At 43.9% G+C, this 51923-nt stretch overlaps 1 long non-coding RNA gene and 1 pseudogene across 1 annotated transcript; both read right to left on the bottom strand.

The window, feature by feature from the left end:
* Positions 1-2524: 2524 nt before the first annotated feature.
* On the bottom strand, positions 2525-3964 carry LOC101446653 (C-terminal-binding protein 2 pseudogene; annotated as a pseudogene).
* A 7674-nt stretch (positions 3965-11638) lies between these two features.
* On the bottom strand, positions 11639-32377 carry LOC139439506 (uncharacterized). Its single transcript, XR_011649428.1, has 2 exons — positions 32020-32377; positions 11639-12516 (listed from the first exon to the last, which is right to left on the bottom strand). It is a non-coding gene; the product is annotated as an uncharacterized lncRNA (long non-coding RNA).
* Positions 32378-51923: the final 19546 nt, after the last annotated feature.

The raw sequence follows: 51923 nt of genomic DNA on the forward strand, positions 1-51923 counted from the left end.
CAAAAAAAAAACCTTTAATATTTCAAGGCAAAATAATACTTTTTTTTACATCTAAAAAGTCACTCTCTAGACCATATGCAAGATTATTAAAAAACCTCAGTAAATTTAACAACTAAAATCGTTCAAAGTATGTTCTCTGAACACAATGGAATGAAATTAGAAATCAATAACAGGGAAGTGGATTTGGCTCAACTAGATAGAGCATCCGCCTACCACATGGGAGGTCCAGAGTTCAAACCCAGGGCCTCCTGACCCATGTGGTGAGCCAGCCCACACGCAGTGCTGATGCTCACAAGGAGTGCCCTGCCACACAGGGGTGTCGCCCATTAGAGGAGTCCCACGTGCAAGGAGTGCACCCGTAAAGGAGAGCTGGCCCATGCGCAGTTTGAACCTGCTGCTGACAACAACAGAAACAGACAAAGAAGAACACACAGCAAATGGACACAGAGAGCAGACAACTGGAGGAGGGAGGGGAGAGAAATAAATAAATCTTTAAAAAAAAGTTAAGGCACAAAGTTGTATAAAGAGTTCTGATTATGGAAAGGAAAAATGCATAAAGAACTTAAAGGAAATAATTAGGATGTTAGCAGTTGTTTCTAATTGGTAGATACGTGGCTGATTTTTTTTCCTGCTTATTTACACTTTTTTGTATTTTGCACATTTTGAGAATCAGTAAATAGTAAAATTTTTAAAAATAAAAGTGAATACACTTTGGGAATGCTTATAATAATCTTTTTCTTCTAGGATGAAGTAGTTGGATTTGGTCACTGGTTGGAATTAGAGTAATACATTTAGTAGTAACTATGAAGAAGCAGAAAATCCAGCTTTTAACCATTCAAAGCTCTGGTCTGTTTAAGGCTACAGAACGACAGCAGTTACAACAAGCCTTGGACTTCTGGGCAAGCCTAATTTTAAAAATTATTCCTTTTTATTGAAAACTACACTGAACACTAAATGTCCATCTTTACAATCAACAAATGCAGTAACGGTAACTCACACTAAAACAAAAAATACCTTTCATAGCCATTGATTGTTTTTCTATTTGGGACAGTTTTAAAGTTGGTTTTTTTGTTTTTTTGTTTTTGGTCACAAAAACAAGGATATACCTATACAATCTTTTTAAACAAAAAGGCGATGATTCTCAAAAGACTATGAATATAACATATAACCAGTTGAAACAAATCTAATAGGAATTCTCAAAATCAGTCACAACTAATAACACATCTAAAGCGTTCTTGTATAAAATATCACATGAAGAAAAGATGACTCTCAATGTCTGAAAAAAAGTAGGTTTACCCAAAGGCAATCTGACAAGTTACCATAAAAAGTGTTTCCTGAGACATCAGGAAATGCAACATTGTTCTTCCTGAACCCTTTTAAGTTCAACATTTTCCACTCAAGTATTCTAGTAGAGGATCTGAAACTGAGAAAATGTATTTGAGTACTTACAGCTTATGAAACGTAACACTTTTTTTTTTCCATCCTCAGAGAGTACTTCTGAACTTCAGCCAACACGCCCGCTCAGTACACAGTTCAGATGTGAGGAAAGCACTTCTCTATACAGAAGCCATACTGTCTTCCATCTATTACTTGCCATGGTCTAACACCAGCAAAGAGTTTTCTCTCCCATTTTGTAGTAATTTAATCTTTCTCAAAGTTTTCCCTAAAGAGGTAACCAGCCCCAATGGACCAAAGGGGCTAGAGGCATAGGATGGGGGTTTCCTCTATTATATTTTTTATTTCCACGCTTGGAACTCTTTTTTTTTGTAAGTATCTTTTTTAATTTCTCTCCCCCCTTCCTCCCCCCGCCCACCCCAGTTGTCTGTTCTCTTTGTCTATTTGCTGCATGTTCTGTTTTTTTTTTTTTGATCTGCTTCTATTGTTGTCAGCACCCCAGGAATCTGTGTTTCCTTTTGTTGCATCATCTTGTGTACCATTCCTGGACAGGCTGCACTTTCTTTCGCGCTGGGCAGCACTCCTTACGGGGCACACTCCTTGTGCGTGGGGCTCCCCTACTCAGCGGACACCCCTGCGTGGCAGGGCACTCCTTGCATGCATCAGCACTGCTGCCACGCAGGGCACTCCTTGCACGCATCAGCACTGTGCATGGGCCAGCTCCACACGGGTCAAGGAGGCCCAGGGTTTGAACTGCAGACCTCCCATGTGGTAGACAGATGCCCTAACCACTGGGCCAAGTCTGCTTCCCTGTTTGGAACTCTTAATGCAACATTCTAGAGTAAGGTACTCAGAGCCTGCTGTGCCCAAGGGACTTATATAAGAAATAGATCTATTTATTCATTGTGATTTGATGCACAGATGAAAAACTTAACACACAATAACAAGCTGACCATTAATGAATCACATCCTAGTCTTTCAGCATGTGGAAGCTGACTACTTCGGTTTTCCCACGCCTCGGCTTCTAGCTCTTTTGTAGTTTTAAAACACTGCAACATCAATGATGTTCTATGTCCAGAATCAGTTAAAAAGACCATTCAGATTCCTTTTCTCTTAGTTCATCACCTTTTCACTGTCTCTTGGTTCCAGGTTTATCTGAATGATTACCTTTCGTCCTTCTCTGCTGTTGCTCGTTGGGGAGCTCTCGATTGTTCCCGTGTTTTGTGGGCTGGTTGAGAGAAGGAGCTTGGGAAGGGTGTGCCACGTGGGAAGGTCGTGGGCCACTGGGATGCCTCAGGTCACTGAGATGCCTCGGGGAATGATCCCTCCCAGGGCCACAGGAAGGCCTCCCGGAGCCATGCCCGCGATGCCTGGTGGGTGTCTGTCTGTATGGGGCACCATTGAGCTTCGGGTGAATTGCTTGCTGAGCTTTTACTGACCAGGGAGCTGGTATAACAAAAAAAATTCCTCGTTCACACAATTTTCTTAAGCTTTCTGAGACGAGACCTGTGATTGCTCGGCAGATCTCAGTAGCAGCTGCCTCCCTCATCTCCAGTGATGCTCGCTCTCTATACCAAGCCTTGCACAGAGTACAGATTGGATTAGGTTCATGTTTCAGTGGGCCCTGAGCAGAGCTAAAAGGCTCCGAGTTGTGCACATCACAGGCCGCCCCTCAGATCCTTCCTTTCTTGAAGGCTTGGGCTAAGGCTTTCTCAGCCACCAGTCCACCACGGGTCCCATTCACTAGGAATGCCCGTTGCCTCATCTGCTTGACAGTAAAGTCGTTGATGAGGTGGTGGTTATGTTCCTTGAGAGTACAGTGCAGAGACGCAGTCACTTCGATATAGCAAGTCCTGCAGCATGTAGATCCTTTACACTCCCAGGGACTCCTCTATACCACCCTGCAAGTAGGGGTCATAAAACAGGATGTTGAATCCCAAGGCGTTGGCTGGAACAGCAACCACTTCAGGTGAGCCTAATTTTTGGTTGTGTTACATGGTCCACCCCGAGGGGTGGCCTTTTTTTTCCTAAGAGTAAGAGCAAAGAGAACCTAGGAGAAGTGAAGGCTTCTCTTTAAACCCATAGCTTTTTTTACTTCTAGGCACTGCTATGATAACAGTATGGACAGATTAGTTAGATTTATAAATATGATACTTCAAATATTTTTGTCATTTCAAAAATCATTTGCAATGCCAGCTTCTTCTAAAAGAGGTAATGCCATTCTTAAAGGTTAAATCCTGGAGAATTTTCTTTTACAGGGTTTAGACCAAGGATTTGGGAATCAGATGGTCTATTTATGAGCAGAGGGGCCAGGCAGTGCACCTATCCAACATCGGTCTCTCAGTCTCTCACACAGGATGTCAAGCACACACAAGACAAGTCAAGGGCAAGGCCAAGGCCTGCCTGAAGGTAAAAGCAGTTTATGTCTTCACCAGTTGAATCAGACAGTTTAATATTTACATAGGCAACGAAAGGAAGAAAATTTCATCACCCCAAAAGAAATACCATACTCCCCTCCTCCTAGCCCCTGGCGATCATTAATCTCCTTTCTGTCTTCATGGATTTGCATATTCGAGGCATTTCCTCTAAAAAAGACAGTACAATATGTGATGTTTTGTGACCAACTTCTTTCATTCAGCATAATGTTTTCCATGCTCTTCCATGTTGTAGCAGGTATCAGCACTTCATGGCTGAATGGTCCATTGTATGTTCACACTTCATTTTGTTTATCCATTCATCAGTTGATGGACATTTGGATTGGTTCCACTTTTTTGGCTATTATGAATAATGCTGACACGAACATCCATGTACAAATTTTTTGTGTGGACATGTTTTCAGTTTTCTTGGGATTGAATTTTTAAGGGTGGGCTTGCTGAGTCAAATGATAACAACTCTCTGTTTAACTTTTTGGGGAACTACCAAACTGTTTTCCAAACTGGCTACAACATGTAACATTCCCACCAGCAGTATATGAGGGTTCCAATTTCTCCACCTCCTTACCAACATATGCTTTTGTTTGTCTTTTTCCTTATAGCCTTCCTTGTGTACAGTGGTATCTCATTGTAGTTTTGATTTACATTTCCCTGAGGACGACGGATGTTGAGCATCTTTTCATGTAACTTATTGGCCATTTGTGCACCTTCTTTGGAGAAATGTTTATTCAGAAAGCAGAAACATCCTTTGCCCAGTTTAATTAGGTTATTTAGCTTTTTTATCGAACTGTAGGAATCCTTTATATACTCTGAATATGACAAATTATTTTAAAATATTTCCCTCATTCTATGGGTTGTCTTTTCAGTTTCTTGACGATGCCTTTTAAAGCACAAAGGTTTTTGATTTTATGAAACCCAATTTGTCAAAGTTTTCTTTTTTCACTTGTGCTTTTGGTGATATGTAAATGTTTAAAGCCCTGGGTGGGGAAAGTTTAGAAAAGGAAAAAAGGAGTTGATTCTGATGATTATGCTTCAGGGAAAAAAATTCCCATAATTAATTCTGGCAGCTTTAGAAAGTGCCAAGTTTAGGTACCATTATCTGGGTCTACCCTATTTTTAAAAATATTTCCATGAACAAACCATTGTAACCACCTGTTATTATAATGGCAGGCAGGAACTCCCTCAATCGCACCAGTCCTTTTACCAGCATCTCTGTCCCATCCACTCCTCCTTCCCCACATTACAATAGAAGAGGTGCCCGTTCTCCTGGCAACAACTCTGGTTCCCATCACTTCCCTCCCCCTTAGAGCTTTGCACTATCAATTATCCCATCTCCACTTACATCGTCAGTCTCTCCTGGTCCTTTCCACTAGTATTTCCATGTCTTTTCTATTTTAATTTTTTTCCCCGGAGGTACCAGAGATTGAACCCATGACCTCATACTTGGGAAGCAGACACTCAACCACTGAGCCAAATCTGCTCCCCTCTTCTATTTTAAAACTCCCTCCAGCTAATACCCTATTCTGTCTCCCTTCATAGATAAACTTCTTAGAAGAGTTACCCCACCCAACTCCCACCCTGCCCCCCAAATCCCTGGCCTTCCTTCTTTCTCGCTCTTACTTTCTCACCTCCCTTTTATTTCTCAACCTATTAAAATCTGGCTTATCCTCCCACACTTCATTGAAATTGCTCTCTGCCAAGGTGATGAATTAATTCCTTGTTACCATTGGATGATTCAGTCCTTATCTCACCTGATCACTTGATACTATTAATCATTATCTCTTTACTCACACACTGTCTTCCTTGGCTTCCATGACACCACATACTTTTTTTTTTTTTTAAGATTTATTTATTTATTTCTCTCCCCTTCTCCCCTACCCAAGTTGTCTGTTCTCTGTGTCTATTTGCTGCATCTTCTTTGTCCGCTTCTGTTGTTGTAAGCGGCGGGAATCTTCTTTGTTGCGTCATCTTGTTGTGTCAGCTCTCCATGTGGGCGGCGCCATTGCTGGGCAGGCTGCACTTTCTTTTGCGCTGGGCGGCTCTCCTTACGGGGGCGCGCTCCTTGCGCATGGGGCTCCCCTACGCAGAACACCCCTGCGTGGCAGGGCACTCCTTGCGCGCATCAGCACTGCGCATGGGCCAGCTCCACACAGGTCAAGGAGGCCCGGGGCTTGAACCGCGGACCTCCCATGTGGTAGACGGACGCCCTAACCACTGGGCCAAGTCTGGCGACACCATATACTTCTGATTTCCCCCCTTCCTCCTTCTCTATCTCCTTTGGAGTTTTCACTTCCTCTGCCTTTTCATTAAATATTGTTTTTTAGAGACATAACATAGATTGTTCTACCCCAGCTCTCTTTCCAGAGTGTCAGAACATACATCCGACCGTTGACTAGCTAGCTCCACCTGGACATCTGAAACTCTTCACCCTTAATCTAATGAGTCAAAAATTGTATGCTTTCTCTTCCTCTCCCCATCCAGCTTCTTCTCTGCTCCCTTTCCAAGTGACCATCACTCTATGCTCCTGAACACCTAAGTTACCTTACTGTTCCTTTTCTCTTTGCATTATCAAGTCCTGTCAGTTCCATCTCCTGGACACATCTCAAAATCTGCCCACTTGTCTCCAACCTAGAGCCACTACCCTAACCTAGGCCACCATCTTCTTATACCTAAATTACTGCAACAGCCTCTATGATTATCCCAGTGTCCAGGCTGCTCCCCTCCAGCATATTCTTTATTCCCTAGCCAGAGTGAGATTCCTAAAACACAAATCTGAACCTGCCACTTCCCTGCTTAAAACTGGTGTCTTCCTGTTGCCTTCAGGATGGAATTCAGACTCTAGCCAGCACACAGTCAGGTCCCTGCATTCCTCTTAGCCTCATCCCTGGTCACTTTCCTCTTACATTCCATCTTCCGGTCACACTAAACTCCTTTCCATTTCACAGTGGGCCATGCTGAGACTGATCTCTGGACCTTTGTACAAGCTGTCCCTTTGGCCTGGAATCCCTCCCCCATCCCCACAAATAAACATTTGCTCTACTAATTCCTCTTTATCCTTCAAGATCCAGCCTAAGGGTCATTAGTCTGAGAAGGCTTTGCTGATCTCCCAATTCAGATTTAGGCACCGCCTATAGAGTGCTCCACATTGAGGATTCAGAATCTCTTCACACTCTTAAAAATTGTTGAAGACCTCAAAGACATTTTGTTTAGATGGTTCTTATGTTTTTATATTCATTGTGTTAGAAAGTAAAGCTAAGGAAATTTTTAAATATTTCAAATAATTTAAATTAAAATAACAATACTGAGCCAATCACCGCTTACACAAGTGACTTATTTTATTTCATTTGTAATGAGTACTTTCCAAAACAAAATAATGAGAATAGCATCGTTTCACATTTTCTCAAATCTCTTAGGAGGAAAATGATTACGAAAAGGCAAATAACATCTTAGTATCACCATGAGTATAGTTTGGGCTTCACACAGCCTTGCAACGGCCTCAGGGACACCCCTCCCAGCGGCCCAGCTTTGAGAACCACTGCTTTCGCATGGCATAATCAACAGACTGATGCTTCTACTAGACCACAAACGCCATATGGTTTGGGGCCAAGGTTATTTTGTTCATCTTTGTATAACCAGAATCTTGCACAGTGCCAGGCACATAGTAGACACTCAATAAAGCATAAGTTAATTTGAAATGAGCCGAGGATAAGATGTTCATGAGGAAGCTAAAGAAACCTGAGAGGCAGAATGGTCTCTTTGGTGCTGAAGGTCAGTTCAGTCTTCTTAATCTTCATAATGATTTTATGTCTAGAGTAGATTGGTTGATCAATTAAATGTGATTAAACATGTCTGGGAACTATTTAAAGAGAGAAAAACTGCATCAAAGATATGAAAGAGAATTTTTTTAAAGGAAAACCGGATAAGGAGAGAACATACTCAGTGTGATAAACTGATAAATGCAAATCATATTAATTACCTTGATTATTTATGGACATGGATTTTTAAAATGTGAACTGTTTTTTAAATAATGCAGAATTTGACATTAGGCTTACCCTCATATTTTTCTACTGACTGTGGGAATGTTTATGCAAATGTTAACTACTCTTGATTGGAATATTTAACATCATTGTTCCTTACCTTTTTTTTTAATACAGATACCACTTAGCATTAGGCCAATGGCTTTAGTGAAATAATGATTTGTTAGCAACTCCATGTATCAAATTCAGCCCTGGGCCTTACTTTCATTTGGCATATGGCTTCCTCCACAGCAAAGACCAATAAATAAAACTGTGCATATCTGGGGGAAAAAACGGCTGTGCAGCTAGATTTTGGCCTAATATTCTCTGCAGCGTATCCTTGTACCCTGTGAGATGGATGAGGAGCAGGCGCTAAACAGATTGCTGGAAATGGATGGCCACAGGCCATGTTTTCAAAGAGGAGAGATGACAGGACATTACTGACGAGTCCACTTCTGGAGGGTAGGGACCTACTGGTACCCTCCGCACTTAGAAGAGTGCTGACTCGAAGTCGATGCACAATAAATGCTTGCTTACTTGAGAGCCCGTAAGTAGGGTTCAGTCCACTGGGGCTCTGGGCAGGAGAGAGATGCGGTTGTTCTGGGGCCCAGCACAAAGTTTAAGGCCTCATAGTCCTGAAAGAGAGAACAGGCCCACATCCCTGGGACAGGCTGTCTGAGACGGGAGGCGTGCAAGACAGCAGTGCCGAGCAGGCAGGAGGCGCCGGGCAGCTGTGGGGAAGCAGAGTGAGCTGAGAAGGACTTAGGCAGGAGGTCTGAGGAGACTAGAGGGTAACTGTCCTGACTAAGAGAACTGGGGACCTGGAATCAAAGCACCTAAATAGCAGAAGCAGGGAGCAGGACGAGAAGATTCTGAGTGGGAGGGCAGGTCTGTGGATTAACCGCAGCAGAGAAGGGAGGTAGACGGAGCCTCCTGCTGTTTCTCGGTCAGATAAGTTTCCTAGGGCTGCTGTAAGAAATTACCACAAACTGGGGGGCTTGAAACAACAGCAATGTGTTCTTACAGTTCTGAGGGCTAGAAGACCAAAATCCAAGTGTGAGCAGCACCGCCCTGCCCCTTGAGGCTCTAGGGGAGAAGACTTCCCTGCCTCTTCCAGCATCTGGTGGCTCCTGGCGTTCTCTGGCTTACTTGGCTTAGGGCCACATCTCTCCAGGCTCTTCTGTGTCTTCACGTCTCCTCCTCTTCCGCTATGTGTCCCTTATAAGGACACTTGACATTGGATTTAGGGCCCACCCAGATAATCCAGGATGAACTCTTCACCTCAGGATCCTTAATTACACCTGCAAAGAGCCTTTTTCCAAATGAGGTAACATGGGAAGCGGACGTGGTTCAAATGATAGAGTGTCCGCCTACCACATGGGAGGTCCAGAGTTTGAACCCAGGGCCTCCTGGCCCATGTGGTGAGCTGGCCCACGCGCAGTGCTGCCACGCGCAAGGACTACTGTGCCATGCAGGGGTGTCCCCCGCGTAGGGGAACCCCATGCGCAAGGAGTGCGCCCCGCATTGAGCTGCTCCACACGAAAAAAAGTGCAGTCCGCCCAGGAGTGGCGCTGCACATACGAAGAGCTGACACAGCAACATGACATAACAAAAAAGAGACACAGATTCCCAGTGCTGCCAGGAATGCAGGCAGACACAGGAGAACACACAGCGAATGGACAAAGAGAGCAGACAACGGGGCGGGGGTGGGGACGGGGGGTGGGGCGGGAAGAAGAGAGAAATAATTACGCAGGGGGCTGGACATCCTCAAATATGGGCATAAGTATAAAAGTATCCCCCAATGGATAAAACCCCTAAGTATGAGTTCCCAACATAAAGTGCCATGGATGGGTGCATACTCAGTCTCTAAGAGTCTCCTTTTTCCAGTGCTTTTATTTCTTTTAATTTTCTATTAACTCAGGATTAAAGCGTCAGGCAGGGTGATTTCTTGTCAGATTCCCCACATTGGCTCAGCAGACAGACTCACCATTCACTTTCCTGAGGTAGAGAACCTCCCAAGGAAACTCCCTCATCTTTCCTCCCCAGGCTGAATAGCTTTCTACACACTGACTCACTCTCTTCCCCTTAACTGGCAGGTCGTGAAGGGAGCAAGGCTTTGAAGACAGCCGGAGCTGTGTTTGAATTCTGGCTCTGCCATTTACAGTTGATTGATCTTGGACAAGTTACTTAACCTCGCTAAGGTTGATAATACTCCTGGAAAGATACTACTTTAAAGTGCCCTTACCTTTGAAGAAGATAACCTACACAAAGTGCACACACAACGAGCTTCCTTTTCTTCCCTGACCCCAGCAGAAGAGTGACACAGGCTCTCGTGGGTGACAGGCCACGGGGGAGATAGTGTACCTTGGTCTCAATGACAGCCAGAGTTGCTTGTAGTAAGTACTGCTTTGTACTACTATTTTACTTATATTTTTCTTGAAATCAACTTTAAATCAATTAAATCCTAACCAATACTATTTGTAGAATCATGGGTTTAACATGCTAATTGCATATTTTCCCCACTACACAGTAAAATAAATACATGTAGTCACACATTCAAGAGCTATTTAATGTCTTTTATAATCTTGATGGGATTAACCTGCTATTTATATATTTTTTCTGATACACATTAAAATAAATACACTCAGCTACTCATTCATTCAACAGAATATTTATGTTTGAACGGCCTGGGTCAATTATAAACTCTTGGGCACCCATGCCAAGGCAGTTGACCCCAGACCCTTTGGGCCAAGAGGATTGATGACTTGCCACGCTGGTGGGGAGGTTCTGGGATGGGTTTATTAAGGAACTGGGTCAAGATGCATTAAATTCAGGCCTTAGTTTGGAGGCTTTCTTCTGCTTCTCATTTGCCTCCATCCAATCAGAGGGAGAAGATCGTCGGGGTGGGGGTTCTATTTTAGGGCTTGAACATCTTGTTCTCGCTTTCTTATCAACTTCTTCCTCACAGGTGACTGAAAGAAGAATTGACTCAAGCCTACTCTGTGTGTTTAACCATCGTGTGTGTGTATGTGTGCATGTTTGCTCTCTCTCCCTTTACTTCCTCTTCCCATGGAGTGGCATGAGTAAATTGACTCAGGGCTTGCAGTGACTGGCAAGCCAGCCGTGCTTTCTCTTCTTTTCCTCACCTGCTTACATCCTTCTTACATTATTGCTTTGGGCTCTAGGCCCATGTGCTAATAAAATCTGAAGATTCAGATTTGAGTAGAGTTTAGGAGACGTGACTCTAGGCTAAGCCAAGAGCTCCAACCCAGCTTTCTCAGACGTTTACACCAGGGGGTATCACACGCTGCTTTGCACAACTAAAATGCCTCACCCCTTTCAGTGTGATTTCCCAAGGCTCCTTTTTTTTTACTGAGATTTGCATTTGTCATGATTGCTTGTCTTTTGTATTTTCAGTCTCTTCCTTTCTCCACATGCCTTTTCTTCTGCCTACCAAGATGCTCCCCAATGGCCAAAACAAAAACAACAAACCAAAAACGGTTCTCTCTCTATACTACCCCTTGCATTTCAGTTCATTTCTTTCCTCGTTTTTGTGACACTAATAATGTGGGTGGGTTACACTTAGGTTTTCTACTGGGCAGCCACCCACTCATTCCTTAATTTTTCCCGTCTGTCCTTAGACCCTAGCACCCTCCTGAAACTGTTACCCTAAAGTCGGCAGTCACCTTCTCGTGAACTTCGTCAACTTCTGCAGCATACGACACATTGACCCCTCCTTGGCTCTGGCACCTTATTAAGGCTTGTATTGGTACTGATGCAAGTACCAGAAATCTGTTGGCTTTTATAAAGTGTATTTATTTGGGATAAAGTTTACAGTTACTAGGCCCTAAAGAGTCCAACTCAAGGCTGCTCTCTCACCAAAGTCTGTTGCCATGTGTTGAGGCAAGATGGCGGGCGATCTCTGCCTGGTCTCTTAGGCCTTCTTGCTCAGCTGCTCTGTTCTTCAGCTGCAAACTATCAGGCAAATGGCTCGTTTCTCTTCTTGGGGCTTTAGCTCTTTGAACCTCCTCCTTTCTTTCACATGGCAGAACTGAAATGACCAAGTTCTCTCCTCTTCCATGTCTTCTTCTGTGAGTGTCCATTTATATCAAGGGGGCAGGGACTCAATCTGAGTCATGCCCTTCTGACCTGGTCAAATCAAAGCCCTAATCTTAACAGGTAATTTAATCAAGACATGTCAGGTGAAGCTAATTCATTCAAAGGGTGAAATACCTAGAGAAATAGATTCATTCACAAACATAATCTTCCTTTTTGGGAGTCATAAATAATCTCCAACCGCCACAAGGCTTTTTTCTTTTCAGGTACTGGGGCCTTGTATGTGGGAAGCCAGCACTCAGCCCCTGAGCCAATCTACTCCCCTGAGTTGGTTTTTGTCTCATTTGTTTGTTTGTTGTTTGTTTTTGTTTTGTTTTTTTTAGGAGGTACCAGGTACCAGAATCAAACCCAGGACCTCCCTGTGGGAAGCAGGTCCTCAACCACTTTAGCCACATCCACTCCCCTCAAGGATTTTCTTGACTCCTCTTGTCCTCTGCCAGGTACCCAAAGGCCACCACTGACCTGTCACCTTGTTTCCTCTTGGCCTGTGTTCATCCTCTCTGGGAGCAGCCCCATCTGTGCCATCTTCTGCCCTTCAACACAGCATCACCTTCAGCCTTCCAAAAGAGAAAGGCTGCAGTATTTAGTTTCATTCTCATTCCCACTCAGAACCCAGAACCAAAAATAAGAGTATGGAAAGCCTCATGACGAGGACCCCAGGAAGGTCAGTGGGAAAAACTCAGGGTTTCAGAAAGGAAGCATGATCCCTGGGAGCCAGTCAGTGCAGAAGAACAAGGAGATTCACAAAGGACGGGACATGCCAGACCAGCCTCTAGTTAGTGGGTCAAGTACAGACATAGGCTCAGAAGGCTCAGCAATGTGCATCAAAGCTTGCCAAGACAGCCTTATGGACAGAAAGGAGACTTGGGGCCAGGTGGGAGGGAAGGGAAACCATTAGTCCTAAAGAGCTGTTGTTTGGCCCATAGGAAGAGGGATGGGCTCCTGAGGCACTGTGACTCTAACCTGTCACAGTGGCCTGAGGCTCCTCATGTAATGAGGTGGGGGAAACAAAGAGCTGAGAAGTGCTCCAGTGTGGTGTGGGCCAGCTCTGGTCTCTGCTGCTGTTTCAGGGGATCCCCCAGCCCACCCATCCTGCTCACTTGTGCCCTCTGAGGAGACCTGGAGTCCTTACACAAGCTCCTTTTATCAGGCAGTACTAAGGCCTGTTTTAACATCAGTGGGTTCTGACTGCAACCAACAGAAAGCCCCCCTCGCCTTTCTGGAAACAGGCACCCAGCTGAGGGCTGGAAAGACGGTCTCCTAGAGCTGCCTGCAGGTGCTGCTGGAATGTGCAGGCCAAAGCCCGTGGCTCTACTTGGGGCAGACCTGCAGGACTGAAATGTGGGCACAGAAGCAGGTGGGCTCTTCACCTACCCCATTAGGGTGACAGCTTTCAGAGGACAGTGTCGTGTCCGAGTCAGGCCAGATGGGGCAGGAGTCCTGTGCTTCTGGGTTAATTACGAACAGATATTTGTTAAGTTGCAGAACCTGAGGGACTGGTCTGGGTGGTGCGTGTGTGTGTGTGATGAGGAATACGTTTATGAGAATATAAAATAAAACATGAAAACACAGAGAGGAGGAGTAGAAGATGCACTGCCATAGGGTCACGTAAGAGCTGAGGTCAGGACCCAGAGCTGGAGGAGGAGGTGAGGCCTGAAGAGACTGGTGGCCAGAACTAGCAGATCTCTTATTTGTAGGATCTCCACAAGCAGTCCTGAACTTTCCAAGATATGGTATCTGAGAGAAAGAATATTGATCATGCAGAAGAAAAAGAAAAAGTTTTCCGGTGGGACCAGACATTGCTAGGAAGAACCCAAGGTCTGGAGAAGCAGGAGCCAAACAAGACACCGTGGGATTGTGAAGAACACCTGGCGCCATCCCTGCCTTCCCTTTTCCTTCTCTTCTCTCCGCTGTGGTAAAATAGGTCAGAATCAAAATAAATAGTTTAAACATTTCTCCTTCCAGATTTTTTTCTTAAAATTTTCATTAAAAATATTTTCATGAAATTATTTCAAATAATAGAGGCAAAAATAAAGAAGACTATACCCAACAACCCAGCTTTAAAAGTTTAGCATTATGCTGTATTTGCGTCAAATCTTGCAGTTACAAAGGAAGCATCACAAATACAGTGAAGAGAGCTCCTCTTCCCATTTCTGAGAGGCTTCTTCATTTCCCTCGGCTTCTGGTGGATTCTGGCAGGGGAGTGAAAGTCCCTTTGAGAGTCCTACGTGCTTAGGTGGGAAAGCAGACGCTGAGGTGAACTCTAAGTTCCTCTCTCGCACAGGAAGGGAGCCAGACGGTGGCAGGTGGAGTTGTGTGGGAAGGTCTGTTGCTAACTGAGCTATAAAGAAACAGGATATCTAAAGAGGACTTGAAGCTGTGCCCGTGTAATTTAAGAATACCCATCCAAGCACCGGTACCAGTTTTTCTTGCTTATGACTTTAAACTTGTTGATTGTCCTTTCACTCATATCTTTATTGAATTTCACACCCTTATTTATGATGTACAGTTTTACCACAGGGGTTCATGAACCATTACTGTAATTTTCCACTTATATGATATGACTTGATCTGCAGATGGGCGTTACCACACTTACTCACGTAGTTCCTGTTTATTCACCTGCAAAAGGAGGACAATGACACCTATTTCAAAGCGTTTCCTGAGAACTAAGTAAGATAATGTATACAAATCACCTAGCCCATTAACTGGCAATATAGAACGTTTTTTTCCCCTTCTTTTCTAATTTTTCATAAAGCATCTGTTTAAAAACTCCACTTAGAAGTCCAAAGTGCTGCCACCAAGCGCACAGTTAGTTTCTGGAAACTACTTAGATCCATTTATGGAAATTGTGACATTTGCTTTCTTCTAGTTAACTTAGATGCTAAAAAAACCTGTAGGCATTTAGCACTGTTAAAGTATAATTTTTTAAAAATGTCAAAACATGATTTTCCTGCAAATATAAATGAACACATGTCAAAGATTTCATTCAGCTCATTAATCAACGAGCACACCAGTGAGATGGTAAGACTGTTTCAAAGAAGAATTTGAAGTGCAGAGCGGTGTACAGGCGATCAGGAATGATGGAATGGTTTCATTAAGAAGTACAAAACTGCTTAATCTACAATGCAACAAAATGTAATGCTCGGGTTTTTTTTTTCTATAGAGAAATAAATAGTATCTTTTTTAAAAAAAGGTTTATTTGTTTATTCCCTCCCCCCCCCCCCCCCCCCCCCGCCCTGCATTGTTTGCACTCCCTATCTGCTCTCTGTGTCTGCTCATCTTCCCTTAGGAGGCACTGGGAACCAGACCCAGGACCTCCCATGTGGGAGAGAGGTACCCAATTACTTGAGCCATGTCCTCTCCCAGCTTGTTGTGTCTCCTCATTGTGCCTCCTCACTGTGTCTCCTCGTTTCAACATCTTGTTGTAACATACTGTTGAGTCAGCTTGCTGTGCCAGCCCTTTGCATCAGCTTGCTGTCTTACTCATCTTCTTTGGGAGGCACTGGGAGCCAAACCTGGGACCTCCTATGTGGGAGGCAGGTGCCCAATTTCTTGAGCCACATCTGCTCCCCCCATTGTATCTTTACCAGACAAAATTCATTTGCATTGTCATGAATGAGAATCTTTTGTGCTGCGATCAGTTTTCTGCAACTTAACTTCAACACCTACAGAGCTGTAAAATAGTCTAGCTAATAGGAAGTCAAAGTGCATGACCCTCTAGAATCAGAAAATCCCCGGCCGTTCACTAGACAGTGACCAGCATTCCATCTCTTTTGCCCGTTTCCAATCTCAGCCAATTTTTCCCGACAATACCGACATTACTGGGTTATGGTCTAGGAGGGAGACCTTGGAATTTTCTCATTGTGAATTGTGGGGCCACAAAATCAATCAGGGGCAGCCAAGATTGGGATCCTCAGGCTCCTATCATAGCCAGCTCCTTACTCTCTGAGCACTTGGCCTGGGTTTCTGCTCTCCCTGGGGCACGATGGGGATAAGGGAGAAGGTGTCTCAGGCAGCCGGCCCCAGCTTAACCTTCTGGCCCTGTGCTTGGTAGCCCAGAGGCTAGCTCTATCAGTAGCACAGTTATTTAATGCCTTCCTCTGTAAGCTGCCCTAACAGACTTTCAGACACTCCCACTTTGTGCTTGCCAGCCTCTGACCTGAGCCAAAGAAATAATCAGTATGCCCTTAAATTTGCAAAACTGTACAGTTTGTTAATCAATTAATCACATGCTACCGTGGAACATCTCTTGTATTATATTTGTTAGCTTATCTGAGGTTTTATAAAGTGCTCTTATTTCCTGTATCTTCAATTAATTTGTACGTCTTGGATAGCAGAAACTTCCCTCCACAAACTCAGTATTTGATGTTAAATAAATATTTGTTGATTGAAGGGCTGGATAGAGGACAGAAAAATTCTTTGACTTCTCAGTGCCTTCAGAGTAAAGTACAAACAGCTTCTCAGGGAGCGCCCTCCCATCTCTCCCCCTCCTGCTCACCCCAAGCCCTTCATTTCTGCATCGCTGTGTCTATTCTCGCTACCCAGAACACTCTTTTCCTTCACCTTTAGGGCTTAATTCAAATGCCATCTTTTCAGGAAGACTTTCTTGACCCCTCAAAATTTATCACGCCACTCACTAGGTCCTCTAGAAATCTCTGGTGAAATGATGAAGGACGCAGGCTTTGGAGCCAGCCTGCCTGAATTCATGTATTAGCTCTGTGACCTTTGACAAGTTACTAAACCATTTGGTACCTGCTTTCTATTAGAAGTTTCTTCTGCTCGCCTCTTAGGGTTTTTGTGAGGATCAAGTAAATTTTATAAATAACTTAGATGCCTGAAACACAGTGAGTGCCCAGTAAGAGGTAGTTACTATTCCTTTTGGATGCTCTTATAATTCTTTACTAATGCCTCTTTTGGAGTTTTTATTCTTAGTTATTTCTGCCTTACATATATTTCATTTACTTGTATAAATTTCTGTCTCCATTACTTACAGTAAGCTCCTTAAGGGGTGATCAGGGAACATTTGTTGCATGAATGACAAATTAAAGATTGGATGGATGGGCAATTGGTGCCCTGGCCCTCAGTAAACAAATCCTAATTTTAAAAATCATAATTTTTGCTCATGGTATATGAGAATTTTTAAACAACCAAATCTACAGAATGAGTTTTTAGTTTACAATTTCAGGCATCTGTTTAATCTGAAGTTTAATCTTTGTATAGCCCTGACAGCCACAGCACCAAGATCTTGCCTATATAACTCATCTTGAGTGTTTTCTGGTTGTGAGTCAGAGCAATAACTTGATGGTCAATTTATCTTGCCTCTAAAAATTCACACCCATGGTTAATTCTTTCCTGATGAGAGCCCTAGATTGGAAGGCAGGGAGTCTACGTTTAATCTGTTTAGCACTAGCAAGTTATGTGACTGTGAGCAAGTCACTTCCACATGGTTAGTTTATTTTTCCTAATCCTGAAAAGGACGTATTTTACTACTTGTGCTGAATTGTCTTGTCTGTGTGGTTTATCAGGGCCATACCCATCCCCTTCCATTTCTCACCTTTGTCACAGGAGCTGGAAAGTACATTTCCTAGACTACCTTACCAGCGGCGGTCCAGGGAGCAGTGCGTCTGCGAGATCTGGAGGGTAGAAGAGCATCTATCTCACCATTGCTCCAGCCAAGGAGGGCAGCTGAGAGGACGTCAGCAGCCTATGGAAGTGGTATCTGCTGCATCTTCTAGGGGTCCTCCTGCAAATCTTCCTCTTTGGTACTTCAGGTAACTGAGATCATTGGTGATTCCTATACATCTTGATTTCCTGAATTTTGGCAGCAGTTTCCTGCTGTGATGGTTAGGCTCATGTGTCAACTTGGTCAGGTACTGGTGCCCAGCTGTTTGGTCAAGTAAGCACTGCCTGATTGGTACTGTGAGGATATTTGGTGGGTTTAAGTCATCAGTAAATGGATTGAATCTATGGCTGATTACATCTACAATCAACTGAGGAGATGGACTTCAGCAATTAGAGACTTTTTTGTCCAATCTGTTGAAGACCTTAAAAGGAGAAGTGATGATTTCAATAGTCAGAAGAGAGAATTTCCATCTCAACTTCAGCCAGCCAGCTTCTCTTGGAGGATTCATGGAAAACTTTCATCAGAGTTCCCAGCTTGAAGTGTACCCTACAGAATTTGAACTTGTGAATCCCCACAGTCACGTGAGACAATTTTATAAAATGACACAATACTTACAGATATCTCCTGTTGGTTCTGTTCCCCTAGAGAACCCTGAATAATATACCTGCCATTCCAATAGTTGTTTTTTTTTCATAACAGCTTTATTAAGGTATAATTCACATGCCAAACAATTCATTCGCTAAAATATACAGCTCAATGTTGTTGTTGTTTTAAAGGTTTATTTTTTTATTTCTCTTCCCTTCCCCTTCCCCCCCACCCCAGTTGTTTGCTCTCTGTGTCCATTCGCTGTGTGTTCTTCTGTGTCTGCTTGTATTCTTGTCAGCTGCACCCAGAACCTGTGTTTCGTTTTGTTGTGTCATCTTGCTGTGTCAGCTTTCTCTGTGTGTGGTGCCATTCCTCGGCAGGCTGCACTTTTTTTGCTCTGGCGCCTCTCCTTACAGGGTGCACTCCTTGCGCGTGGGGCTCCCCTACGCGGGGGACACCCCTGCGTGGCACGGCACTCTTTGCGCGCATCAGCACTGCACATGGGCCAACTCATCACACAGGTCAGGAGGCCCTGGGTTTGAACCTTGGGCCTCCCGTGTGGTAGGCGGATGCCCTCATCCACTGGGCCAAATCTTCTTCCCTCATTGTTTTTTAGTGTATTCACAGAGTTGTACAACCATCATCACAATCAATTTTAGAACACAAAGAAAAACATTGTATCCATTAACAGTCTCCCCATTTCTCCCATCTTTCCTCACCCCTTGCTATAAGCAAACACCAGTCCACTGTCTTGATGGATTTGTCTACTTTGGGCATTTCATATCAACGGAATCATGTAATATGTGGCCTTTGTGTCTGCCCTCTTTCACTTAGCACGATGTTGTAAAATTTCAAAGGGTTATCGCATATATTTCTTTTCTTCATTGCTTTTTATTGTCACATAATATTCCACTGTATATATATATGCCATATATTATTTATCCGTTCGTCAATTGATATAAATTTGGGGTGTTTCCACTTTTTGGTGATTGTATTACTGCTATGAACATTCATGTACAAGTTTTTTGTGGATATATGTTTTCATTTCTCTCGGGTATACTCATAAGAATGGAACTATTGGGTCATATTGTAACTCTGTTAAACCTTTTGAGGAAGTGCCAGACTGTTTCATCCCACTAGCAATGAATGAAGTTTCGAATTTCTTCACATTCTTCCTAACACTTGTCATTTCTTTTCTTTATTTTAATTAAAGTCCTCTTAATGGTTTTACTTCCCCCTTATCAGTGTTTGTCTTAACCTTTTTTTTTTGCTCAAAAGGAAAGAACAGAGTAAGAGCAGTAAACAACAGAGTAAGAACAGTAAAGAACAGAGTAAGAACAGTTCATCTCTGCAGTAACATGTTTTTATTGATCTAAAATGTTGAACTTGGCCTTTTGTTTAACTCTTTCTCTAAACATTAATTCAAGAACTCTTTGGTCCTGCATTTTTTGTAGCTCATTTTGCTTTATCCATGTTGACTCTATTTTTGCTGATATGTATGACCTTCTATTTCTAATTTCCCTGACTAAAATTCCACCATATGCATATGGTATAAAATGAATTCATTGACGAATACCCTGTGGAAACAATTTCTTTTGTGTATGTTTCTCCCTTTTTACCCTTTGAAGATTGCTTTTATTTATACAGATTTGAATTTTTGAAATCTTGCCAATTTTCCTGATCTAGAATCTCATGCCATGGATCATGCCCATCTTCTCTCTGAATTTTAAAACAATAACATTGTTTTTTTTATGATCATGAAAGCAACACGCAAAAAAGTGGGGAAAAAAACTAAAAAAATAATACATGTTCATAACAGTGAAACATATTTATTTGGGGAAAAACAAATAAAATTTAAATCACCTATAATCTCACTCCCTGAATAGTATTCATTAACAATTTGGTTTATTTCCTTCCAGATATTTTCTTTGAATTTATTTTGATATTTTTACCTAATTGATAGTACAATGTATATATGGTTTTTTTTTTTGTTTTTTTTAAAGATTTATTTTATTTATTCCTTTCCCCTTCCCCCCGTTGTCTGCTCTCTGTGTCCATTCACTGTGTGTTCTTCCGCGTCTGCTCGCATTATCCTGCGGGACTGGGAAACTGTGTCTCTTTTTTGTTGCGTCATCTTGCTGTGTCAGCTCTCTGTGTGTACAGCGCCACTCCTGGGCAGGCTGTGCTTTTTTCATGCGCGGCAGCTCTCCTTTGCGGGGCGCACTCTTTATGCATGGCGGACCCCTACGTGGAGATGCCCCTGAGTGGCACGGCACTCCTTGTGCACGGCAGCAGCACTGTGCGTGGGCCAGCTCACCACATGGGTCAAGAGGCCCTGGGGATCAAACCCTGGACCATCCATATGGCAGACGGATGCTCTATCAGCTGAGCCACGTCTGCTTCCCTGTATGGTTTTTTTATACTTATTTTTAATGTTTCATTTCATTAGCATTACTGCATGTCACCAAAACTTCTTGTTTACACACATCATTTCTGAAACAAAAACACAACTCACAAAATTTATGGGATGCAGCAAAAGCACTGCTTTGGGTGAAATTGATAGCTGTAAGCACCTACATCAAAAAGAACTACTTATGTCCATAGTTAGTGGTAATAGTTTGATGATATTATTTCCTAATCTACAACAAATATTCCACAACAGTGTGGTGTGTTGGTGAAGGGTTGTTGTATGGGATTCTACACATGTGCATGATTCTTTTTTAAGTTCACAAATTCTGTAATAAAAATATATTTTTTGAACGAACTACTTAAAACCAAGAACTTAAACACCACCTTAAGAAACTGGAAGAAAAAGAGCAAACTAAACTCAAGGCAAGCAGAAGGGGTGAAATACTATGATATAGAATAGAAATGAATGAAATAAGAAATAGAAAATTGAAAAAAAATCAACAAAACCAAAATTGTTTCTTTGACTAGATCAATGAAATTGAAAAATATTTAGCTAGACTGACCAAGAGAGAAAGAAAACTCAAAGTACTTTTCGGGAATGAAAAAGGAGACATTACTACTGAAATTATGTGGGAGGAGGAGAATTATTATGGAATACTGCAAACAACTGTGTGCTAAGAAATTTGTCTTGATGAAATAGTCAAATTCCTAGGAACTGACATAAGAAGAAAATTAAAATCTGAATAGACTTAACAAGTAGTGAGAGGAATTAGTAATCAAACTTCCAACATGAAAAAGACAAGTACCAGATGCCTTCATTGGTGAATTTTACAAAACATGTGAAGAACAATTAAAGCTATCCTTCACAAACTCTTCCAAAAAACAGAAGAAATGGGAATACTTCCTCACTCAGTCTATAAAGCCAGGATTACCCTGATACCAAAAGCAAACAAAGACATCACAAGAAAGAAAGCTGCAACCATATATGTCTTGGGACTATAGATGCAAAAATCCTCAACAAAATACTAGCAGATTGAATCTAATAGAACATTAAAAGATTTATATCAAGTGGAATTTATCACAGGTATGCCATGGTGGTTCAACATAAGAGAATCAATTAATGTAATACAACACATTAATAGAGTGAGGGAGGGAAAACACATGATCATTGCAATTGACACAGAAAAGGCATTTGACAAAATCTAGCATTCTTTCTTGGTAAAAAAACAAACAACAACAAAAACACTAGAAAATTAAGAACAGAAGGAAACTTCCTCAACATGATGAAGGGAATATGTGAAAAACCCACAGCTAACCTCATACTCAATGGTGGAAGACTGAAAGCCTTCTCTCTAAGAGCAGGAACAAGGCAAGGAAGCCCACTGTCACCACTGTTAATCAACATTGTACTGGAAATTCTAGGCAGAACCATTAGGCAAGGAAAAGATATAAAAGGAATCTAAATTGGAAAGGAAAAAGTAAAACTTTCACTATTTGCAGATGACCTGGTTCTACAGATAGAAAATCCTTAAAAATTCACAACCAGGCCACTAAATAAACGAATTTAGCAAAATGGTGGGGTACAAGATACATAAGCCAAAATCAATAATGTTTCTATATACTTGTAATGAACAATCTGAAGGGAAATTCAAGAAAACAATTCTGCTTACAATAGCAACTAAAAGAATCAAGTATAAGAAATAAATTTAACCAAGGATGTAAGGGACTCCTACAAGGAAAACTACAAAACATTGCTAGAAGAAATCAAAGAACTAAATCAACAGGAGGAGATTCTGTGTTCATGCACTGGAAGACTAAATATTGTTAGGATGTCAATTCTACCCAAAGCAATTTACGGAGTCAACACAATCCCAAAAGTTCTAATAGCCTTTTTTTTTTTTTTTCAGAAATGGAAAAACTAATCCTTAAATTTTTATCAAAGTATAAGGGATCCTGAATAGCCAAAACCATCTTGAGAATGAATGAAGTCATAGTACTCACTCACCCTGGTTTTAAAACTTATTACAAAGCTATAGTAATTTAAAGAGCATGGTACTGGCACATGGACAGACCTATAGACAAATGATCCTTACCTCTATGGTCAATTGATTTTTTTCTTCCCCCTCTCTCCCACCCCTGCCCTGCTGTTTTTGTTGTCTGTGTCCATTCATTGTGTGATCTTCTGTATCTCTTTCTCTTTTTGTCTTCTCTTCTCATCTTTCTCCTCTAGGATTCACTGGGATTCAATCCTGGGGACCTCTGATGTGGAGAGAGGTTTCCTGTCAATTGCACTACTCAGTTCTTGGTCTCTGCTGCACTTCACCTTGACTCCCCCCTTCATCTCTCTTTTGTTGTGTCATCATCTTGCTAGGGGACTCACTTGTGCCAGCACTGGCTCACCACATGGGCACTCGGCTTGCTGTGCAGGCTCTCGGCTGCTCACCATGCGGGCACTTGCTTGCCACACAGGCACTCTGCTCACTATGTGGGCACTCGGCTTGCCACACGGGCACTTGCACAGGCACTGGCTCACCACTTGGGCCCTGGCTCACCATGTGGGCATGCACATGGTCACTTGGCTCACCATGCGGGCTCTCAGCTCACCACACAGGCACTCGTGTGGGCACTCGGCTCACTGCATGGGCGCTTGGCTCACTGCACGGACATTTGGCTCACCATGTGGGCACTAGCTTGCCACATGGGCACTGGCTTGCCGTGCATGCTTTCTCTTCTTCTTTTTCATCAGGAGGCCCCAGGGTTCGAACCAGGTCCTCCTATATGGTAGGTGGAGGTCTTATCACTTGAGCCATATCTGCTTCTCTCGTCAACTGATTTTGACAAGGGTGCCAAGTCCACTCAATTGGGAAATATTCTCTTCAACAAATGCTGGGAAAACTTGATCTCTATAGGCAAAAGAATGAAGGTGGACCACTGCCTCACACCATATACAAAAATAAACTTAAAATGGATCAAAGAACTAAATATGAGAACCAGGACTATACAATTCCTAGAAGAAAACATATGGAACCATCTATATGATTTCGTGTTAGGCAATGGTTTCTTATTCTTTTATACCAAAAGCATGAGTCACAAAAGAAAAAAAGAGAAAAGGGACTTCTTCAAAATTAAAAACTTTCGTGCATCAAAGGACTTCATCATGGAAATGAAAAGAAAACCTATAGAAGGGAGTAAAGGGTTTAATATTCAGAATATATAAAGAAAGCCTACAACTCAACAGCTAAAAGACAAACAACCGAATTTTAAAATGGACAAAGGAATGAATAGACATTTCTCCAAAGAAGATATACACAAATGGCAAAAAAAAAAAAACAAACATGAAAAGACACTCAAAATCATTAGTCATTAGGGAGCTGCAAATCAAAACCACAGTGAAATACCATTTCATACCCACTAGAATGACTACTACTAAAAAATGAAAATTACGTCTCTCATCACCCAGGTCTTGGGTCCTGGAGCCGGGAGTGACATCACCACCATGGCGGGCATCAAAGCTCCGATTAGTTTGTCCTTTGGAGGAGCAACTGGCCTGATGTTTTGGTGCTTGGAGTGCCCTTCTGATATACAATCAATACTGGCCCCTCATTGTTCTCTTTTTTTATGTCCTTTCATCTATTCCATGCTGCATAACAAGATTTTAGCGGATGATACAGATGCTGTGAGTAATGCTTGTAAGGAACTTGCCGTTGTCTGACAACAGGCATTGTTGTCTCAGGTTTTAGACTCTCTCTTGTATTTCCAGAGCACATCTGATTGGGTGGGGAGCTTGTGCACTTGTTCTCACAGGAAACACAGTCATCTTTGCAACTCTACTAGGCTTTTCCCTGGTCTTTGGAAGCAATGATGACTTCAGCTGGCGGCAGTGGTGAAAAGAAATCAACAAACTATCATAAAATGGACTTCTTGTCACTTGTTAGCCATCCAGGCAAACAGGAGATGGAGCAGTAATGCTGAAAGGTACAGCAAGCCTCTCGGGGGTGTTTGAGGTGCCCCCTTTTCACTTTTATTGTAATCATACTATTTTTATAGAGATTTGCTGAAGGACTAAAAGATTGTTTTCTTTTGGAAAAGCCTGACTGATTTTACATGTAGGTATAGTATGTTTTTCGTGGTGTCCTGCTGAATTTAAATATGTATGTGTTTTTCCTATTCAGTTATTTTTTTTTCAATATACAATGCTAAACATTTTTAAAATCTATTCATTTGCATAGTTAGGAATTCAGAGTTCTGCTGATATTTAACTGGCTTAAAGTACTTGTTTTTCCCTTGAATTTATTTAACCTCCATTATTACAAAAAGCTATAAAAACAAGTTTCATTCAGTCAGGGTGACATCACTCCCAGTTTTATGCAAACATGCAGACTGTTGACCTACCTTATGGAGACTATACTAAGGCAAAGTTAGCTACCTTGTACCTCAGACAGGGTAAGTATTAATGCCCATAATCTCCATAAGGGTTGCTGATTTTCCCTGCAGGCAGGTGTTTTGTGAATGGAAAGTTATTTTATGAAATTGCTAGAAAGAAGTGCTTTTCTTCTCAATTGTTAGAAGAGTTTATCGATAAACTTCAAGGTAAGGGGAAGCAGATTTGACTCAACAGATAGAGCGTCTGCCTACCACACGGGAGGTCCAGGGTTCAAACCCAGGGCCTCCTGACCTGTGTGATGAGCTGGCCCCCGTGCAGTGCTGATGCACACAAGGACTGCTGTGCCATGCAGGGGTATCCCCCACATAGGGGATCCCCAAGCACAAGGAGTGCACCCCATAAGGAGAGCCGCCCAGAGTGAAAAAAAAGTGCAGCCTGCCCAGGAGTGGCACAACACACAGAGAGCTAATACAGCAAGATGTTGCAACAAAAAGAGATACAGATTCCCGGTGCCACTGACAAGAATAGAGGCGAGCACAGAAGAACACACAGTGAATAGACACAGAGAGCAGACATCTGGGGGGCAGGGGGAGAGGGTGGGAAAGGGGAGAGAAATAAATAAAGAAGAAATCTTAAAAAAAACAAAAACTTCAAAGTAAGTGTTTAAAAGTGGGTTTTTGAGGTACAGTTTTTATTTGTTTATTGTAAAGTAGAAAAGTATGAGTTGCATTATGGGAAGAAAGAGTGTTGAAATTCCATTTTTTAAAATCCTGTTTCTATTTATAAGTGAAATGTTTTATCTTCTATCAGGCTTTCATGTTTTATCCTGGATAAAATGGGCATACATGGAACTACAGATGAGGGAAAGTTGAGTGTTTGCATCATATATACAAGTAACCCTTCCCCTCCTTCCTCCTTTAACATATTTTATGCATTGTATATATTTAGTAAAATAAATTCTCAAATATAATTTAATAACACTTAAAATTAGAAGTGTTGAACTCACCTGGGAAATAATCCCTGTGCTATACATTCAGAGTGCCCCTCCCCACAAGGCCTTGACATGATTAACAAGTGACTTGTTAGTCTTGCAGATAAGTCGGGCACTAATAATTTAACATTTAGACCATGATAATTGTAATTCTTATTCTCTAGCATTGTATCATATGTAATTTTAAAATATTCAAGGCAAGTTTCCTATACACTTCTCAACTGTTTTGATTTTCGTTATTTCATCACGATTGATCTGCTGTTTCCTTATAAAAGGTATTTATTGGTTGAATTAATGCAAAGCAGCCAAACTCAGCTGGATAGCAGCTTCAGACACAAACCTGAACAAAAAATCCCAGTATTCAGGCATGATCACATTGTGATGATCATTTGCATCTCACAGTTATCAGTAGTCTTTTCAGAAGCTGGTTATGAAAATGTTCAAATTGGTCTGATAGCGTTTTGTTAAGGTATTTGTATGTTTATTCAGTGTATTTACGTAAAAGTTGTTTTTTCCCTTTAGATAAAACTGAATAATCAGTCATGATAGCTTCATCTTTTGTTGTTTGATAAAATTTATTCCTCAAGAAAATGGGAACAAATTTTGTCTTTTTTCAGCTTTTTATTAAAGATGCCTAAAGCCACAGATTATATCGCCTCACCTAAGTTGTTACTTTAGCCATGAGATGGGAAGCAGGATGAAAGATATGCATGAGGCTGTACCACATTAAGCTGAAAATGACTCAGTGTTAAAATGTTCCAGACTCATCCTACTGAAAGAGGAAGGTACAGGTACACATAAATTAGAAACTAGTGACAACTCTTAATTTTTTTGCAGGAAGTGCCTTCTCTGGTCCTTCCCCGTTTTCTGTACTTCCAGAATGTCAGCGCAGTGCACTGCTACCACTTACTCTCTTGGCCATAAACTCCTTTTCTAACAGCTGCATATTCTTTCTGTGCACTAACTGCATTGGCAGCATTGTGTCTTTGATCTTGCACACTAGCTTGACATAGTGTTGTCTCTAATTTCTGGGCTAGTTACTTGAAGTATGAATTTTCCATTGACTATGCCCTAATAAGGCATCGCCATTCTTCTATGGAAAGAAAACTTTTGATGATGAAACAATAAAGACTTTCAATACCTAAAAAAAAAAAAAAAGAAAGAAAATTACAAGTGTTGGAGAAGAATTGGAGAAATATGAACACTCATTCATTGTTGGTGGCAATGTAAAATGGTGCAGCTGCTGTGGAAGAGAGTTTAGTGGTTCCTCAGAAAGTTAAGCATAGAATAACCTCATAAATTGGCAATTCCACTTCTAGATATATTTCCAAAATAATTGTAAGCAGGGTCTCAAACAGATATTTGCACACCGATGTTCAGAGCAGCATTATTCACAATTGCCAAAAAATGAAAGCAACCCAAGTGTCTATCAACAGATAAACAGATAAACAAAATGTGGTATATACATACGATGGACTATTATTCAGTCATAAAGAGGAATGAAGTACTAATACATACGACAATGTGTATGAACTTTGAAGACAACAGAATGAATGAAATAAGTCAGACATAAAAGGACAACTACTATACGATTTCACTGATATGAAATATCTGAAATAAGCAAATACATAGAGACAGATAGTAGAATACAGGTTACCAGAGGGTTGAGGATGAGAGGTGAGAATGGGAAGTCTTTGCTATATGGGTACAAAGTTTCTTTTTTTTTTAAGATTTAGTTAGTTCTCTGCACCGCCCCTCCCCCCCCATTGTTTTGTCCTCACCCGTCTTCTTTCTGTGTCCATTCACTTTGTGTTCTTCTGTGTCTGCTTGTCTTCTCTTTAGGCAGCACCAGTGGATTAGTCAGCCAAAGGGGTGCTGATGCAAAATACCAGAAACCAATTGGTTTTTATAAAGGGTATTTAATTGGGATAGGAGCTTACAGATACCAGGCCATAAAGCATAAGTTACTTCCCTCACCAAAGTCTATTTCCATGTGTTGGAGCAAGATGGCTGCCGACATTTGCCAGGGTTCTGGCTTCCTGGGTTCCTCCCTTCCAGGGTCTTGCTTCTCTCTGGGTTCAGGGTTCCTCTCTTCCCAGGGCTTGCTTCTTCCTGGACTCAGGCTTCTTCTCTTCCTGGGGCTGGCTTATCTTTCTTCTGTGAGCTTACTTCCCAGGGCTCCAGCTTAAGGCTTCAGCATCAAACTCCAACATCAAAACTCCAACATCAACAACCCTCTACTCTGTCCATTGCCATGCCTTTTATCTTGGTGGGTGGGGACTCAACACCCTAATGATGTGGCCCAATCAAAGCCCTAATCATAATTTAATCATGTCCAGGTACAGAACAGATTACAAACACAATCCAATATCTATTTTTGGAATTCATAACCATATCAAAATGCTACAACCAGGAACTGATCCTGAGAACAGGAGAGACGCACTCAAGCTATTGCACCACCTCAGTTCCCTGGTTTGCTGTGTCTCTTATTGTCTCTCCTCTCTGTTTCTTTTTGTTGTGTCGTCTTGCAGCGCCAGGTCTCTGCACTCTGTGCAGGCCAGCATTCCATGTGGGCCAGCGTCAGCTTGGGCTAGCTCACCATGTGGGCCAGCTTGCCTTTACCAGAAGGCCCCGGGAATTGAATCCTGGACTTCCTATATGATAGACGGGAGCCCAATCGCTTGAGTCACATCCATTTCCCCAGAGTTTCTTTTTGAGGTGATGAAAAGTTTTGTAATAGATGGTGGTAATGGCAGCACAATATTGTGAATGTAATGAAGATCACTGAATTGTACACATGGGAAATTTTGTTTTGAATAGACATGTTTTAATATCCTAGTTGCTAAAACAAATACCATATAATGGGTTGGCTTAACAACGAGATTTATTGGCTCACTATTTCAGAGGCTAGATGGCTTGCCTCCTCCCAGGGTTGGTATCCTCTGGCTGGCTATCTTTGGTGTTCCTTGGCTTTTCTATCACATGGTAATACACATTATGATGTCTTCTCCTTTCTCCTCTGGGTTCCATTGACTTCTGGCTTCTGGCTTTTCTCTTCACCTGACTTTCACTCTGCTTATAAAGGACTCCAGTAGCCTGAATTAAAGCCCACCCTGAATCAGCTGGGTCACATCTTTGATGTAATATCTTGAAGAGATCTTATTTACAATGGGTGCCCACCCAGCAGAATGCAGACCAACACCAGGGTCATGTCCAAACTGGGGGACACAATTCAATCCACCCAAATATGTTACCAATAAATTTATTTTTTAAAGAAAGAAAACTTATCAGTGATTGTGAGCCGAGATTGGTTTTACTCACATAGTGCAGGGTCTCATTACATACCTATTATACATTCAGTGCATTTGCTGAATGGGTGGCTAAATGAATGAATGAAACACCTGGGGTGATCTTGGTTCCTTCAGTGAACTGGTACAAGGTGACAAGTGGGTAGGTGAGGGACCAGATGAGCCATCCAGAAAGAGGTCTGTCTGATAGACAAGTTTTTAAGTCAGTTGGAAAGAAAGCAGAGCAGACATCTGAATTCTATGGATAAACCTTTGTTTAGGTTCAGCGCTCCACATGCAAGAAATAAAGTGACCTTTATTTCCCCGTGTCCCGTCAAAGAGGCTATATAATTAAGATTTACAGGATTCAGCGACAATAAATAAGCACATGTCTCGCCTTGGCAGGAAGAGGTTTTGGGTTGGTACTTTCTCTCTAGTTTTAGTAAGGTCTGAGACAAAGGGAAGACATTATTAAATCTTCACCAAATGACCTTTTGCTTCTGATATTGGGGTGCACCAGGCTAGAGCCCCATAAAGAACAGATGGACAAGGCCAACGAAGCGCTCTAGTGAACCTGGCAGCATTTGAGAGTTTCATGTCACAGGTCGAAAGGGTTGCCCTTTGTTTAAGGGAACCCTTCCTGGAGCTAGAGCCTGGCAGGGAAGGTTGAGGCTGTTCTGGGGGGAAGGCACCTCAGTGGCTGGAACAGTGGGACACACTGTGTTTTGGAGACTGGTTTGAAGTCTGACACCCTGTCTATCTCCCGGGGTCCTTGGGGGAGCTAAGTACAACTGGGACCTCTCACCAAGGGCAAATTTAAACCCCAAATTTGAATCCCTCTCAGCCCTGAGGGAATGTCACCTGGGAGAGAACAGAGGTGAGAGAGAGAGTGGGAGGGGAGAATAATGGCGGGAATCAACTGCCAGGCCAGTCAGCACTACCAGCCCCCGGATGAGAATGCTACAGGCTCGAGTCTTAAAAGGAAGAGGGGTGGGGTCCACAGGTAGAACCCAGAGGGTCTGTAAACTGAGGAAAAAATTACAGCCTGTGTTCATTAACCTCTAAAATATTTAACTTCTTCATTAAGAATGTGGCGGGAAGTGGATTTGGCTCACCCAATAGAGCATCCGTCTACCACATGGGAGGTCCGCAGTTCAAACCCCGGGCCTCCTTGACCCGTGTGGAGCTGGCCCATGCGCAGTGCTGATGTGCGCAAGGAGTGCCGTGGCACGCAGGGGTAAGGAGAGCTGCCCAGCGCTAAAGAAAGTGCAGCCTGCCCAGGAATGGCGCCGCACACACGGAGAGCTGACCCAACAAGATGACGCAGCAAAAAGAAACACAGATTCCTGGTGCCTCTGATAAGGGTAGAAGTGGTCACAGAAGAACACACAGCAAATGGACACAGAGAGTAGACAACGGGGGGGGGGGGGGGGGGAGGGGGGAGAAATAAATAAAAAATAAATCTTAAAAAAAAAAAAAAGAATGTGGCATATCCAAGCAGTTCAAATGAAGTCTAAGCACAAGAAACACAAAAAGAACACCATGAACATGTATCATAATCAAATTGCTCAAACCAGTGGTAAAGATAAAATCGTAAATATAGCCGGGGGAAAAGGACATGTTTACAAAGACAGAAACAAAGAGCAGGTTTCTATTTAGAAAAAATGCAAAGGAAAAAACAGTAGAACTACATTTTTAAAGTACTGAAAAAAAAAAAAAACTGTCAAACTCTAATTCTACTGCTAAAAAAATAACTTTCAAAAACGCCGGGAGAACAACATGGCTGAACCTTGAGAACAGTGTGCTAAGTGAAGCCATTCACAAAAGGTCACCTATTTTATGATTCCATTTATATGAAATGTCCAAAATAGGCACAACCATAGAGACAGAAAGTAGATTAATAGTTTCTTAGGGCTGGGAGTTAGGCAAATAAGAGGCTGATAGCTAAAGGATATGGGGGCTCTTTTTAAGGTAATGAAAGTGTAAAATTGACTGTGGTGATGGTTGTACATATCTGTGAATTCAGTAAAAACCATTGAGTACACTATAAATGGTGGATTGTATAGTATATGAAAATAAATCTCAATAAAACTGTGTTTAAACATGAAAGGAAAAATAAAAAGATCTTCAGAAATACAAAAAGAGAGAATGTAGGTAACAAACTTAGTAATATTAGAAGGACCTGTGACCATGCAGCCACTAGAGTCATTAATACTTGCATATCACATTACACTTATTGAAAATGCCTCCAACTATCACTTAGATTCATCCCTCCTTCAAAATCACATTTGTTATTAGACCTATCACTAGAGCTTGTCATTTAATGCATTAATAAAGTAACATTTATAGTCCCTATTTGTTTGTTTTGATACCTGTATTTAATATAATTATTTGCCTTTACAGTTCTTTATACTTTATTTTACTCATTAAAACATTATTCTGAGGAATGGTCCACAGGCTTCGCCAGACTGCCAAAGGAGCAAGTTCACAGCACACAAAAAGATTAAGAACCCAGGAAAACAGCCCACAAAGAAGAGGTTCTGGAAGCACAAGCTAAGTTAAGTTCCATTTCAACATCCTTGTCAGAAGACACAAAGTTCTTTGTTGTTCCTGGCTATTGCCCTCTAATGTTGGTCAAGGGCCAAGTTTCAAACAGGATGGAGACCGGAGAGAAACGGGAGGAGGGCATGGAGACAAAGAAAAGAAAGGTCACGGCTGATTCTCTCCACCCACCTCTCCCCACCCCACCCCACCCCACCCGCCCAACATGCAGATACCAACCGAATCTAAGCAGGCACTGGAGCAGAATCCGCAGAGGCTCGGAGACCCGGATCCCTCCAGTAGCCCTGGCTGTGGCAGCCTGCAAGCTCCTTGGTGTCAGCAGCTGTCAGGAGAGCTGCCCTGCCTATTGAAAGACTCCCAGACTCCCAGTTTTTCCTCAAGAAGGCATTGATGAGCGTTTTGGTCTTTATTTGAAGACTGCCCTGGTATTTGACCACTGAGTGTCTGTGCCAAAGATCGGTATTAAACACCCACTTGAACTTTGCAGTTTCCCTATCGTGCAAAGAAGGCTATTGTAGATTCTGGCCATGAGGCAAGGACACGTGGATCCCCCACGAAGGGAATGTGGCTGGGGGCCAACAGGAGGACGTGTTCATGTGTTACAAAAAAAAAAAAAAAAGATAAAGAAAGGAATGAAAATGAACATACAACAAACAATACAATAAATGGTTAGCTCTAAAGGTAGCACGGGGAACACTTTTACAGCAATTTCGTATTTCGTATTTTTGTTACATTTGAATATTTTACACTAAGCATGTCTCATTTTTAGAAGCAGAAAAAATATCCAAAGTTAGCATTTTGGAAATAAATAAATAAAACCAAGTACTCGAAGGACCACAGGCCCCTTCCCCTGCTGGGGCAGAGCACCGGCGCCAGTCTCCACAGCCAGGAGGGGGCGTCCAGCCAGGACGGGAGGAGGTCTCTTTTCAGGTCCCGTGGACAGTCAGCGCACCAGCATCGTGAACCCTGACTCTCGCCGGCCAGCATCCAGCCTCCTGCTCAGAACCTCTCTGCTCACCTGATTCTCCTGGCCTGACCTGACTCCCCGACTCCCACCCACCAGCCTTCTTGCTATCCGCTACCCACCGCTCCCTCCCTCTTCCCCAGGCCACTGATCTCCAGGGTGTTGGTTTCCTTAGAGAGGAGGAAGTGGAGGCACAGTGGGGAAAGGGAGTTAGTAACCCAGAGCAGGCAGGGAGTTAGAGACCCGGCCAGGGGGGACCCAGGCCTCCTAGCAGTTGGTACCATACTCTTTCCATGGCACCATTCACCCTGATAGCCGATATCCGGGGTATGCCCAGCCCCACCCTCACTACAGTAGTTAATTAGAAAGAGATTAAAATGCTAACTGCTTCTAAAAATGAGACATGCTTAGTGTAAAATATTCAAATGTAACAAAAATACGAAATATGAAATTGCTATGAAAGTGTTTCCAGTGCTACCTTTAGAGCTAACCATTTATTGTATTGTTTGTTGTATGTTCATTTTCATTCCTTTCTTTTTCTTTTTTTTTTTAATGTAGCACATGAACACTTATTTTAGACAATATAGAAGAATTTGGATGAAAACATCAGAGAGTGCTTTCCTAGTTCCACTCTGCTCTGCAGAGATAGTCACTGCAAATATTCTGGTTTGCGTCCTTCTGGACATAAACCCTTGCTGTCTGAACCCTTGCTATCCGGCGTTGTGTAATGGCAGGGCAGCTTCCTCCAGGGCAGCCCACCCCAGCCTCTCCACGCCCCCTGCTGCTCTGCTTCTCAGGCATGTTTCCAACACCAGTCTCTCATGTCCCCCAAAGTCCAGGGGAGCGCATGTAAATCTTCTAGTGGTCTCCTTAAAGTTCCTCTCATATAGCTTTAGGTAATGGGAAAGCATCTCTCCTTCCTCCCAGGGACCCATGGGGAGGGGAAAGGAGGGGATGGATGCCTCAACACTGTAATAACTCCTAAACCATTCCCTCCTTTTATAGGCTGGGTGGGGTTGGTGCAGCAGATCTGGTTTTATGGTATCTTAGCATGCCGTGCATATGTGGTCCAGCACCTCCCTTGGGGTGTAGAGAGACTAAGCATCTATTATGTATTCTCGGCCTTTGGGGTCTCAGTCGAAACAGAGACAGAATGAATCTTAACATCCAGTCACACGTGGCTATACCATCATTTATTTATTTATTTGTTGCAGGTTTTTAAAATTTTCTCTCCCCTTCCCCTCCCTCCCCCAGTTGTCTGCTTTCTGTGTCCATTCGCTCTCTTCTTCTGTGTCCGCTTGTATTCTTGTCAGCGGCACTCAGAATCTATGTTTCCTTTTGTTGCGTCATCTTGCTGCGTCAGCTCTCCGTGTGTGCCACTCCTGGGCAGGTTGAATTTCCTTTCGCGCTGGGCGGCTCGCCTTACGGGGCGCACTCCTTGTGTGTGGGGCTCCCCCATGCAGGGGACACCCCTGCGTGTCACGGCACTCCTTTCATGCATCAGCACTGAGCGTGGGCCAGCTCATCATATGTCCTGACTTTGAACCTTGGACCTCCCGTGTGGTAGGCGGACCCCCTATCTGTTGGGCCAAATCCACTTCCCGACCATCATTTATTTAACAGCTTTCACTGAGGAACATGTGGGTGGTTTTTAGTTTGTGCACATGTGCATGTGTATGTACACATTCATGCATGAGTGAGCTCTTAACAATTGCTTCAGGCAGATTTTTAACTTAGTGGCTGATTCTTATAAAAGTTGACACATTAGGCTCCCCAAACCATCTAGCCAGCCCTGGTACAGATCCCCTGCCTGGAATAAGGTTACCACTGGGCATACCCAAATGCACGCCAAAGAGTTATGAGAGGGACTTAAAAGTTTTGGCAAAAAGGTGTCGTAAGATAATTATTAAGTTCTTAATGCAAAAGGGATAAATTGGGAGATGCCAAGGATATTTCTCCTCTGCAGTAAAATGCAGACTGCCAGAGGATAAGACGTCATTTCATAGTCATTTTCCTATGCCCTAAGGAATGTTTTGGTAGGACACCTTGAAATGTACTCCCTGTGGTAGCCAACTTCCAAGATAGCGCCCAAGGGGCTCTACTTCCAGGCATCTACACCCTTTGGTAGTCTCCGCCCACATTATGACCAATAGAATATGCAAAAGGACATGTCACCCCCAAGACTAGGTTATAAAGTTATAAAGTTATAAAAGACCTGTGCTTGCTTTCTTCTTTCACTCATTTGTTTCAGGGGAAGCAAGCTGCCACATTAAGCAGCTTTATAGGTGAGAAACTGAGGGCTGCTGAAAACCACTTGAGTGTGCTTGGAAGCAGATCCTTCAGCTCCAGTCAAGTCTCCAGAGACTGCAGCCCCGTGCTTGATCACAGCATCATGAAAGACCTTTAGCCAGAACCACCCAGCTAGGCTGCTCCAGATTCCTGTCTCTCCGGAACTGGCAGTATAATAAATGTTTATTGCTTTAAGTTGCTAAGTGTTGGGGTAATTTGTCACACAGCAGAAGACAACTAATACCATGCCTTATAGGACAGTTTCTTTGAGTAAAATCAACAGCCCACTGGTTATCTCTCTCTTAATCTCTCATTTTCTTTCTTTGCCTCTTTCCTTATTAAAAAATTATCCTCAAGTAAACATGGTCACCAAGGGCCTCCTTAATATTTAACTGTTTCTGCAATAGTTTCTTTTTGTTTTGTTTTTTTCCCCCACTTTTTTTTTACTAGAGAAGTTGTGGGCTTAAAAAGAACTCAGAGTTCTCATTCACCACCCCTATTATTAACAGCTTGCATTAGTGTAGTAATTTTGTTGTAATTAATGAAAGAATACTATCTTAATTATACTATTAACTGCAGTCCATGGATTACATTAGGGTTCACCGTTTGTATTGTACAGTCCTATGAGGTTTTTTTTAAAGAAACATATTTATTTATTCCCCCCCTCCCTTGCCTCTTGCTCTTGCTGTCTGCTATCTGTGTCCATTTGCTGTGCATTCTTTTGTGTCTGCTTGTCTTCTCTTCTTGTCTTTCTCTTTAGGAGGCCCTGGGAACCGATCCCGGGACCTTCCAACGTAAGAGAGAGGCACTCAATTGCTTGAGCCACCTTGGCTCCCTCTTTTTTGTTGCTTCATCTTGTATCAGCTTGCTGCATAGGCCAGCTCACCTTTTCCCCAGAAGGCCCCAGGAACCGAACCTGCAACCTCCCATATGGTAGATGGGAGCCCAATCACTTGAGCCTTATCCACTTTCCCCCATTAGGTTTTTAAAAAATTTTGGTAACATATATACAACCTAAAATTTCCGTTTTTAACCACATTCAAATATACAATTCAGTGTTGTTTATTATATTCAAAACCCTCATTACCATAACTTTTCCACCACCCCAAATAGAAACTCTGTACAATTTAGGTATTAACTGCCATTCCTTGGTCCCTGGTAATCCATAGTCTACTTTCCCTGCAAGTTTCTTTACAGAGTTTGTGCCTAGGTGGTTTTAACACAGAGTTTCAGAAATTCAGGTCTGCCGTTGCTGACAATTGCAACACAAAAGGGTTAACTTCTGGAAAGATGACCTAATCAATAACCAGGGCCTGACTTTAATGACTTTCACTCTTATCACCTCTTCAGCTAAAGTGTTAACATGTGCAACACCATTCTCCTTTCAGTTATGCTCACTCTGCTGTCCAAAGGTTCAATTTGGTTTAAAATTTTTTGTTTTGTTTAGCCCATACCATATGCTGGGTGCTAAATAGATATCGTACTTGACCTCACAGAACCAACTTATAATCAGTGAAGGAGAAAATATATAATTAGAGATAGTAGCATTAATATGGAAAAAGTATCATATTGGAGATGGTAGGTTCACAGAGGTCAAGGAGGGCTTCCGGGGGGAAATGACCCCTGGCCTGAATCTCAGAGGGAGTTTTCCAGACAAAGAAGTGTGGGAAGAATGTTCCAGGGCAGGGAAGTGCATGGGGAAATTATCTCAGAGGAATGTTTTAGGGGAATCACAAATAGTTTCCATTTCTAGAGTATAAAATGCAAATTGAGGCTGGGAAGAATTAGGGTTAGGAAGGTAGGAAGATCAGGTAGAGTCCTAGGTGCCAAGTGAAGGAGCTTAATGCTCTCAGGCAATGGGGAGCCACGAAGAAAGTTTAAGCAAGGAGGCACATGGCAAAATTTGCCACTTAGAGGGTGGACTGAAGGTGGAAAATACTTGGATTGCCAAGGACAATCACTGGGGAAAATGTAAATGTTTAATAGTAGGAGAATGGTTAAATGAATTGTGATAGCCCAGATAATGAATTTTTTTTTTTAAGATTTATTTATTTATTTATTTCTCTCTCCTTCTCCCCCTGCCCCGGTTGTCTGTTCTCTGTGTCTATTTGCTGCGTCGTCTTCTTTGTCCGCTTCTGTTGTTGTCAGCAGCCCAGGAATCTGTGTTTCTTTTCGTTGCGTCATCTTGTTGTGTCAGCTCTCCGTGTGGGCGGCGCCATTCTTAGGCAGGCTGCACTTTCTTTCGTGCTGGGCGGCTCTCCTTATGGGGCGCACTCCTTGCACGTGGGGCTCCTCTACGCGCGGGACACCCCTGCGTGGCATGGCACTTCTTGCGTGCATCAGCACTGCACATGGGCCAGCTCCACACGGGTCAAGGAGGCCTGGAGTTTGAACTGCAGACCTCCCATGTGGTAGACGGACGCCCGAACCACTGGGCCAAGTCCGCTTCCGACAATGAATTATTATGCCACTATTATAATTCATTTCCCGAAGACTATTTAATGATGAGTGGGAATACTCATGTTGCACCCCAGCCTTGTTTCCCCACCCCCTTTTCACCTAATATGCTCTGCATGCAGCAAGATCCCAATTTTACATAAAAATAATCAGGAAAGCAAAATGTATGATTTACTATAAGTGTGGTGTAATTCAGGAAGGAAATGAAGACCTTAGGCTAGGGTTATAATAGGACAGAAAGAAAGGGGCAGATGGGAAGTGGACTTTGCCCAGTGGTTAGGGCATCCGTCTACCACATGGGAGGTCCAGGGTTCAGCCTGTGTGGCTTGTAAGACAATGATGTTGTGGGAACTCAGGGCCCTGGCTAAGCCCATAGCATGTAGCCACCTATGTGACCCAGACATAAGTTAAAGGTTAACAACCTGCCCCAGAGGGGATAGAACATATAGATGGTATCATAAACCATAATCCCCCAGAGTGGAAAATTCTTTCTTGTGTACATAGTGATAACATCACCAGACCCCATATGTACACATCACGGGACCCTAGCAGAAATTCTGTTCTCATACCCTATGGAAAGTCTTTGTTCTAAAACCTTCATGATATCCCTCATTTTTCCACCTTTTTGCAGAACACTATTTCCATTCTCCAGACTGCTGCCGCTGGAGACTCTCTCTCCTTTTCCTAAGTCCAAATAAAGTCTATGTTTGACCCAGTGCCTGGTGCATTCTTTGGTCTTGTGGCTATCCCGGCTCCGTGCCCTTGAGGAGTTGGGGTGGAACAACTGGTGAGCCAACCAGGAGACTGAAGGACCACAGCAGTAGTGGGCATGAGCTCAGGGAAAGGAAAATTGGAGGGGGAATCCCAGGCTGGCCTATAATGTTCATGTGGGGAAGGATGGCTGCCCTCCCGGACAAGCGAGGACTGCTGAGACAATATGGGGATGCCTAAAAACTCCAGCAGGTATACTGGCTGTGCTACAGCAGGGAGCAGAGCAACTGTGCTTAAATAAGAAGAAAGGAGACTGCCAAATAGCAGTGGCTATAGATGCCCCTGTTAGAAAACTTGCAGCTGGCTACAAAGGAGAACAAGTGGTAAAAACCTCTATGTGCCACTTAGAAGAAAAGTTAAAGTTAGAAAGGGATATGTGCTTGGCGCAGGCAATAAATGAAAGATTCTTTTGCCATGGGGCAGCACCAGGAAATTACTGCTACAATTAAGGAATTAGAAAAGGAAGGAATAATAATAACCACCCCTAATCCCTTCAGTAGTCCTGAATGGCCAGCACCAAAGCCTGATGGAACATGGTGCATGACAGTAGATCATCATGAATTACATAAATTAACACCACCACTGTATGCAGGGGTCCCAAACATTGCTGGTTTATTATAAGAAATTAGTACCCAGTTATGTCACTATCACTTTGTTTTAGATCTTGCTAATGCTTTCTTCATTATCTCCTTGGGTAAATCAAGCCGGCCAGCATTCACCTTCACGTGGAAAGGCCAACAATGGACTTTCACGGTGCTTCCCAAAGGCTGGGTACACAGCCCAACCTTATCTGTCACGGCCTCGTGGCAAAAGCTGTGGGAGAAACCTGTAGCTGGAACCCTGTTTCATTATATTGATGTTATTATGTTAACCAGTAATTCTCTCTCAGAATTAAAGGGAACAATCACTGACAGTGGTATCCCATCTTGAGAGCTGAGGATGGGAAATCAGTCAGGATGAGCTACAAGGCCCCGGCTGCTCTGTCCAAGTGGCTTCTCACATATGAGGTCTTGGGTTCAATTCCCAGGCCCCAGTGCCTCAAAATAAATTAATTAATTAATTAATTTTAAAAAATAATAATCTATTGTCTCCTATTCCCACGGGGGCCCTATGTGTATCTTTGTGGACTCTCCTTTTGCCTAAACTAGTTTTTGATGTCACCATAGAAAACTCAGAAAATTTAGAAGGGGAAAATGTATGGTATTGGAAGCCTCCTCATGAGACTCCTCTACCTAGTACTTTATCTACTAATGGAAATGTTGCTTGTATACAGTTAGACCAGCATGACCTGTCCTTTTTTGTTCCCCATAAATATCTTTCTTTTTGCCCGTAGCGCCCTAGCCAATACCTTTCTACCGTGGGCTTCGGCAGTAACCCATGCCCACAATCAAACTCAAGGTTGGGTTTGCACAGACTTACCATGCTCAGATGCTACTAGCCTTCCATGGACTGTAAGTCCTGAAAATTGGCTAGCGTGGAACACCTTGCTGGCAGGGCAGAGTACCACCCATCAGCAAGTTTGGAATAAGTCCTTTCCATTTAAGACTGAAATCCAGCTGCTGTCTTTCAATGAAATTCATAATTACATATTTTTTTCCTTTGTAAAGGAACAGGTGAATAAGCCCAGGTGTTTATTAAAATATGCTATATATGATGGGTTAGAATGGTTAATGCACGAGGCTGTCACCCTAGATCAACTTCGCCCCGTCTACATGGAATGACAAGTGGGAATCCATGATGTGGGGTGGTTGCCCCCTGAGTTGTGTAATTTTACTACCAAACTAGAAAATAATAGCCTTTTCCAACGGCAGAGCTTTCACCACTCCTAGCTCCTAAAGGACGGCTATGGACTTGTGGGTAAAATGGGTGGCCATATTTGCCCTGTAACTGGACTGGATCACGCACAGGGGAACAGTTGTATATTCCCGCCACCCGATATGACTTATTACCCCATACTCCTAGTAATTGGGAAATGATCAAGGCTAGATATAGAGTAAAGCACACACCCCCGGTGGTTCTATCCATTGGCTGTATTTGTGCCAGATGGTGCTGCAATTGTCACGAGAAAACACATTAACTGCTTTAGCCAGTCACACTGCTCAGGACCTTAATGACTCCAAAGTAGCAATTTCCTTACTAAACGAAGAAACTACCCAACTACGAAAGCTAGTTTTACAAAATAGGATGGCTTTAGATATTCTCACTGCAGCACGAGGTGGGACCTGTACCCTCATTAACGTTCATTGTTGCATATATTTCTGAGCACTCCCATAATATTTCGCAAGCCTTAAATCATGTGCATGGGCACGTACAGCACATAAATAAATTAGCATTGACCCCTATCTAATTGGTTTAATGTCCTTCCTTGGCCCTGGTGCCATGTAATTGTAGGCCTACTACTAGCTTTTGTTGGAGGACTCCTATGTTCTGTTGTCCTTTATACTGTTGCTGTGGGACGTGGCTGCAGTGCTCGTGCTATAGTCAACGTAGCTGCTGCGTGGGGGCGGGTTGTGGGGACCCAGGGCTCCAGCTCCCCCTAAGTTCACCGCAAGTAGCCGCCTATGTGACCTGGACACAAAGTAAAGGTTAATAACCCTCCTCAGAGGGGAAATAATGTATAGATGGTATCACAAACCACAATCTCAGAGCAATAAACTTCCTTCCCTAGTACATAGTGATAACATCACCAGACCCTGTACGCTTATGTCACTGGACTCTAGCAGAAACTCTGGTCTCACACCCTATAGAATGTCATTCTGAAACCCTAATGTTACATCTCATTTCCCACCTCTTTGTAGCACACGCTAATTTCATTCTCTTGACTGCGGCCCCCAGAGCCTCCCCTCTCCCTAAGTCGAAGTAAAGCTTCTGTCTGACTCAGTGCCTGGCGCGTTCCAGTTGGTCTTGAGGCTGCCCCAACTCGTGCCCTTCAGGAACTGGGTTGGAACAGATGCCATTGACCAAGTCAGAGGACACAGGAAGCCAAGAAATTTTGGAAGAAGAATGACTATAGGTCTGGGTTGTGGAGTTCTGAGGTGTTCTGGGAATCCAGCCCCAGGTTCTGGAGAAGGGCCGACCTGGTAATTATGGACTTAGCGGTGACAGCTAAAACAAAGGAGTGGAGGGCTGCGCGGTGCGCGTGGGGCACGCGCCTCTGCCCCGCCGACCCGAGAGTGGCCTGTGAGGCCGCCCAGGGGCCGTGAGCCGCCGGCCGGGGAGGGTCGGGCCGCCGCTGCTCCTGGAGCGTAGAGACTAGAAAGCGCTGCTGGTGTTTCGAAGGACTCTGCGCTACACACAACACACGCCGCTCCCGAGGGGACTGCTGCGGCTCGCGGGGCTGCGGGCGGCCCTGACCCGCGGAGGCCCTGGTGCGCTCGGAGCCAGCAGCCAGGGCCGCCGTGGGACGCGGACTCGGAGGACTGGGAATGCCTCGCGCCGGGAACCCCACGGCGAAGGCCTTCCGGGTCCAGCCCCCTGACTCCAGGGAAGCACGGCTACGCGCCACCCCCTTCCTAATGTGACACGCCCCCGCCCGGTAAGACGGTGACGGAGACCAGGTACGCCGGGCCCGCCCGAGCGCAGGAGGCGCCGCGGCACCACCGCCGGGAGACCGGGCTCCCTGCTGCTGAGACCCCTTCCACAGCCCCCTGCGTCCCCTGCAGTGTTGCCTTCAAGGAATCTCCCAGTGAGCCACTGAGGCCAAATTTCTTTTTTGATGTCTTCAAAGCCAGCACAGCTCCCTTTCAAGTTTTCCGTGGACAATATTAGAATTCACAGGGTCTCTCTCTCTTGCTTCTCTTTCTAGTGCAGTCTGTGCTCTCTGGCAAAGGGTGGTGGCAGTCCCCAAGGTGCCACCCCAGATCCTCAGGAGAGAGGTAGAGAGGAGGAGGGCAAGGCCGAGCCAGGCTGCACAGGGAGCCTCTCCAGGGGTCCAGGCAGCCTTTGCCCCACCAGGCAGGAGGCCCCCACGTGGCAGGGAATATCATAGCTTGGCTGCAGTGAGACCTGTCAGGTCCCTGCTTGAGCCTGTCCTCAGCCCTCCTCTTCAAAGTGTGGTGAGAGAGACATGCCACAGGAAGAAACCTCTTCAGCGTTCCTATCTCAGTTTGCATTGCAATGGCTTGACCTGAAGATCAGCGCCCCCCTGCACAGACAGGGCTGGGAGCGCAGGACTTGCAGCTCGCACGGCAGGCAGATGAGCTTGAGCCAGGCCTACTTTGGGTGTCTACAGTTTACCTGAAAATCCCCAAGGAAATGCATTTAAATTGCTGGGAAATCACTTCCTGCCCCATGGAATGGAACGTTGTGTCTTAGGAGCTCCTGATTCTAAGGCAAAAACATTCCCCATTTTTTTGTGTGCATGTATGGAAGCCACTTGTACAGTGTCCTGTGCTTCGAGGCCAGACTCCAGGGGGTGTCTTCCCGGGTGCTGTGGGTCTCTCTGGGCTTTTCTCAGGCCCAGGACTTTCCTGCCTCCCTCCAAAGGCAGCTCCGTGGTGGTTGGCTCAGATGGACATTTCCAAAGCAGAGCTCTTCCACCCCAGGGTGCATCTGGGAGGGAAATCACATCCGGGCCCTTTAGGAGCAAAAACCAAGAGGCGTCCCAGCAGGAGCAGGGACAGCCAACCATAGCCCAGGGCAAGCTGGGCGGCTGGGTTTGATCTCAGTAGGTGGGTATTAGGAAAGCAAAAATCCCCAGAATGCAGGCAGAGCCCTTCAAAGAGGATAGAACTGATTCTTAAAGACAGTTTAATAAAAATTAGAATACAGGAGTGGTTGGAAATGTGGACCCCTGGGCAGCCACCTGGAGTTGTCAGTGGACCGGGACACTCTCTTCCTCTCCGTAGTTAGTAGCATTGGTAGTGCGTTCAAACCCAGACTTTGACCTGATGTGTCGTGTTGACTAAGGGCAAAGTAATGTAGCCAGGACACTCAATCCTGATATGTGTAGTATTTTGGGGGAAAGAGGGGTGCTTTTTTAAAAACCGGTTTTATTGAGATACATTCATATACCATACAATCCATGCAAGGTGTACTAGTTAGTGTTTTTTTTTTTTTTTAAAGATTTATTTATTTATTTAATTTCCCCCCCTCCCCTGGTTGTCTGTTCTTGGTGTCTATTTGCTGCGTCTTGTTTCTTTGTCCGCTTCTGTTGTCGTCAGCGGCACGGGAAGTGTGGGCGGCGCCATTCCTGGGCAGGCTGCACTTTCTTTTCACGCTGGGCGGCTTTCCTCACGGGCGCACTCCTTGCGCGTGGGGCTCCCCCACACGGGGGACACCCTTGCGTGGCGCGGCACTCCTTGCGCTCATCAGCACTGCGCATGGCCAGCTCCACACGGGTCAAGGAGGCCCGGGGTTTGAACTGCGGACCTCCCATATGGTAGACGGACGCCCTAACCGCTGGGCCAAAGTCCGTTTCCCTAGTTAGTGGCTTTGGGTATAATCATGGAGCTGTGCTTTCATCACCACAGCCAGTTTTAGAACATTTTCATTACTCCCAAAAGAAAAACCTCAAACCACTTAGCAGTCACTCTCAGTGAGAGGTGCTTTTTTTCAAAGAAGATATTTGTGTCACTCATGGAACTTGAGTGTGGGAACCTCTCACTGGAGGGGATTCTTTTTCTTTATTTTATTTTATTTTATTTTATTTTATTTTATTTTATTTTATTTTATTTTATTTTATTTTATTTTATTTTATTTTATTTTATTTTATTTCATTTAATCCCCTCTCCCCCCGTTGTCTGTTCTCTGTGTCTATTTGCTGTGTCTTGTTTCTTTGTCCGCTTCTGTTGTCAGACGGCTCGGGAAGTGTGGGCGGAGCCATTCCTGGGCAGGCTGCACTTTCCTTCGCGCTGGGCAGCTCTCCCTACGGGTGCACTCCTTGCGCGTGGGGCTCCCCTACGCGGGGGACACCCCTGCGTGGCAGGGCACTCCTTGCGCGCATCAGCACTGCTCATGGGCCAGCTCCACACAGGTCAAGGAGGCCCGGGGTTTGAACCGCGGACCTCCCATGTGGTAGACGGACGCCCTAACCACTGGGCCAAGTCCGTTTCCCTGGAGGGGATTCTATGTGGTTCTGTTTCTTTACACCGAGGAGCTTGGTGTCTGTGCTCCGCTAGGATATTTGTTGGGGGTAGACTTGAAGAATAGGTCCCTGCTCCAGGACTTACTCTAAAGACAAGGAATATGGGAGTTTCCCAAGAATTCTTAGCAAAATGCTTGGAACAAAACAACCACCATTGGAAACACAGTTTGTGAACCCAGACACTGCTGGTGTGACCTGTGAACTGTCACAACTGTGCTACCTCTCAGCCACTCGGTTCCTGGTCAGACAAGGAGGCACAGCACAGTGTTTGCTGTTTCCAAAGGGCCAAAAAGTACATCCCTCTCCAGGCCACTTCCTTTGCACTTTTAACTTCAATTTCTCCTTTTACTTTTTTTTTTTTTTTAAATAAAGCAAGCCCAGTAATTGCTGCCCCAATTGGCCAGGGCATAGCTGAATAGGCACCCAAATGTCTATGACTAAATTCTGTTCATCTTAAGAGCACACAACAAACAGACACAGAGAGCAGACAGCGAGGGCAAAACAAGGGGGGGAGGGGATAAAATAAATCTTAAAAAAAAGTTAACCAGAGCAGAAAACTAAAAGAGCTCCCCAAAGATGTTGAGTCTATGATTAATTTTCTTTGTTTCAAATCATGTCTGTGAAAACCCCTTGGTGGCAGATTTGAGATTGAGTAGATCTCGTGTCCACCAGCCAATAAAGCCTCTTTTTCTTCCCAGCCTAGTTTGATGTATCAGTATATTCTACTGCACCAAGTGATGAGCCCATGGACTGTTCCAGTCTTCTTCAAGCCTAGTCCAGAGGAAAATGTTGAATCTTCAGTTTTAGAAGACACGGAATGCTTTATTTTGGGGGGATGAAAATTTTTTCATTCAATCCTGGGTTTCAACCAGTTATCACCAATACGTGAATGATTCCAGAATCATTCCTCCAGATCTTTAGGAGGTGCCTTTGGTCTCCTAGGGAAGGTGAAACAGGGAATAACATTTGTTAAGAACCTGTCACGTTGGGGGTGGGGAGGGGCTACAGGTAGTACTTGCACTTCCATTAAATTATTTCCTTTGAAGAATCTTATTATCCCTAGTTGACAGGTAAGGCAACTGATGCCCAAACGGTAATTAAGCAATTACCCAAGGCATGTGGCACATTCGCTGTATTAATTAGGATACCCAATACATTGGAATTGAGTTGGCTCAGACAAAACGTGGCAAATTTATCATAAGGATCCAAGGGTGTCTTTATGGAGCTTGAGGGCTGAGATGCAACCAGGACAAGAACCAGGGACTGGAGATCCATCAGGGTGCTTTCTTTCATCTCTCCTCCTCTCTGGTTTCGGCTTCATTCTTCTCTCCTACTGCAGACAGGTTTTCTCTACTTCTCCAGGCCCTGTGGCAGAAATGGACACTAAAGGCTCTGTCTTCTTTCTCTCTCAGTTCCAAAATTCTGGGAAAAGTACACTGATAGGCACTGATAAGTCACACTGTGCAAAACGGCAGCTCCACGGGCCCCACTCTGGGTGGGTGTCAGTTAAATAGGGCCATTATTTGCCACATGGTTAATGCAGAAGCTGCATTTTCTGTGCAGATCAGCATCAGGGAGCAAATCTTGTGAACTCCATCAGGGACTTCCAGAAAGTAGTTTACTGTGGAAGGAGCTTTGAGGAGTTTCTAATGACTGTCTGCTTTGCTTTATCCACAGACATTTTGTCCAAGCATCCCTTGCAGCTACCTATTGAGAAAGTCACAATGTGAATTAGGGACCTTTAGTGAAATAATTGCTTGGGACCTCAGAGTTGCCTTCCACATCTTTGTGTGATGAAATCTGGGTGCATTTCCTCAAAGTGACCTTTGGTTCTGGGTTGGGCTTGGATGAGATTCTTAGGGAGAGTCATGAAGAAACAATCCCTGTGGGACAGGCTTAGCCCCCTCTGGACAATGGGTCCTGCTGGATCCCCGGCAGTCAAAGGAGCTGATGGCACATGTGTGCTGTGCACAGGCCAGAGCATGTTCTGCTTGTGGTCTTCTTGTGAGTATGGTTAATGTGGGGTGTGGTGCTCACCTGCCGGGGTTAATGGTTAATAGTGACCTGCACTTTAATTCATTCGATACACAAATCCAGGAAGGGTGGTTCACTGGCAATCAGTAGAGCCATGGGCGGCTGCAGCAGCCTCGCTTTCTCTCTGACACATCTCAGCAAAGGAGTGTCTGTTTATTCTCCACCGGACATCCGTGGTACAGGCTTTCAGGCATCCAGAGCCCTGTGGAGACTTACCCAGATCCGCACACTCCAGTTCCTGGAATGGCTGTGGCAGAAGGGGGAGCTGGACAAAGGTCTCAGCCAGCCCTGAGAGAGCAGAAGCATTTCCTCACACTGTCTGAAGACCTTCTGCAGCCCCTAAGCACCTTTGCAAAGAAGCTGTTGACCCTGGATCAGATCTAGAAAGGTGGAATCATCTTCCAGCAGGGAAAGGAGTGGTGGTGCTTCCCTGGAAAGGAGACTTCCTTCTGAGTGTCCTGAGATCTGCTTTGCAAGCTGCACACAGGTTGCTTTTGCCATAGTTAAATGCATCTAACACCCAATGGCCCAGTCTTCTCTCCAGAGCATAGGGCATCTACCTTTGCTTGTGCCCCCAGGTACTGTACAAGATGTCAAAAGGCCAGGACTTCCAGAACTCTATTTTATGCATGCTTTTTCTGTACACCTACAACTTCTCTAATTAAAAAAAAAAAAGAGCCCAGGTCCTCATCTTTCACAGGCACTGTCCTCTCCCATCCTAACTCTTTGCAATACCTGCTTCTCTTCCAATATTCACTCCTTTGGTGAGTGTCCTCACCTACTACATAATCATTCAAGCCAGTGAGTCATTCTCCAGTCCTCACTCAAGAATCATTTATTGAATCCTTACCATGCCAGACCCCTTGCTGGGCCCTGAAGATACACACATGAGTCAAGGGGCAGCACAGAGTCAAGATGCTCACAGGCCAGTGGAGAAAGGCACATAAGAGCAGGTGAGGCTAACACACTAGGGAAGGGCCATGAGGCGAGCTGGGCACAGGCTGAAACAGGTAGGGGAGGTGGGGCTTCTAACCCAGCTTGCAGGGATCAGGAAAGAGTTCCTGGAAGAGGTGAGTCCTGAGTTGTCATGAGAGGAGAGAGTGGGGATGGGAGGAAGACACAGACCTTTCAGGCAGAGGGCTCAGCAGGAGAAAATACAGAGACAAAGAAAGCAGGAGAGTGTGTCTGGGGAACCCAAGGCAGGCAGACACTGCTGGAGTGTAAACGCAAAGTGAAGGAGTCTGGGCACTTGAGGTTGGAGGTGTACCAAGAGCAGATTAAGGGGAAGCAATGTGGCTCAACTGATAGAGCATTCGCCTACCATATAGCAGGTCCAAGGTTCAAACCCAGGGCCTTCTGGACCATGTGGTGAGCTGGCCCATGCACAGTGCTGCTGCGCACAAGGAGGGCCATGCCACTCAGGAGTGTCCCCCGCGTAGGGGAGCCCCACGCGCAAGGAGTGTGCCCTGCAAGCAGAGCCGTCCCATGAGAAAAAAGCACAGCCTGCCCAGGAGTGGCACTGCACACACGGAGAGCTGACACAGCAAGATGACTCAACAAAAAGAGACACAGGTTCCTGGTGCCACTGATAAGGATAGAAGCGGTCACAGAAGAAAACACAGCAAATGGACACAGAGAGCAGACAACTGGAGGGGGGGAGGGGAGAGAAATAAATAAAAATAAATCTTTTAAAAAAAGCAGATTAAGGAGGGCTTTCGCTGGGGAAGGGGGCATGCTAATAAGATTGGACTTAGTCCTCTAGGTCATGGAGGGCCCTTTAATGGTGTGGGGCCATGGGTGGGTGTGGGTGGTGAAGGGAGCCATGGGCAGATTTGTATTTTGGGAGGTTGTGTTGAGGCCTGAATGGGGGCAGGGGGAGGAGGGACAAGGCTGGAGGCAAGATCATGAAGAGGCCAGAGACGATGGGCCCTGAGCTTGGGGTGTGGAGGAAGGGGTAAAGACGGCTGGAAATGATGAATCAAGGCCGACTTCACAGTTTCTGGTTGGTAGATGGTAGATGGTAGGGCTAGCAAGGGAAGTAGAGGATACAGGAGGGAAGACAAGTTTGGGGGGAATTTGATGAATTCACATTTAGTTATATTGACTTTGAGTGCTAATGGGATGTTGAGGAGGGGAAGCTGAGGAAGAGATGTACAGCAGGAAGCTGGAAACTCAAGGAGGAAGCTGTGGGGGAGAGGTTGGGGCGAGAGATAGGAATCTGTGAGTCCTGAGAGTTGATTAAAGCAGTTGAATCAATAGGGGAGAATGAAGTCATTTCAGGGTGCAAGGCAGAATGGAAAACCAGAGGGTGAGGGACAGGTGCTAAGGAGCCCTAATAGTAAAGAGGCAAGCCAAAGGAAAGAGACCCAGACAGGAAAGAGGCGGCACTCAGAGAGATACAAGGAGGTCAGAGCAAGAAGAGGATCATGAAAGCCAAAGGAATGTAACTTTCAGACAGAGAAAGGAATGAACACTGTCATATGCTGCAGGAAAATCCAGCAAGACAAAGACCAGAGAGTGTTCAGGAGACTTGACATTTAGGAAGTCGCTTGTAAACTCACCATTGTAGGAGCAGGTCTTAGCAGAGAAACAGCAGCCCCAATCTCCCAGCACCTGCATGTGAGGAAAGAGCGTGGGATTGAATTCATGTGAGGAAGGAGCATGGGAATTGAATTCATATGCAGGTATCGGTCTTGTCCAATATAGAGGGAGCAGCTGAGCTCCCGCCTCCAAGGGTTCGGTTCCTGTTGCCTCCTGAAAAAAATAAAAGCAAACAACAAGCAAAAACAAATGAAAAAACCAACTCAGAGAAGCTGATGTAGCTCAGTGGTTGAGCACCGGCTTCCCACCGGTGAAGTCCCGGTTTCATTCCCCAGCCCCCGGTACCTAAAAAAAAAAAAGAACTATGAAGAAAAAAAAAGAAAGCAGCTGTAAGTTAAACATTCAAAAACCATTTAAGCTTCTTTAGAAGACCTGCTCTGTAGGGAATAAGCACAACAATGCTTTGGAAGGAATGAGTCTCTGAGCTGTAGTGATCCTGCACTATTTTGGGGCAGAGGTTTCCAATATGTGCTTTCGGTGAGTAAAAGCCGTATTAAAGCACGTTTCAGGCGTGTATAATCACATCCATTCTAGTCTGTGCATTGAAAGGCTTTAGTCTGAGACTTGGTTTTGTACAACAGTGCCCTCTAGTGTAGATGTCACACAAATATGTCTCTTTCAGCATGGAGGCAAGAGTCCAGAAATTGTTGCTTTGATACTTTTTGTTTAACTTAGAAAGCAGTTTCAATTACACATTTTGGGGTGGAGGAAGTACTTGACTTGGATTGCCTGTTTAGGTTTCATGGTGGACAACATCAGGAATATCAAGGTAACCGTCATGGCTCATTTAAGATAATTTGCCTCCATGCATTATATAGCTGTTCTATTTTTCAATTGGTCCCAGAGTAGGGCCTATCCTTTATTTTTTAAGTAAAGTTTATAAAATTACTTATACAGAAGAATGCACAAATCATAAGTACAGAGCACAGTGAATTTCACAAACTGAACCCCTTGTGTGACAAGCATGCAGATCTAGAAATAGAGCATCACGGACACCCCAGATGCCTCCCTGGTCCTTCGGCTACTTTCACTCATTACCATCCTTGCCAACGGTGGCCACTATCATGGCTTCTCATATCCTAAATGAATTTTCCTTGTTTTTTGTACTTTCTGTAATTAGAATCATCAGTATGTACTCTATTGTGTTTATTGAATGTCTTTGTGAAATTCATCCTCATTGATCTGTTCATTCATTCTCTCTACTGTATAAAATACCATTGTGTGACTAATCATAATTTATTTATCCATTTTAACATGTAGTGAAAATTTGAGCTGTTTCTGGTTTGTTACAAATAGTATGCTGTGAACATTCTTATATATGACTTTTGATGCACCTATGTATGCATTTCTGTTGGGTATCTACATGGATATCAATATAGATACCCAAGAGAGTAATTAATGGGTAATATGGTGCTTGGCTTTAGCAGATACTGTAAAAAATGTTTGTAAAGTGGTTGTACCAATTTACATTCTCACCAGTAGTATATGAGAAGAATTCCAGTTACTTCACATCCTTGGCAACAGATGGTATTAGTAACTCTAATTGTAGATTTTCTAGTGTGTGTATGTCCATGTGCTTTTTGAACAGCTTTTATTGAGGTATAATTCCCATTCCATACAATTCACCCATCTAATGGGTATAACTGAACAGTTTTCAGTATATTCAGAGTTGAATGTTGTTGATGCATCACCACAATTTTAGAACATTTTCATTACCCCAGAAAGAAACACATACTCCTTAGCAGTCACCCTCCAATCTTTCTCCCCAGCCCTAAGCATCCACTACTCTACTTTGTTTCTACTTTCTGGACATTTCATATAAATGGAATCAGAAGTATGTGGTCCACTGTGACTGGCTTCTTTCAGTTAGCAAAACGTTTTCAAGATTCATCCATAGTGTAGCATATCGTTTCTTTTCATTGCTGAATAATACTCCATTGTATCGAATATTACATTTTGTTTAGTCACTAATCAGTTGATGGACATTTGGATTGCTTGCATGTTTTAGCTATGATGAATAATGCTGTTATGAACATTCATGAAGTAATTTCTGTGTAGATTGTGTATTTCCATTTCTCTTGATTGGAGGTGGATTCTGTTCAACTTTTTGAGTAACTGCCAGACTGTTTTCCAAAGTGGCTGCTCCTTTTTATATTCCCACTAGCAATGTGAAGGCTCCAATTTCTCCGCATCCTCATCAACATTTTCTCCTTAATTTTAAAATTCTAGCCATCTTAGAGCATGTGAAGCGGTAGCTCACTGTTGTTTTTTTTTTAGAATGATTTTTTACAAAGTTTTTTTAAAAAGATTTATTTATCCCCCCCCCACCCTGGTTGTCTGTTCTCTGTGTCTATTTGCTGTGTCTTCTTTGACTGCTTCTGTTGTCAGCGGCATGGAAGTCTGTTTCTTTTTGTTGTCTCATCTTGTGTCAGCTCTCCATTTGTGCAGCGCCATTCCTGGGCAGGCTGCGCTTTCTTTCGCGCTGGGCAGCTCTCCTTACGGGGTGCACTCCTTGCACCTGGGGCTCCATTCCTTGTGCGTGGGGCTCCATTCCTTGCGCGTAGGGCTCCCGGGGACACCCCCGTGTGGCATGGTACTCCTTGCGCGCATCAGCACTGCGCGTGGGCCAGCTCCACACGGGTCAAAGAGGCCCGGGGCTTGAACCGTGGACCTCCCATGTGGTAGACGGATGCCCTAACCATTGGGCAAAGTCCACCGCCCTCACTGGGGTTTTGATTTGCACTTCCCTGATGACTAATGATGTTGAGCATCTTTTCATGAACTTATTGGCCATTTTGGAGAAATGTCTATTCCAATCCTTTGTCTACTGTTTAATTTGGTTGTTTTTGAGTTGTAAGAGTTCTTTATATATATAGACACAAATCCCTTATTACGATTTTCAAAAATGTCTTCCACTCTGTG

This window comes from Dasypus novemcinctus, chromosome 8 (genome assembly GCF_030445035.2).
Source record: "Dasypus novemcinctus isolate mDasNov1 chromosome 8, mDasNov1.1.hap2, whole genome shotgun sequence".
Taxonomy (NCBI): domain Eukaryota; kingdom Metazoa; phylum Chordata; class Mammalia; order Cingulata; family Dasypodidae; genus Dasypus; species Dasypus novemcinctus.